Genomic DNA, 72,089 nt, shown 5'->3' with positions numbered 1-72,089 from the left:
AATAAGTTGGCCAAAAGCCTCATATTCTTACAGAAATCTACTTTCTCATTAAGAAAAGATGTACAAAGAAAGATTCAATTCCTAGCAGGATGCAGCTTAAGAAATGGAGAGGTAGCAAAAGGGAGATTAGAAAAAGCAATGAGGCACAAGTCAATGGCAATATATCCCTTATATTTGTCTAAAGCAAACCTAATTGGAAATTTAACTAAAAATTGTTGCCAAATACCCCATTAGCTGATTCCAAAACCTGTTTCAACAGCTCAAACCTTTTCCATATCACTGGGACTGCACAGGTGCCTACAAAGGTATAATTTGAATTTGTTTCTTATAAAACAGCTCATAAGTAGAAAATACCCTGGTTTAGCCATTATCAGGCATATTTTTGTAGGTGCCCATAATGGCAAAAGCAGCACAAACCATTCACATCGTTAAAGCTTTGGGAGCTGACCAGGCTCAGCACACGGGCTCTGTGAGACCTTAAAGAAAATGTCTGCAAGCAAATTCCTATCAAGAATGAATCAGAACTCTGTGTAAGAGGTAATTTCAGCATCTCTGGCCTAGCAAAGTAATGCCAATTTAGGTATATAAGATAGGTATATATACCTATATAAGATATAAGGCCAAAGTCTTTCTACTTAGATAACTTTTCCAACCAGAAAAAAAAAAAAAAGTTGTAGGAAACCTAGGTGAGTATTAGTCCTTTTTGTGCTTTGTTTTTTAACAAAAACTAATAACACACCCTCATTCTAAAATTCACAGTCACATCATTTAATGGTTGCAGCTTGTGCCAGCTCTCTGGATTAGTAAATCACAATAATGAAATTGTGAAATATCTTCCTACCATCAAGAAAAGAAAAGAAAAAAAAAAGTTTTAGGGTTTTCCCAAGCATTTCCAGTGATGATCTTGCCAATCAATTCTTGTTGTGTAGCGAGCAGAAAAGAACTAATTATATGACTTTTTTTTTTTTTTTAATTTCAGAACAAAGAACATATAATAATTATTGGTCCTGGAAACTTAAATATAGAATATGCTGTAATCCTGAGTTCATTATGACTTGAGGGACTGGTAATAATAATAAGGCATTACGCAGCCCTAAGGAGCTTCATATCTAGAAGGTAAATACTTAAAAGCCTTGGTGCATCAGCAATCCAGAGGCAGGAGGAGAGATTATTATGGTTTTAGGTGAGGGTACATTATAATTCTTGTTTTTAAATCAGCTTTAAATCTGATTGCAGAAGACCTGGATTTCAAAAAAGGGCTTTAGAGTGCAAGAACATGGGAAGGGCCTGTATTTTGCTTTCTACTCCTTGTTTGTTGGTGCTCTGCAGTAGAAAAAGTGCCCAAAAATCATTAAGAATTGAACAAACTGAAGTGAAAAGCTTTGATCATGGAATAGAAACAGGAAGCAGTTAAGTGTGTTGTGTTTTCCTTCATTGTTTTGCCCTTAGACCACGACATCTGAAATTTAAAGTCATTGTTTGCCGATTTTTTTGTTTGTTTACACTTTCCGTGTATGTTTTGATCAGCTCAGTTCACTTTGTCATACAGAAGGACTCTCACTGCAAAACAGCAACGACAAAGCTGCCCTTGTTTTTGACAGGCTAAAACACCTGTGTGATTAAAGCTATCAAATGACCTCCCTACCCTTAAAGCACTGGACATCACCTAAGCCATAACTCAGCAATTACAGACGATCTCTATAATACTCCTCCAGTTATAGAGTCTCCCTCTAGTTGCTCTGTAACCCTGATAAATATAATATTGGCAATTAATGAAAGGTTGCACTGGGGTGTTCTGTCTCCTGAAGGGCCAGGTTTCCTGTGCCCTGCTTTGCCCCTGAGTAACACAGACCCTGTGGAGAAAAAGGAGAGGAGAAATCACCTTTGGAGCACTCCTGGAAGTGTCAGTGATTTGGAGCACTCCTGGAAGTGTCACAGCCCTGCTCTAAATAAAACACAGGATTTCAGTCATGGGCTGGTTACATGTGCCAGTCACTGGACTGCAGGAGAGGGGACTGGGGGAAGAGTTGCTGTCTGAAATAGAAACTTTGGTTGGAAATGAATCCCAAGAGCTGATGTTCCTCTGAGTTGTGTTTCTGAAGGGCTGCTTCAGCAAGCCTGGCTGCTGCGCCTCCTCTCACCAGGATGCCAGCCCTCCACAAACACCTGGAGTAGCACAGGTCACAGAACCCACCAGACAGCATAAATATTCTGTTTCCATGATTCCTGACAAGGTGCTCTTGGATTCAGCACTGGTAAGTGACAAGGACTGACAGGACATCTTACAGAAATGAGACTGCTCCAGCAGCAAGGGGCTCTTGGAGAAACACTCTGTGAAGTTAAGGGTGGAAAAGTCAAGAAAAGCATCCCAAAGAAGCCCACGAATTGAGGGAAAGGTAACAGCTGGATTAATGTTCAACTGCTTCATTTTGGGGTTTGCCATGAATAATTACGTGTAATTAATAAATAGTGCCCTGAAGATAGGATCAAACAGACTTTGGGTGTGGTGCTTAATCCTTCCTGAGTTGGAGAGCAAGGCCAGCAGCCCATAATGGATTTAACTAATTCTCTTAATTGCAGCTTCATTTGCCTGATCTTTCTAAATGGTATTAATCTAGATTTGCAGAATAAGCACTTGGAAAAGATTTACCAAAATCACGGTAGGATCTCAAAGATACATTTCTCTTCTTAGGTTTTCTTCAGTGGGAGAAGAGATTTCATTGTCAATGCAAATTCTATTAATTTGGCTAAGCATCCACAGTCTTTGTTGGCATAAAATAAGAATTTAAAATGTCATTAACAAATTCAACCCTTAGAATCAACATTGGAAATGACAAATTCTGCAAGACTGCTAATTAGTTATTTACAGATTAAATACTTCTAAAAGGCAAAACTGCAGCATTTGACTCTTGTTTCTGCACTGGGTACTGAAGCACTGCACAGATTTCTGTGTCTCACAGAAGGAAACACATCCCACGTGCTGACAACCATACTGGGAGACAAGATAATCACATTTCTTTATCACCCTTTGCCTGGACAACAACAAATCTGCACGAGAGGCCTTAAGCTCTGAGCAAATTCCAGCCAAAAGAATTTATAGATCAAATCCTCAGGTTTTCCAGATCTGATCTGCACTCTGCTCCCACCACACTCCACCACTCAGGTGTTCAATTCCCTTCTCTACAGAGCTCACTAAGGTGATTAAAACAATTAACAAAATCTAGAGATGCAGAGTTTAAATCTACTGCCAACAGTTTGTCTCCTTGGGCACAACAGAATTTTTTTTCTCTGACAGTGTTTTGTTGGAGAAAAAGGAATAAATTGCAGCTCATGTGGAGAAAAAAGAAGCTGTGTGAATGGCTTTGACTTGCCAGAGGTGACCAGCTGTGCCAGTTTTGACTCATGACCCATTTTGAGTTTGATTTCTCACCTAAGTCCTGCTGTCCAGCTTGCCCAAAATCAAGACCATCATTGGTGCTATCACCCATGAAAACAAATGCCAAAATTCCCACTGGCTCAGTGGTGCAGCATCTGCCAACTGAGTCCGGTTCTGCTCATGGCAAGGATTCTTCTGTCTTTTAATTACAGACTGAATAAAATATATATAAAACTAAATCAAACACGAGCAACATGGGCTGTCAAGCCACACACAACACTGTGCTGGTTAAATGTAGGTTCACACCACTCATCTTTTCCCTTCCTATGGTTTGCTGCCTCCATTGCTGTGTTTTGCCTTAAGCTGAGTTGTAAATTATTAGAAAAAATAGGTTTGTTTTTTTCCTCTGTGTTTGTGCAGCATTGAACACTGAGAATCCAAGGGCCTGTTACCCCACTGTACTATTAATAATTAAGACCAGAAATTATTCTATTCTCATTATCAAATCAAAGAAATAACGCTGCTTAAAAGCTACACATGTTGCAAGTAGCAAAGTGCAGGGGATATCCATGGCCGTTTTGCTGCTCTTAGCTAGCCACTAACTCACTTAATTTTGTGTAGTTTAGCACATTACAAGATTGTTCAGGAGTGCCATAAATGATGTCAGGCACCATCAGAAACCACTTCAGAAAATCATTGCCTGTAGCCAGATCAAAAGGTGAACACCTGGAAACTTGCAGTTCTGGGAAAGCAGAATAAATCTTTTTTTCTTTCCCCCTTTTTTCTCTTTTTTTCCTTTCTCTTCCTCTTGGAGATTTGTTTCTTTTTGCCTTAAAGAATTTGAAAGGTTTATTTACAGCTTTTCAAATGACCCCTAATCTATTTAGAAAAACATAGCACGGCAAATTCATCTCGGGTGTAACTCCATTTGTTGACTTAAGCAGAGTTGTGCCAGAAGGGAGCCTGGCCCAGGAGTTTCTCTGCAGAGAAAAACAAAGCATTTGAATACAACACTTAATTGGCTCCTTGAGTCCCATCAGAGGCTGTCCTGGAATATATTTATTAAAGGTAATTCTTTTATTGTGGTAAGATTGTATCAGTAACTGAAAGTCATGGTATTAGTTTTAAACCTTGTCCTGTTCCTTGGGCTTCCCTGCTTGAGGCTGATAATTTTCACAGCACCTGACAATGTTTAAAGGAGCATTGTATCATGTAGTTGAGTGAAATCTAAGACCATAAATAACTGGGAACGTTGCTTATTTTGTCAGATATCAGCAATATAATTAATTACAATCTATAGGGGTCAACTTTCAGGAAGTAATATAAGAAGTTGTTTACTGTGGAGCTGCGGAATTTAGAGATGTGCTGGGAGCCTCTTGCAAAGACACACAGAGTCCTTAATTAATATTAAAATGATGCCTGCTATATAATTAAAAGCTATTTTATTTGTTTAATCCTACAAATTTCTAGCATTCTTCTCTCAACCAGGTTTTTATATTGATTCACTATTTTTAGATGAATTTTTTATTTTTCTCAGCAAGTCCTGAAAAATGAATAATTTTATGAACACATTAACCCCAGAAAAAGAATCTGGGGCACAAAAAGTCTATTAAAAACAGTAGCTGCAGATTTTCTTGCACTAAGGGTAGAGCATGAATCTGCCTGTAAGAGCTCTCTCCATATCTTGTATATGGAGCAGGGGCACAGGGGAGAGTGGAAGGACACTACAGGGAAAGGATTGGCAAAAAGGAAAAGAGACCAAGGAGAGAGCAGGGAGAACATTTGTGAGGGGGAAATATAGAAATATTCTGAAAGCAGAAATCAGGAAGTCATTGAGACAGGGACAAAGCATGAGCAGACAATTGATCCTCCTCCCTGCTTGGCTGGTGACTGGATATAAAGTCCATGGGGCATTAATCCTCCCTCCTGTCCCAAGAAACAATGCTTAAAAGATCCAGTGATGAAGCCAGCAAAAAACTGGTGGACAATTAGTGCACATTCTGGATGAATCAGTTGCTTTGCTTTCATTTGGATGCTAATGATGTTGTGATTGCGTTAGAGTAAGCTGGGTTTGGGTTTTCTCAAGTACACAAAAAATCTGCACAGTTTTAATTAGTTTGCTATGAACAAGCTCGCTTTAAAGAGTAGCATTTAGTAGATTGTAGAAGATTTTCATCCCTTTTTTCTGACTTTATTATACCAATTAAGAGTTGTGCTTGCTGCACTGTTTTGGCCTTACACTGTGATTTTGGTCATATAGTTTAACAGTTTATAAGAAAATCCTGAGGCCACAGAGCATTTGCAAACACAAACCAAGCTGAACTGATGGGGAGAGCACTGAGAGGGGAATTTGCTTCAAAAAAAATATGACCTTCCATGTGCAAACAAACTCATTTATAGGAAAAGGACTAACAAAACAGAGCCTTTTAATGAGGCACACAAACAATATTTTTACAAACCAACTTCTTGCTAAAGAAGCTGTCTGGGTGTATGCACGTGCATTGCTGCTAAAACCAATTACTTTACTACATATGCTAATAATACATATGTATGATTAGCAAATACATATGCTAATAATTCAGCCAGGGTAAAAATGTTAAAGGAAAAAAAAAGAAGAGTAGCATTTTGTAGAATTCTGGTTTTGTTTATCCAAGCAACTTGAATTTATACACCACAAGCAAGAAAATGTTTTCTTTTTCACATATGAAACAACAGCAGGGAATTTAAAAGAAACAAATATTAACAGTGCCAATCCCAAGCAATTATTTGAGATAAGAATAAATTAAATGCCCAAATTATTTCTATATACCTATATATCATCCAGCATCACTGGGATTTTTAAAATGGCTTCATGAGGGCAAGGTCAGGCTCTGTAGCAACAATGACATTATAGACATTATTAAGATATAGAATTACCAAGTCAGATAACTTTTGGTTTTGCTCTCCTCTGTGAAACACACTTACAATCCTTTCTGTAGATCCAGGTTACAAATGGCAAACTTAATTTGGAGAGAAACATTTATATATTTGATGTTAACTGCAATAACAGCTCTATTCAGTTAGAGCTTTTAAACCTTTTAATAAAGCAGATACTTGACAAATTTTTTTTATTTTATTTTTATAATAGATATATCCCCCAAAAGCTTGAAGTAATAAATCTGACTAGAGAGTAATATTTCTCAGTATTTGCCACATAGTTTGTACGTATTAGTGTTGCATAATAAATAGATGTTTAAAATATTTGCTCATAGAGGTCTTTCCTTGAACTTAAGCGTAAGTTATCTAAACAGTTGAAAAAAGATTTATAGTTATGAAGAGGCCTATATGTCAAGCAAAGTTTTATGATATGTTCCATAATAAATTAGCAATAAATGGATACAGGTGACTGTGGAATTTATGGCCTTTAATGTTTTAATGCTTCACTAAAGAAAAACCTATTATTAAGGTCCTAAAGGGTAATACAGGAATACCATCTACAAATTGTCAAATTAAATAGTTGTTGCCAGGTACTTGAACAGTGGAACATTTCTGCTTGACCAGCAGCAGGGGTGGATAGTGAAGAAAGCAGGAGAAGACCAGATAATTTCTCAAGTACAGCTGAAGATTTCACCCTGCAAACCCTACTCACTGGAAATGATGGGTCTGATCCTAAACCATCTTACATTTGACAAACCTGTAATTATCCAGGTAATCTAAGTCTGCTTGAAGGGCTCCAAATCACTCATGCAGGTAAAGGCTGAAGGATTCATCCCAGTTTAATGGAAAGCTAAAAGCCAGTGAGTGAGGCTTTGCTTGGTAGAGGCCTTTCAAACATTTCTGTTCACATGGAAACTACTGCTTGAATTTAAGAAATAACACACTGTGGAAAAGAAATGGATTTAGTGAGTTAGGACAATAGAAATGTCCTAACTCTGTGACCTCAGATAATACTGGAAAGTGCCCTAAAACACAAATGCCAATTTGCTGCTGCAGGCACTTGTGAACGTCCCTTAAGTGATTAGACGCCCATCAAAGGATAAAAATATGGGTAAAACTGATGAGAGCCCAACCAGAAAATAAACCAAACCTTTGAGTCAAAACAGGGATGGTATTTGGTGAGGAAAAGAGACAGAGATTTATCTTTTAAGGGAAATCAGACCTGGCAGTAAGGAGTTAAGATCCCAAAACGACTTGGCAGTGCTGCCCGCTCTGGAGAAACAGCCCCCCCCAGGGATGCAGCAGAGAGCAACCCCCGTCCTCAAAATTGCTTTTTTAGATTAAGCATATCCAAGCTATTAGCAGGATGTCTGCACGTTAACACATCAGCACAAAGATAGGGCCAGGGGGAGGGGGAAAGAGTTATGCAAAAGTGCTCTGCGACTGCCATTGGGGCAGTTCATCCCTAAAGGGAAACACATGTTATACAATCCTCCGCCTAATAGGGTTGGACAGTAATTAAAAAATATCTTTTATTTGGAGAGCTGGGTCTTGAAACTACCAGCTCGCACCATTAATCTTTTTGATGTACTGCAAAGATCTGCAGCAAAGGTCAGCGGGCAGGAGCTCTGCCATTTGTAGGGGGACGTGCTCCCTGATGGGACAGTGAACTGCAGAGCAGATAAAGCCATTACACCCAGCTATCACTTAACTGTGGCTCACAAAGGGACCACAGGGCGACCATGACCTGATCACATCCCCATCTGCTCTCCTATCACCGGCCCGTTGGTAAATCACCTTGAAAACTACCAGCAGCTCCTCGGAAATAAAATTCAGGTGAGGCAACTGCACGAGGAAACGATTTCGATTGAATGGAAAGCAGGGAGAGGGCTCATTGCTCTCAGGATGCCTTGGTCTGCTCCTCAGAGATGGCAGAGCCAAACCTGCTGTAAAATGAGGCGTCTGAGATCCAAGTTACACCTCGCTGACTGTGCCATAGCAGTTAAAGCAGCAAACCCGAAGCTGCACTCTGTCCTCTGAGCATTAACACTGCTCTGCCCCACCAAATGTTTCCAGCAGTCCCATTTGCTCCAGCTGGGGAATCTTCTGCTCTAAAGAACCTTGATGTCCTCTACCAGCAAAACCAAATCCCCTGGTTCTACTGCCAGTGTAACGAGGCAGAGTTTGTGGTCAGGGGGAAACCCATCCATAGCCAGAACAGGCACCAAATAGCAGTTCCACAGCAGAGGCTGGAGGGCAGCATTTCAGGCAGCCTCTGTCTCCGAGCAAGAGCCAGATTAAGCCCCGTTGCCATTCAAATCATCTCCAGCGAGAGTTTTCCTCTGCAGATAGGGATAATCGTTAATTAACCCATTAGTCTTGTTCACTTCACAGCTCCTTTCCCTTCCGTGCTCTACTGTCGTGACACCACAAGATGTTTTTCCTTATTTTGACATGGCTAAGAACCTCAGCTCAGGGCTTTTTTTAGAATTTGGGGTGTTTTAAAAGAGAATTTGATGAACACCTGTGATTTCATCTGGAAGTTGTTTTTATCCCCATGCTGTGAAGAGCTAACTTCCAGATCACCCTCCCGTCCATGTGTCTATCAGATGTGTTCATCTTGCACTGGGCTGGGCAGGGTGGTTGGGGGTTCTTTCCACGATGAACTATGAGCTTATCTGACCCTTAACAATGACTGCTGCAGGTGAGTTGTAAAGCTATCTGCTGCTCAGATAAAACACAGATACTATCTACAGGCATAGCCTCTGTTTCCAGGAGCCCTCTGCTGTGCTCTGTCCAGAGGGCCAACAGTTATTGCTTCCCAGGGAATGCTCCTCCATCCCCAGGGTGAACCTTCTGCAGAGTCTAATATTATGTAAACTCTCAATTGTTGCTGTTTCCTTGTGCCTTTTTTTTTTTCTGCCATTCATCACTTGCCCTAAAAATTCTGTATCACTGTGTAAAAGGCAGATTACCGAATAAAGATCCCGTGATTATCTTTTTTGAATGCTGTCTCCCTCAGGACAGAACAAACTGAGATGATTGTGAAGGATTAATTTAGCTTGGTAAGTGTCCCCAGATCCGGCTCTAGGGTGTAATATCACCTCTCTATTGTCTCTGTATCCATTTCCACTCAGAAAATGGGGGAGAAGGACATCCTCTGATACATTTTTTTTCCTCCTTGGACAGCAGATATTAGCAAACTTAGATCTTTCTATTCCTTTTAGGTTAACAGTGTATTTTATGCCTGATTTCAGCAGCTGAGATGAGCCCACATACAGAAATATTCTGGGAAGATCAGTTCACAAGAACACTCAGCTTCTGGGGACAGGACAAGTAAAAGAACTCTTGTGCAAAAACTGTTGATATATTCTAAATAAGAAGGTAACAAAAAAAATAGTACACATTTCTGATTTGAAACAATGTTTATTTAATTTACATATTTAGCTGGCATATTTGTGCAAATGAGAGAAAAAAACTGCACTACTATTTCACCACAGATAAGGCTCTTCATGATAACTACATGCTTCTAAATAATGATTTTCAGGTTTTTCGGCCTACTGCACTACTGCAACATGACAAATCTTTAAACACATTATACAGATATGTTTTTTGAGGTTTCTAATGTATGGGTATTTTAATGGTATCTACAGTAGTGTTCGAATGAGGATAAAGAAATAAAATTTATGGATTTCAGATGCCTCTTCATTTAAAGCAGACTGAAAAAACAAGGAAGTGGGGAAGTGATAGGTGTAATGCACCACAATTGCTTTGCATCTGGGATTTTCAAACATGTTTAAACCACTGGAATCTCTTCATGCATTCAGACACATTTCAAAGAGCTTTGAAGGGCCTTCCTTCATACAAATGTGGTGCATTGGGAATGGGTGTGATCCAAAGCCCTCCTCTGGATATTCCTCTGCCAGTCTCTGGCTCTGCACCCCCCCTGAATTTTGCAGCTGAGGTATTGCCCTGTCATGTCCAGGATTGAAAATTCCTGTAACCCTTGTGAGGCACCATTTCAAGTACCAAAATTATATCAGTGACCTCTGAGAGCTGCAGCAGGGGAAGAAGGGCTGCCAACCTTCAGCTGCAGCTTTCAGGCTGGTTCTTGGAGACTGGGCTGCAGGGGCAGATGATGTTTCCAGCATCTCCCAGGGGAAACTGCAGCATTGCTTGTCATGTACCACAAAATGGGATTGCTCTTGGCTTAAGAAGTCTGTACTGAGCCAAAACCCAGCAAGAAAAGCCTGAGTAGAAATGCAGGAGGTGTGTGGTTTTCATGCCCAGGTTGCTGCAGCAGCTGGGACCAGAGGGAAAGGGTAGCACTGTCTGCTGTAAACACAAAGGTAAAAGAGCTGAGGGAAAGCAGGAGGTGTTCATGAGAGGGAATGGAGAAAGTGATGGAAGGAGCACCAGACAGAACAACATCCAAGTGGAGGTGAAGAAATTCAGATGGGGATTTTTCTTCTAGGCACAAGACAGGACTGTACAAAATCAGAAAAAGTGAGAAGAGGATAAGCTTACTGGAGGGACGGGGCTGCTGTTGACAATATGAGATCAGCCTTTGAAAGAGTAGCTACAAAAGATGGCACAGACACCGTGCTGCTGAAAAATAAATAAAATAAAAAAGGTGAGCCTGTTTTTCAGACATTTCACGAGTCACTGTAGAGTCTGTATGGAATGAAACAAAAAAAGAATGACACAGCTTTTAAACAAAAGAAAAAGAAACCAAGACAGAAAAGCGAATGAATAAACCTCAATCTGTGAAACTGGTGATACTTTCCACACACTCAGAAGGGGCTTTCTAAAAAAGTAGAATGTCTTTTGATGTTGAAAGATAAATACAAAAGAAAAGCACCAGTAGCTTTTCCAAAGCTACTGGATATCCAAAAAATGTAAAGATCCATTTGCACATACACCTTCAATATAAAGTGATAGTCCAAGACACCTGGGTGCCTGTGTGACTTCCTGGGTTAATTGATTTATAGTCTTTTGCTTCACAGTAAGTATTTCCATAATGGAAATAATGGAGTGTGACATTTGGGGTTTTTTCTTCCCAAAGGTATGCAGCAAGCTGAGTTTTATACCCAGATATATATGTCTCATTTGATATTGGCTTAATGGCCTCTTTCCCAAACACAACAATGCCTGGCTCAACAGCATTTCTACTGTGATTTATGTAACAGCCAAGTTCAGGAAAATTTCTTTCTTTTTCTTTTGTTTTTTCTTTCTCTGATATAATTTTTTTTTCTTCTTAATTTCAACTCAAGAGGGTCTCAGGTTAAAAAAAAAGGAAAGGAAGTTATGCTAATGAAATTCTATTTTCCTTTTAAAGATACAAGCATAATCTTTAGCTAACATGCCTATTGCAAATTCTGGCACGCAGGATCAAAATTCAAAATTATTCTCACTTTCAAAAATAAAATCAATATGTAAAAATCTCTAAATCACAGCAGAGAGCACCACACCTTGAAATCAATAGCCTAATTCATATATAAAGCTGAAATTCCACCACTAAAGGTCCTGTGTGGTGAATCTAGCCCAAGCTGTTGTCTGTAAATTCATTTTACCACACATCCCAACCTGGGAAGTGGGAGATTGAAGCAATAGCAGAAACTCACCTCTGCAGGAACCAACCTGACTGCAACTTGTCTGCCTTTGAGTGTCTGGTTCTGGTTTTACTCCTGTAAGACTGAAGTTAAACTATATATTCTTGCCCTCTGTCATCTGACAGAGGAATGTACTCAGCCCCCTAACATTTGCACTGCTTGTCTTGCTGCCATCATTAAAAGAACCTCCTGCCTTGTAAAAATGTAACTACATGTGTTTCATAAAAATCGATATAAAAATAACAACACCGGGGTACTTACATCTTTCTGGAACAATTGAATTCTGAAACAAGCATCTTGGTTCTTCCTCCTGCAAATGGATCAAATTACATTTCACTAGGTAATAAAGTGTGGTACAATAGCCTGCCCAATCTGTTTTCATCTTGTCTGGTACAAAGTTTCAGATATACTCACTCATTATTCAACCTAATGGGCCGGGTTTGGCATATATCGAATGTTAGCGCTCTCCCTGGAAGCTGCAGAGGTTAACTGCTCCTAACAGTCTCTTTCCTTCCTTTCTGGGCATGTTTTCCCCATGAATACTTGAAACAACAGAGCTAAATGTCATAATACCCTACCATGAAGGTGCTGGTAAGGCCACAGTGATGAAATAATGGTAGCAATTTTTATGTTCTAATCCTTGGTCACCCCGGTGGAACCTGGTCCATACCTGGAAATATTTTGAAATGTATCAGGGAAGCAATCTGTTCTTGCCAAAATGCTTGCAGAATTGAAGGTCCAGATTATTAAGAATTATTATTGTTCTTTATTCACTTTATTGGTAGTGTTTGCATGATTGTGGCTCTCCATGAGAAAAATAATATTGTCAGAGACTGAACCGGAGATGTTACACCCCTCGTTCAATTATCATTTCAGAGGAGGAAGAAAAATCTTTCTAAATACAAATGACATAATTTAATGTTAACTATGAGCTAAATAATGGTCATTGTAATCCTGTAAGTGGTCCTGCTGCAGGAAGTTAAAAACAAAGTTACTTCTAAAAGCAGAAGCTTGAAAAACCTATGTATATCATTTCTAGGCTCCGCAGTAAGGAATTACACAAATTGCTAATCAGGCACTAAAATGAATATACTGTTGATACAGTTGAAATGTTTTCTTTGCTCTCCTGTCGTGCTATAATATTTTTCTAGTCCCTGCACTCAAAGTAGATACATCACATTTTGATGTAGTTAGGCTCTTTTCAAGGTGTGAAATTGGTAAGTACCAACACCAAAGGAAAAAAATTCTTTTAATACTGCGCTGTGCCACTTGAAGCTGTATTACCCTTTGGCTTCGAGCCAGCAAACTCCAGTGAGAACTATTTTATAGCACATGACTATAATAAAAGATATTTAAACATGGCCTAACAATGGATTAAACTAGTAAGACATAGTTTGTGTTAGATCCCAAGGATGAATATCAAAAATAGAGGCAATAGTTTTGAAACAACAGCCAGCAGTGAAAAGTTTACTTCTAATATAAACCAGACAGTCCCCAAAATAATTTGTGGTTTATTTAATTCTTACCGTTCATCTTGTGCTCTTTTGAGTAAGCTAAAGTAAGACACCCGCGTAAAAGCACCAGCTGGTTTAGATTTTGATTCTGGATCTCTAGTAAGCTGAAAAACTCTAATCTGCATCTGCAAGGGTGGGGAGTCGTTTTTGTAAACAAGGGGAAAAAAAAGGATTTGCTGCAGGGGGAAGGGCAGCTTAGAAGAAGGTGCATTTTGGGAGAAGAGAGAAAAAACAACCTCGTTAATATATTATAATAAATTACTGTTTTGTCATTATCTGGTTATATTTGCACAAACATCAATTGCATGTGAGCCCTGAAAAAAGAATGTTTCATTGCCTTTAATACGCACTGCAGTGTGCACCCATACAAAATCATTACTGTAACAAAACCAGCTGCATGTAATAGAAAGCAAATGATTTACAATGTTACTATAAGAAACTACTTTATTTCATATTATCATAAAAAGAACAGCACTGAAAATTTGCATGACAAACACAAGAATCCAGGAAATTCCAAATCTAATTCATTTTTAGGTTTTAATAGGTATTAACTTACGGAGGTGAATTGTTAAGAACATTTCTTGCAGAATATTTCCAGAGAGTTTAGCTGAAATATTGGAACATATATTTAGTGAAATGTGAACTAGCCCAGCAGATGAAGGAAATGCATAAGCTTTAAATTCACTGCTGGACCTAAAAAAAGCACATTTATTTTTATCACCATGCTGTGGCAGAAGGTTTGGGTCTACCAAGGATCTCTCAAGCCAATGGGTTTTGTTCAGTCCTTGAACAAAGACTGCTGGATTTGATGCTGTTCTAAAATTTCATTTCTGTTACCAACCTTCATGATGACTGTTTCAAACTGCTGTGAAATTTTAACAAATAAACGTGAGCAGTTTCACGCCCACATTCTGCCTGGTTGTATGGAGGGGCTGGGATACTCTGCTCATTTAGCAGATCATGAAGGACCAAATCCCAATTCCGTCTCACACAGGTCATGAAACAAGTTCCTGTTGTGTCCTGGAAGGTAAGCCTATTGTATTCAGCCAGAGAAGGAGATAACAGCTGTTACCAAAAAGGTGGCAGGCATGTAAAACAAAAACTGAAGTCTTGAACAAATGAAGCTTTATAAGACCCAGGCAGAACTCAAACAAATGTTCAATGAAAGTCACTTTTATGGCTGTACTTTGGTTTATCGCAAGGCAGTAATAAATGTGTCTCATTAAAAGCCAGTAAAAGAACACCACCTACACCACCAATTGCTGTAACTGCAGATATAGCAGATCTGGAATAGTTACCTAAAGACCCTCATTTCCTAGCATTTAATGCTTCCCTGTCCATATAAACTAGCTTTCTATGGATTTAAAGACTGTTGGATGCTAAAAGCAGCAGCTGTTGCTGGGAAAACGACACTTTCAAAGCCCTGTTTCTTTCTCAAGGTGAAGTTAGAGGAAGGTTGAATGAACATGGAACGCTCCTCAGTGAAAAAAAAATGCCAGAGGAGTACATGCCAACAGAAAAACAAGCAATTCCCCCATCCTGGCTGGAGTGTGAGTGTTTTGCCTCAGCTTTATTGCTCAGCGGGTCAAATTCATTCCTGGTGAAATGGCAGTTCCCATGGTGAAGCTGCAGGAAAATTCTGAAACATTCTGGCACCTGTCAAGAAATGGGGATGTGAAAGTGGGGGGAGGAACTGGCATGTAGAAGCTGGGATTAAGGGTGGGAGCCACCACATAAAAGGTTATTCTTGTTCTAGTTGTAAGAACTTTTTTATTGCGTAGAATTTACATACATGCTTATTAAGTGGTTTAAAAAAGAAGCCTGACAGATATTAAACAGCATGCCACACTCTTTATGCTGCTGCCATACAGATGTGTCCAAAGCATAAACAGACTTACAGTCAGCACTTGATTGCTCTATGGGAGAGTATCTCTGCAGTAAATTTCTCCAAACTTTTCAGGACAATTAACTTGAGAATTGGAATTTTTTTTTTCTCCCCCCGCAGATTTGATCCATTGCTTGATCTCTCACTGCTTTCCAATTATGCAGGGAAAATATATAACAAGTGTTTTAATACCCTAGATTGAATTTCCTCAACCTAAGCTAGCAGCAGAGTTACTGGGCCAGGGATTCTGGCACAAGAAGTACAGCTGTGTGTGAGCTGGTGGGAAAACTACTGGAATATCATGACTAGTCTTGGTGTTCACACTTCAAAGAAGCCATGGAAAATTGAAAATAGATCAGAAAAGAATGATTTCAAGATCTGGAATATCTGCCTTGTAGGGATAGATGTTTGCAGCTTAATCTGTTTATCAGAAAAAAGGTTAAAAGACTTGATCAATATATTAATACCTACATGTGGAGAAAATGTGTAATGGTGCCATAATTTAAAATATAAAAATGAATCAAGACATAGAAGCTGGAAATGATCAAATTCTGATAATAGATATAATATATAGGATTATTAACAGTGAGGTCAGTTAGTTCTCAGGTCAACTTTTACAAAGGGATTGTGAGTTTTTCACCCCAGAAGCTTTTCAGACAGGGTGGCTCTGTGACCAAGGAGAGCTGGGAAGTGGGCTAGGTGCAGGTTTCCCAGGTGAAGCATTCTGGGCAGGGGAAATGTGTTAACCATCATGGACCCTGTGACCAAGTATGTGCTGGGGCAGGTCAGAGTTCTTCATCTGAACCAGCTGGCAAAGCCAGCATCAGTATTTGAACCAAGGTAAAACCTTCCTGAAGAGCTCCCTCTGCACAGCAACACCGATGCTCAGGGAAGCCACGTCACCTGGGCTTGGCTTGGTGAACTGCCTCTTCTTTCCATCCTGATTCCCTCCCTGCCTGTGTTTTCCTGCAGAAAACATGACAAGGGACCCAGGTAATCTGCTTTGTGCAATCCCCCTGGTGCCGTGCACAAACCAAGTGCTCTGACCTCTCTTTTACCTCTTTTTTTCTCACACTTAAAATTTCAGGCTTGCCACTGGATAAAAGTCTTCTTTGGGAACATATGCTGGATACTTAAATTTTGAAGCAAATCTCTGTTTCTGCAATATAAGTAATTCCAGGGATGACCCTGAGAAGTCATATCTTGGCTGGGATGATATTTAAGTTAGTATTTACAACTGCCTGTGAGTTTTGCTGAGTAAAGGTTATTTGCACAGTAATATATGTGCCTCTTTACTCAGCACTGTCCAGCCTTTACCATGCTGCTCAAACTCAGCAGTTGGGCAATTATCAGCTTCTGTGACATCTTGATACTGTCATTAGCAATGGAAGGACCCAGGCAGTGACAGGACGCTGCACAAAAGACCCTTCAATAAATAAACACCAAGAATATCTGATTGCCAAAGTGATGCATTTAATCACATAGGCTTTTCTTTCACTGGAAATGAAGGCAAACATGCTGTTACAGTAATATGGGGAGAGAAAAAATGAGATTGAGCAGCAGCAGCAAAGAAACAAAGGAGAGCTGAAGGAAAACAAAATATGGAGATGATTTAAAATCACTTATGAGACCTGTGCCTGCTAATGCACTTTTTCAAATGATTATGACTTACAGAAAATACATTCAGACATCTTCTTCTCATTAGAAACACTGAGTTGAAAAAGATATAACCAGTATCCCAGTGTGCTCCCCTAACATGAGCTTTTGAACCACAGCTACGACGTTGCATCCAACACTGGTATGCCTTAATATCATATGTTGCTGGATGATGAGACATCTGTGTTCTTATATGGACAATCCCACTACCCCAGCATCAGCAAGAATGTTTCTAGAGAACAATTGCTGATGCTTTAGCATGGTTTCTATCTTTCTATTGAGACTAGTATGCTCCATCTTTGACTTCATCATTTTCTAGATGATGGGAATTTCAAAAGAGCTGCTGTAGAGAGCTTTTATTGTTGCTCACTGCTTTTTCAGTGATTGATAGGCAATGCTGTCAAACACCAACAGAAAATGAGGATGCATCATTGGTTCAAACCATGAAGATCCAGTGAAAATTCTGAGGTAATGACAAATCACTTTTGCTAAAGCACCTTTTAAAGTGGTGGTGAAGAGGCTCAGATTGTGATGTCTATGTCCTAACATAATTAGTGGTGACTTTTTCAGTGAGGTTTAACCAGAAAGAACTCTGGTTGCAAACTCTCAGAAGCAAAAACAAAGGAATATGAAGAGCAAAGCAACAAGAGATTTTAACACAGGGCAACTGTTCTCATTTTTATTTACTCAGACTCCAAAACCAAGTAACTCTGCCTGTGTCACTTTGTTTTCACAGGCAGGTACACTTTCTGAGCATAATTCTAAAGTGAGAGTGGACAAAGTGACAGAAGAGCCTCAGTAGTTTCCTAGTGTAGGGGAAAGAGCTGCAAATAATAACCAGAGACTAAATTCTGTTCTCCATCACACTGGAGAAAATTCAAAGTAATTACCCCACTGACTTCAGTGTAGTGATCCTGGATTTATATTACTGTAAATGACAGCAAAAATTGGACCCAATATAGAAATAATTTATCTAAGGCCCTAAGTATAGTTAGTTGCACAATTCAATCTGTAAATAATGCCTCTAATGCACATATGGCTAATTTACATCCAGACTATGAGAACATATCCAGTGCTGATTTCCAGGATGCTTAAAGCATTAGGCAGTGCCAAAATAAATCTGCAGTATTCCCAGAGCCCTCACAATCCTTCCAACTTCTGGGGTTGGAAAGAAGATGCACTACACACATTTTGGAAAAGTGAAATTCTATCTGCTATATACTAGTTATTGGATAATTCTTACCAAAAGGGCATAGAAGGCTGTTAAGCAGCACTCCATGTCTACTTGCAAGAGCTCTGCAAGCTCTCTCCTCTCAAGAAGTTGTTTTTATCTAATTTGTCTCTTACTGGGAGCAGAATTCTAGGAGCAGCTTGAGTTTTCTAAGAATAAACCACATTTGAAAGATATAAGGGTTTTAAGTAACATTGGAGAAGAGTGCTTGGAGTACATACATTTAACATACACAAAAATTAACTACAGTAATTTAAGTTAGATTCCTCCTCTAATCACATATTTATGTTAAGACTTTGCTGAAGCCAAATTGAAATCGATCTTTGTAGGAGGAAAGATGGTGTAAAAAACTGAATTATTCACCAGCTCGGCAAGAGAAAAAAATTCTGCCAAAATATGAAGTATTGTTCTGGGCTTTATATGAGCACTGCAATGTGGTGTGTGAAGTTAGAAAATCCATGTCCTGCTGTACCTTGGACTTCAGAGGAGACATGTTAAACCTAAGTGTAACAAACACATCAACTTCCCTTCCCTTCCCTTCCCTTCCCTTCCCTTCCCTTCCCTTCCCTTCCCTTCCCTTCCCTTCCCTTCCCTTCCCTTCCCTTCCCTTCCCTTCCCTTCCTCCATATTTTATGTTAAGTTATTTAACTTTTTGGTTGGGGTGTGGGTTTTTTTGTATCATCAGGGAAGAACAACTCTCCTGTTATGAACGCGCAGGAAGTGTTGAGACCCTGTGGTTAAATGCAGATTAATCACAGCTGCCTTAGCGCTGAAGGTGGATTCCATTAGACCCTTCAAAAACAGAACAGACACAGGATCGTCCTCTGGTAGAACAAAATCCCTGGGAAGAGATTTTGGGAGCAGCTAAGCCTGGGAAAAAGTCTTGGGGATGAGCAGGAAGTTTAAGTGTGTTTAGTTAAGACCAGACTTCAATGAGCACTCATTTACTCAGTCATTTAAAGGAGCACACCATGCTTGAAGGTGGGTAGGTGTTTTACCCACTTGATGTGACTGCTACCTTGGTGCACAAATCAATGATGTAAATATAACAATTTAATCTTTGTACAAATAATTCCATTTAGTCTGTCCTCACATGACAGCCTAATGATGTTGAATGTGTGGGTCCTAGAAAGCCATTTGAGGTCTTAGAGAGGGAAAACAATTAGAGAAGTTCAGAACTAACCTCATAAAGGACTCTTTTTAGAACATAATTTTCTGGTATTTGCCAAGATTGTCCTTAAGGGAGTTGATAACTTTGGAGAATTTGTGAGGTAATGGTCTCTGAGATCATTGGAGACCCATAAAGAATAAATGACCTAGAGAATAAATGCAGGAGTTATTTAAACACAGGAAAAGTACCTCTGAAGAAGCCTCATACTCAAACAATGATAAAAATCATTCTTTTTTTTTCTTCTCCTGGTTCATTAAGAAACCAGAAAGGTCATCATTTTGAAGCTGTTTTTTCCTACTGCTAATGTTTCTTAGGTTCTGTCAAGCACAAAAAAATAATTATTCTCTGCAAAGATGACAAAATTATCCTTGATTCTCCCTATATTACTCATATCTATTTCCAAAGCATAAAAGTTCTTTAAGATGTTCAGTCATTGGACATGTACTGAAAACAAGAAAAAAATGTTTATATTTAAGTCTAAAAATATATGCCATATAGCCAATTTCCACCTCTAATTTAACTCTTCATTTTGAGCCTCAGTTTGTGTTTCTGTGATTTTTGAACAGGTACTTCTCCATCAGTCAGTTTGGAGGTTTCCGTGAAGTTTAGGTGAGCCAAGGGCAAATCTGAATTTAGCTCTTAGAGGTTAGTTTTGAAAGAGTTTTGTGTCACTGGTGCTGTCCCCTGTGGAGGTATTGCTGATGACATTCTGAATTCTCCCAGGTGTGGGGCAGGATGTACCCCATGGCTATGTCAGGTTGGAAGTGCCGGAGTTTGCATGATGGGGAAGTTTTGACAGAAGAGCTCAGTGGTTTGTGCAGAAGCTGCTGAGAACGAGGTGTTTTCATGTTTTTAAAAGGCTGAACTGAAATCTAACCCAGACAGCTGACTAACATCTTGAGACACAGGCAGTTTGGGTCAAACCTGGGTGACTGGCAAGTTTAATTATAGTATTTGATGACTGCTTTACAGCATTTAAGCCTCTTTGAACTTCACAATGGATGAGAGTGTTGAAAGGCTGTGAAACATGTTCAGCTAAAAATGAACAAAAAAGATGATGCTTCCAACACTCTTAGTGGTACCTGGCATTTATTTGAAGTCTGATATCGCACAGAGGACTTCCATATCCATGCCTCCAGATTTCCCATGGAAAGTACTGGATTTCTATCAGAACAATGGACAATTCTGTGGCATTTGCCTGATTTCAAGCCCTCACTCTCCTTTTCAGAGACACATTTCCTTTGCTGGTTCTTGTATCATCCCATTCCTTGCAATAATGCAAGAAAGAGAGGTGAAGAGCGAGGCAGGGCAGACACAAACTGCATCCCAAGCAGATAAACCCACAGATGGCTGGAGAGAACAGCACAGAAGAAATGACAGTGGCAGCACCTGAGAGCTCAGGAACACTGGGGTCTCTGTAGGGCTTTCAAAACCTACCAGAGAAAATTCAGCCCTAGTGTTGAGGCCAAAGGTCTCCTCCTTCTGAGATGTTCCACAACAAGGAATGTGAAAGGTAAAAGAAATCACTCAGAGCAGGACAGTGGCCTAACTGACCCAGCCTCAGCAAACCTTGAACATTTTGGGTTGCAAAATTTGGGATCAGAATGGAAAATTCATTAATATTCTTCTAGATTTTAATAATTACATCAAAATACTTCCAGCATAATTAATTCTTCTCAAACCAAGAGAGCAGACAAAACCAGTAGCTTGAAAAAAACTTTCCAATTCACAGCAGTTTGAGCCCAGCTATTTGATTTCTGCAGTCAATTAATTCTAGTGAATTCCTGAAGAATTCACTAATTGAAAAAATAATGACTGCTAAGATAAAGCTAACAGGCAACAATGTTCAGTCTCAAAAATTGCACAGTCTTTCCAGAAAACAGTCTGGACAGTTGCAACAGCTACTGAAAGTTTTTCAGCAAGGCAGGAAGCAGAAGCTTGTCACATGTCAAGACAAAACCAGCCTGTTCCTCACAGCAATGTAATGTTCAAAGCAAACACAACGCCTGCAATCTGCCAACTAAGAATTATTCAGCAAATAATTTCAAAGAGGAGATAGCATTTTCATAAGAAAAAAACAACAAAATGTTTCCTACTTCATAAACAGAAATCAGGGAGAAATTAAATCACCAAATTACCTGCTACAGTTTACCAGCGTAAACACACCTGCTCTGATCCTCTTTAGCAACTACACAACTGGAAATGAGAAGCAGAATGTGGAATTGTCTCAGTGGCACAGGCAAAAAGATTTTCTTGCATTTTCTTTTGAAAGGGCAGCAAGAATATCAAGGCTCGTGTTTAATCAGATGTAGGCTCAGGAGGGAGAAATGAGAGGGAATTTCAAATTACTGGAATTGAAAAAAATCCACCATACTTCTTGGAATTGCCTCTTTAAAAAAACAAACAAACAAACAAACAAACAAACAAACAAAATCAACAGTGTTGATGTCCTGGGTCAGAAATGACTGGAAGAATGTGTAATAGAGATAGATGGCACACATGAGCTTTAGGGGTCTGTATTAAATATCCCATGGATATCCACTGCTGTTCTGTGGTTAACAATTGATTTTTAAACTCACTCTCATCGCTTTCTACAAGGAGATGGGGTGTTGGAGTATCCACCAGGAACACAGGACAGCTATTTCAAATTAGAATTGCAGAAACAATTTTCTGAGGCCACATATTCCAGCTTTGATGGCTTTTTCTTCATCAGCAAGAATTCTGGGCTTGCTTTTCTCAGCTTTCCCCAACGCTACACAGAGGGTGGCAGAACAGGGAAAAGGGGCAGGGCACAGAACACTACAGGAGCCACCTACCATCCACAGGGAGAAATCCCTTTCACCACAGTGTAGCATACAAAGGAGCTACATTTGACTGCAAGCTCCAAATGTAACATTTTGAGCTCAAAATCCTCTAAAAGAAAAGAAGGACTAGAAAATTCATGATAAGACATCCTCAGAGTGAGTGGATTTGGACAGAAAACATGATACAGCAGTGACAGTAAGTTTAAAATATTATTGTTACAGAATAACAGTGGATATCTATGGTGCACTGAAGGAATGGTATGGTCCTGTAACCAAAATGGTACATAGGAAATAAAATGGATTTTCTAATGTAATATTCACTAAATTATGGACAGTGATGAGCAAAACCTACAGTGCATACAGGCACTGAGCAGTCCTGGTGGCTCAGTGAATGAAAATCTGAGTCATTTCTGGATTAATGCTCTAACACAGTGCCAGGGGACACTGTGCTGCTGGAGATATCATTATTTCTCTGAGATATTTTGTCATTTATATCCCATGCTACATTCCAGGAGATGACAATTACTCTATTCCAAAGAGGACAAAATCAAAAGGCCAGCTTTCAGCTTGACCCTAGAGGGGTGTAAGAGGGAATAAAATATTTCTGGTGCACCTTTGAGCAGAATTCTCTTCAAGCGCAGGGGTGGAGGAGTTGAGGGGGCATCTCCCCAGTGCCTGCTCCACCAGCTGAGCAGAGAGGAGAAACATGAGAAAGGGGAAAGGTTCCACACTCCTCTTCTCACATGCCAGATTGCACATAAGGAGTAGAGGACTAATAATCTGTTTATTTTTGAAAGCAGGAAAGGCAGATTGGGTATTGCGCTGATATATGGTCTGCAGCAGCACAAAAGTTCTTCCACCTTCCCCTGTTCAGCCGTGTGCACATGTATTCCAGTCAGCTCCTGCTTAGAAAGAGACAATTACAAGAAATTAGAGAATACCAATAAAAAGCAAGGAAAAAGCACAAAACCTGCTTCTTGTAAAACTCGTTAAAGTTCTCCTAAGACGCAGCATGCAGGACATGATGTTTGACTTAAATTTCTATTAAATAAATGCATTCTGCCTACCTAAAATTCACTTCTTGTTTTGATTTGATGAGTTCATCATGCTTGGTTTCTACTTAGTCCAATGAAGATTATACTACTAAAAGAGAATTTGTATGTGGTAAAATTAATTTCAGAAATATTCTGATGTACATGAGTCTCTCTGGTTTCCAAGAAGTACCCTGTGGCTTTCCCCCATGGCCTAAATCTCCTGCAGAGCACTGGCACCATAATCCCCTCTGGCTCTTCCAGCCTGAAATACTGCAACTCCCCCCAAGCACAGCAGCTCCTCCTGGGAGCTTCACTGTGGAACATTTGGGAAAGATACCTGAGGATATGGAAGAATGACAGCTGCAGAGTAGGAAGGGGTTTTCAGGGGTTTTCAGGGTTTTTCATGTGAGGGGATGGAGATTTATCTCAAAAGAGTTGACCTGCAACCTTAATTGACCATTAGTAAGCATCACAAACCAAGTCAGACAACCATTGCATTTGTAATGCTTTCAGAAACCACTATCTTAAATGATCCATTTATACATTTTTACTTAAATATATGCTCCCAGGACATGTATTGAAGTTACCATTTCCAACTGGACCATCTATTTTCCTCTCAAGAAAAATCAGATACAATGTGGAAGAGGAAAGAAGTGCCAGCACTGTGTTAACTATCACAGCATGCAGACAGCTATCACTGCCAGGCAAAAACTGAGCATCAATGATGTATTTATTAAAATTGTGTACAGAGATGACATGAGCTAGGCTCAGGCTAATGACTGTGTGTATACTGGTGATCGCCCCTTTTTGGGATCCTGGAAAATAACTTGCTTGGCATTAGGTATTTTTGGGTAGCATCATACTTTACTCTCCCTAATGGCCTTCAGTTTTAAGTTTTTCATTTTCTGTAGGTCTCAGCTGTGGGAACGTCCTCCAAAGTTTCTTTGCTCAGTAACTTGTGAGCCACAGACCGGGGAGTCACGAGTGAGGGGTGGTGGGTGAAGTATTATCTGACCTGGCTGCTGGTTTCCCAGCTTTTTATGGTTTGCAGGGATGGAATACAACTTGCAACCCAATTTTTTTTTTTTTTTTTTTTTTTTTTTTTTTTTTTTTTTTTTTTGGTAGAAACGATGTTAATACCCGTGACTCCACTTACAGGTGCGCGTGTAAACACGTGCAATCTCCAGGTGTACCATAAGCAAAATTATGTGTCCTCAAAACATCTCGTATAATATTTTTATTAATATTTTTGTATTTTGTAATATTCACTCTCTCATTTAAATCCAACAGATTTTCCAGGGCGGATGGATGGGGCTGGAAAATAAAGACGTTTCCGAAGCGATTTGGAGCAGGATGGGTTCCAGAGCAGCACCACTCCCGGCTGGCTCCGTGGCCATCCCCAAGCCCCTAATATTGAATAAAAATAACAACAATATACGCCTTTAGCCAAGTACCCTCCTCTCCACAGCTCCTGCAGAGCTCTCTGCCCGCTCCAGAAACAAAAATAGCGAAGAATTAATTAACGGGCCGGGGCTCTCAGCCGGGAGGGGGCCCCGGGAGCCCAGCGCTCCGTCACGCCCGGGGGAGCCGCGGCCTCTCCGGCCCTGCCCGCGGGCAGCGGGGGTGCTCGGGGCGCTGGGCAGCGCTGCCCGGGCGGCCGGGAACGGCGGCGAAGGGAGGAGAGGGAGGGAGCGAACCCTGCCCTCTGCCCTCTGCCCGCCGCCACCCGCAGCATGGGGAAGGCGGAAGCGGCGGAGCCGGCCCGTCAGGCCGGGCGGCGGCGGGGGGGCAGCGCGGCGAGAGGCTGAGGCGGCCGCGGCGGGGACGGGCGGACTGACGGAGGCAGCGAGGGCAGCCCGGCACCGAGCCCCCCGTCGGCACCGAACCGCCGCCGGCAGCGAGCCGGGACGGGCAGGGGGAGGCCGCCGCCGGCCTGCGGGGCCCCGCGGCGGAGCGGCCCTGCCCGGGGGATGCCCTGGGGGCGGCGCGGGGCCGGGCCGGCGGCAGCGGCGGGCAGGGCCAGGCCGGGCGCGGGAGGGCGGCGGGGCCGGGGCTGCGGCGGGACCTGCAGCCCCCGGCCATGGAGCCGCAGGTGGGGCTGCCGGGGAAGGGGGGGACCCGCGGGCCGGTGAGGGCCACCCGCGGCCAGCAGCGCTAGAGGAAGGACCAGCCGAGCCCCTGACAGGTGTCTCCGCCGTAAGTGCCCTTACGCAGTCCCTCGAGGACTGACAGACTTTGCGTTTGTTGTTATTGCTGCTGCTGCTGCTGCTGCGATCCTCAAAGATGATGTTGGCGGAGCAAGCCCAAAAGTGGTTCCCAACTCACGTGCAAGTTACGGTTCTTCAAGCCAAAGGTCTGAAGCCAAAAGGTAAAAATGGCAGCAACGATGCCTACACCATCATCCAGCTGGGCAAGGAGAAGTATTCCACCTCGGTGGCTGAGAAGACGCTGGATCCCATCTGGAAAGAAGAGGCCTCCTTCGAGCTCCCTGGACTACTCATGCAGGAGAATCCAGAAAAATACATCCTGTACCTGATTGTCATGCACAGGTCGCTGGTGGGGCTGGACAGGTTTTTGGGACAGGTAGCCATAAGTCTGAATGATATATTTGAAGACAAGCAAAGGCGGAAAACAGAGTAAGTGATGGTTGGTTTTTTTCATTATAATTTGTATTCTTTGGACAGTTGCACTTGGGGAGGGTGGGAAATAGTAGCTTTACTATGAACGTAAGTAGTTTGAAATGAAATTGGTACCTTTCTGTCATTGATTCTGTGTTCAAATCTCTTAACCTATACAGTTATGTCATTGTGGCCTGACCTCTTCCAGAGGAGTTTACTGTAATCAAAGTGCTTACTGTGCACAGGGAAGGACTGTCAATAACATTAACTTTTCTGACAAACTCTTGTGTGTAACATGAACTCATTACAGACTGTTTATCTAAGCATTTTTCTTTGTTCTGCACAGGGCCATACCCCCATTCATCTCCTACCTCAGTTTGAACCATGCTTGAGACTCAGATGCCCTGAAAGCTGGTGTGGTTCTCTTTAAAATTGTTTTCCTTCAGTTGCTTCAACCACGTGTCTTTAAATATTTTATATTTATGTTTTAGTGGTCAATGAACTGTGACTTAATGAAGGCTTACCACAACAGCACAGTGCTTTGCTGGTCCTGATTAATCTTAGGCCATGATCCCACAGGCTGCACTGTACAGCAGGCCTCAGCTGAAAAGACTGAAGAGAAATTTCAGCTCTTGTGGTAGCTTCCATCACTACCTACATAAGCCTTTGTCAAATAAATAGTGTTTGCCAGGAAGTTCAGGCACTGGAATGCAAAAAGAGGAATTTTTTTTAAAAAAAGGCATCATAGCAGTTTTTGAAGTTGAACTGTACTTATCTAATTCTCTGAGTTTTTCAACTAAATGAGTAAAGCTGTTATAATTCCATGGTTGCACAAAGGTGTTTGGTACCAGCATAATTTGTCCTCCATGTGTGTGTGTAACTCAGACTGTAGATATGAGAGTACCACAGGCATGCCTGTGACCCATGCTTTGGGTTTGGTGTAGATATGCTATTCCCACAGAAGCTGAATCAGAACAGCTTGGAGACCTCCAAGTGAGGTCTGTGTTGGCAGTGACATAAATGCTGACAGATCTGTCTGCAGTGGTTAAAAAGTTCCTGCTCCAGGTACCTTTCCTCCTTTGGTGTCTCTTCAGAAGAGTACAAAGGCTCCTGTGCCCAAATCTCAGCTGCTGAAATTAAAGTCTGGTATCCATAGTGATGGTGGGTCTGTGGTGAGGTGCTGAACTTGCATCCAAGCCACTAAAAGACTGGTGTTGCTTGTCTGTCTGTGACTGTGCCAGGGTTGGACCTCCAGCAGCATTGGCAGTTGGAGATGGAAATCCGTATGGTTAACACCAGGCAGGGCTTCTTGGTCAGGCAACGGTTTCTGCTGAAACCACCTCAAAACCTGGTCCTACTTAAGTGCATGGCTGAGGTTGAAGAGCACCAAAGACAAGTCCAAGTCTCTTTGCCCTGGTGTTTGTTTTTGTAAACTGAATTTTTTGCAACACAGTATGTTCACAAACCATATGACAGGAAAGAAGTCTGTGCAGAATCTCTTGTGGGTTCACTGCCTGGAGTATTGCACTTTTTAATTGCTTACCTTTTTATGGATAAACCAGTTATCTTGATGCAATACATGGTGATGCCTGTAGCCTTAGGGTCTTAATTTCTGTTAACACTTGATTCAAGAAGTTTCACTGCTCTTTAGACATGTATCTTAAAAATTCTTGACTCATAAGTTGTAATTATCTTGCAAGTCAGTAGTCAACTGCCTTAGTTGCAACACCTAGCAACAAGGTGAAAAACAAGGTGAATGAATGAGGGAGGAACCCTACAAGAAGTAAAGACTGTAAATCTAGATAGAAATATGTGTTCAGAAGCTGGAGTAAAATATGTAAATTATTCCATTATTACTGTGAGTAACAAAACTTCTTTCCCCTAGAAGAAGAAACATAACCTCCTGTACCAGGTTTAGCAAAAGTAGTACTGGAGTTAGTCTTGCAAAATTATTCCAGAAATTTTTAAGTGGGGTAAGTAACACAGTCCTTGCGATAGTAAAACAAACATTCAGATCTGCAGTATTTTTATAGGAAGTTATGCTTAGCAGGGCTCCATAGGTGTTCTTTATTTTATCATTTCTTTCTCTGAAGTGGGAGGGAGGAACTCCTGCTATGTAGCTGTGGAGCAGTTCCTCCAGTGCAGCGCTGAAATCACCGGGGAACGCCACGCGCTGCCTGCGAGCTCTGCTGCACGAGATGGGGGCATACGGGGGAAGCTTTACAAACAGCCTGAGTCCTTTCTTCAGAAGTTACTTGAGCATTTAAGATTGCAAATCTTATTAAAAGTTGATGGGTGTTAGGCTTCTAGGGCCGAACAGCCGTACTTGTAAAAGTCTTATGTAAGTGTAAAAGTGCGGCTGGGCGGCAAGTGGGATTTTTGGCAGCGCGTTCTCGCGTAATGCTGATTTAAATTCTTACCAGGAAGGAGCCACTGAAAAGTCCAGTTTTCCCCTTGGTGTCTTTAGGTGCTTAGAAACCTCAAAAATGTCCTTTCTAAAACTCGCTTTCAGACAAAAAAAAAGTAACTTAAGAATTAAGTTTCGATGTTTTTGAGAAGTTTTGTGGTTGTGTGCCCTCGTGCCACGCGGGTGGGTCGTGGCTGTCTCCTTGAAGCACTCGCTGGAGTTGTGGATGCAATATTTGTATGTGTGTGTGGGACGAGGGCAAACTTTCAAGGATAGATTTACGAATGCAATCTCGAACAAAATGCTCTTTTCCCCCACTTTATTAAATCCTTTTTGATAGAAAATATTCCTATTCCTGTGTTGGCAGTAAACTAGGGGTAATATATTTGGACCTGAAGACCTTCTAACTGTGAGTGTGGTGTGGGAACTGAGACACCCAGCACCTTTCAAAACCAAGTCCAATGTCTTTGTTACCGAAGCATTCTGATGGTTGAAAGCTATATTCATTGTTTCAGAAACGCTAATCTGTTTTATTAAGCAATGTTTTTACTTTCAAATATGTTCAACAGGCTTGTGCTGTTATTAAATCCAGAGTTATTTTCTTATGTTGATGTAACCTTAACATTTCTTGCTTTGTTTGGGGATGAATGAGATCCAGTTATTTGATGAAGTGTCTATTGGTAATATTTCTACTTTTTAATATATTTAATAGCTTCCTCTTTCCAACACAGCTGTACATATGGTGCTGTAAGAGACAGACTCAAGAGTCACCAGGGTATTGCAAAAAAGATATTTAATATTCTGCACAATGCTGAACCCTGTCAGCAATTCCCTAGTGCTTTTTTAGTAAGGAGGTATGAGAAGTGAAGGCTACCAGCTGATTCTGAATTCCTAGGAAGACCGTGGGGTGTGTGACATTTGGCTTTTTACATATTTTTTTAATTTAATGTTTTATAATTTGGAAGAAATAAATTTCAAAAATCATTGCAGACTCAGGAACATTATGTTAGGGAAAAATAATTTTTTTTTCTGTGGAGGTTTTTATGTTACTTGTCACATCTTAAGACAAATACTCCCTGCAGTAAAGTTTTCAGGCAGAGGTCTCATGATGGGATTGGTCTTGTGTTCTAAGAAACTTGCTCTGGCTCAAGACTTAATAAAACAATGTAGTATCTTTACTATAACTTGATAGGGAAAATTTTGTACACAATATCATACAATGCCCTTTTGCTTTCTGAAACTGATGATTTTTCAAATTCTTAAAAGTAAAAATTGCTGGAACAGTTAGGTCCAGATGCAGCTCAGATGGTCCCTCACTAGATCTCTTCCAGAGACTTCATCCAAAGCATCTGCAGGATCCCAGTTAATTTTCTTTCTTTCCTAGTGCAGAAATGCCCATTGTACTGTGAAAGTTCGTAAATTTGTGTCTCTGACATCTCATCTCTGCTGTAGTTGGAAATGGACAGGGACTTTTTACTTCTGCTCTTTTTTCCAGTGCTGAAAACTAGGCTCCAGATGCTGAAAGATTTTACTGAGGTTTTTTAACACTTCAAAAAGCTTTGGAAAAGCTTTAATGGAAGTGTATTTAGCATAAGTTTTCAAATGTTACATTTCTGACATGGCTTTTATTTTTTGCAATAACATTGCGAGAGTTTTTTAATTCATCCTAAGAAATACATGGCAATTGTTTCTGTCTGCTCTCGCAAAATAAATATACCTCTTCTACTCTTCAATGAACAATGAACATATTCATCAATGAATGAACATCAATCAATGAACATACTGTTTTTAAGCATATATACTTTTTTAAAATAATTTCAATTCACTTATAATTTACAGTTGCCTTAATGCTGCTCATAATCTGATTGCATAGCATCAAAACAAATTTTTGAGTTACCATGAAATAAAAAATACTAACTTTCTGAAATGTCTTAATTTACTGAAGTATTTTTCAGTTGTTTTTTACAATGACTCTTAACTTTCCTGGTGTTACTTATTTCCTCTGCTTTTGCTTCATCCTTGTTACTCTCTAATTCCACTCTGTTTATTGTCTATTCCTTCATGAGCTTTCCTGGATGTCTCATTTTATTGTATGTTCGGCTGATTTAAGATGTAACACTTGTTTGGAATGCTATAAATTTGAGAAGGCAGGTGATGTAGAGTTATTATTTCTTATGGACATGGTGGAGGAGACATCTTTTATTTGTGATTTAGTTCTTCTTCTCCCTGGGGTCTATAATACCTCAACATCACTCCCCTCCACTCACACACAAATTGCAGCACTTGTTAAAAAAATGCTTGCTTGAGCATAATACAGTGAAGGAATCTTGGCCTTTTCTAAAGATGCCTCTCAGCTTCTGTTGATCATAAAAAAGAGTCAAAACCAGCTTCTCAGCAAGCAAACAAAAGGAACTCATGGCTGACCATGATCAGTACCCCTGTGTGGTAGGCACTGCCTTTAGTGCTGCTGAGCTTCCTGGAAGATATGCAAATGGAGTGACTTTTTCCAAATTAATGTGAATTCTTTCTTGGCAGCTTCTGTCTTGGATATAAACTCCCTCTTCAACTGCCTCTGCTCTGTCCTCTCTCTCATCTGTAGCAGCATAAGCAAGAGGGAGGCTTCAAATACATCTGGAATTATGAACAAGCAGACAACTAGTAAATAGATAATATATGGGCTCAGTGCTTGTTAATGAGTGGCAACCATTTTAATAATACTTCTACAAAACATAGCACACTATTATTTACTCATGTTTAGTCTTAAATTTAGTTTAAACAAGAAAAATGAAGGGATGAGCTTCAATAGTAGTGGAAATGGCAGGGTGTAACAGAAAATGTCTTTATTGTGGTTAAAGCAAGAGAAAAATCTTGTTCCACTCAAGGCAAAAGTGGGAAGAGTAGTAACTTAGAAATTTGTTAAAGGCACAGAAATAAAGAGCAGCCTGGAGATTCTGTATGGGTTGTCTTGTGGTACCACTCATTAAATGAAAAAAGAAAATAAGGGATGTCAGTAGTGAGGAACAAAAGAGAAAGATGGTTATGGGAGAAAACAAAGTTTTGCCCAGCTGTAGCTTTATGGACTGATATTTTCAAATTTTTCATTATGGAGTGATATTTTCAAATTATTTAATAATATTCCTAGCATTTACATTTTGACAACAAAATCCATGCACATCCTCTCAATAAGTCATAACTCTGAGTCAGAGTCTAAGTGCCATCTGTAATGAAATGCTTCTCCATTTTCTGTGCACACATACTCAACTCAAATAACTGGCTTTAATTCTCATACCTTCAGTTAGTTTGTTTCTAACACAGAAGTATTCACACATAGTCTTTAGCCAAAATAATAAGTAAACTAAGACCACTTTAATGACTTTGATTCCAGTTGATGTTAGCAAACCCCATAGTGCGGGTGTTGTGATAGCTGTCAGTTCCCATATGTTTTGTGGTGTTATAATGTCACTCTGTAGTATTTATTTTAAACTTCTTTCAATATCATTTCAGTTGGCTTCCAGAAAGTAAGAGTATTCATCTTTGTGAGTGTCATCACTTATTTTAATAAATAATTTGTTTTCTTCTTAATTTCCCTTCATACCCAATGCAGTCTGTGCTCAGCCCCTTGCCTTAATTTTTCCTACTTGCTGACTTTTGGGGCAGCCTCTCAGTATGGTATCAGAATGATTTATCACAAAACATACTTCTGCATTTTTCAAAGTGCATACTCTGCTAAATGAAAATGTCAGACAGTTCTGGGCTTTGGATGTTGTTTTTTATCAATTAGCTGTGGACATTTTGTTAGTGGGCTTTTGTGGAACAAGTATCTTCAGTGTATCTATCTTAACAATAATCATCAGTTTTGTTTTTGTGACAGCTGATGGACATGTTCTATCATTGAGATTCTGATGGTCTTTTATAGGGGTAAATTTAGAAGTATCTGCTTGTATAGAAAATTAAAAGTGTAGCAGATCAGGGTGCTGATTTTTGCCTGTAAAATCAAGGTCAGAAGCCTTGGTGGATGCTGTGATGATTATGTGGCTTTTTGCAAAATTTCTTCAGTAATTTGTAAATTGAAATAAAGATTTTGTAAAATTCTTTGGGTTTTTCAGCAAAGCAAAACTAGATCAGCTCAACAGATAATTACTGGTAGAGTGAAGGTAGAGAGGGGTGTATTTAAGAAGGAGAAAGATGGGTAAATTCCTTCAACACTTTCCATCTTTGGCACTGTCCAGAAGACAGAGTTGGGAGATCGTTTGCACAGGATGAATGTGCTGGCTGGAACACTTAATTCCTGTTGAAACTGGTAGATAAGTTACCCAGTGGTTTGGGAGGCTGTCAAAGTATATAATTAAAATGTAATTGAAATTAGGTAGTGCTTTTTCTTAACTTTGCTGTCAGCCCATCCTGCTCACTGTTCCATGGTGAGCAGAACAGGCCGAGTGATGCTTCTTCAAAGGAGAGAGAGGGATAACACTTGGAAGTGTCAGATTCTGAGGCAGATTTGGAGGACAGATAAAATCAGAAAAGGTAAGGAAAAAACCAGCTGAAAGTCTATAGATCACTAACTATTTAAATTAAATAGACAGGCCAGGGTTTTGTAACTTGCTCTTTTGTAGTAGCTTATTTCAGTTTTTTCCTTCACCCTGCCTGTCTGTCTTCCCCAAGGTGAGGGTTCATTACAGGTAAGGCTGCTCAAGTTAGGAGAGCTTGCTTTTTCCACCCCTAGTTTGCTTTTTCCACCCCACAATAAACTAATCTTGTCATGGGTAGAAAGAAGGCATGCTGCTTCACATAGGGGTTTAGCTTCCTAGGGCTGCCTGGTCAGCAGGATTTTTCCTATTTAGCCTTGCACGTTGAGCTTCTCTTTGCACATTCAAGAAAATTGTCAGCATGCAGAGGGGCAATTTATAGAATACTTAAAAGTAAAAATTAACAGAAACCTGTGCAAGACAGACAAAGCCCTGAAAAACAGATGAGAGAAAGAAGCAAGGGTTGTTCTGATGGAAGCCATCGGGAAAAAAGTTGAAATTAGAGGGTGTATGGAGGACATTGCCCTAGAGAACATTTGAAGGTGAGAGCAAGAAGAATGAATGTGATTCCAAAGGCAATAGGGCTTCCTTTGAAGTTGGGAAAATTTGCCAGACTTTGTACAAGGTCTGTTTAAATAAAGACTGTCTGCAAGACTGGATGTAATATTTGGTTATTAAGTAAAAGGGCATCTGCTCTCATAAAAGCCACCATGTTTTGTTCATGTATGTTATTGGCTATTTTCCTACTTTGTACAGGCTTTCTATAGAATAAGCTTATGGCAGCCTGACAAATGGAGCATTTATTGTGGCTAAAAGTACTGTAAACAAAACCAAAATAGCAAGTTTTATTGGCTTTTATAATACATTTCAATTTTTTAAATTGGCAGTAGTATAGTGGAATTTAGTGTTTTAGGACCCAAATGTTGTTATCTGAAAACAGTGGACTTCATTTCCCCATTCTTTTTTCTCTCCTCTACAGAGCTGTTTTTTCTATTTGCTGCTCACGCCCATGTGTTGTCGAAACAGATTCTAATAAGAAACATTTATGGTCTTAGTTGCTCGTTCATGTGCAGCTCCACATAAATGCATTGCCTGCATTTGTTCTCATCTGTTTAAAAAAGTAATTAGTTGCCTTTGAATTTTGAGGAAAATCATGATTTGAGTCTGCTTCTCATATTGTCTTGTTATGAGCTGAAGCATATGGAACCTTCATTATAAGTGAAACAAGATAAACTCTCCAAGGTAACAAAGAAACCTTCTTGAAATGCCTATGAAAATTAAATATCTGTCTTTCATACAAAGATTTGATCCAGCAATCATTATTCAAATAGAAATTCCATTGAAGACCAGAGGAATTTTGCTGGAGTAAAAGAGTTTATGATTAAATTCTGTTGGAATCAGTAGCAGTGTTGAACCTGGTTCCAGCAGGACCTGCTGTTGTCTTCCTAGGGAAAGGAGAGTTTCTTTGTTTTCCCATCTGAACTAACTTTTAATGTCAAATTCTTCAAGATACGCTTTGAAAAGAAATGTAGAAGCTATGAAGGCAAGGTGTTAGTTGTGGGCTTCTCTTTAAGAAGAGGCAAATGTCAAAATAGTTCATTTGCCCTTAGCAGGTGAGTGCTGGTAATGACACAGCATTGTTGATTGGTGGTAAGAACACCAATAATTGTTAAATAATTTTTTAAAATAAAATACCTTCTTCCCCATAGCAAAACATTAAGAATTTATGTCTTGTACTTGTTCTAAAACAAGTTAAGTGTCATTGGTAAATTTAAGATTTTGGTCATTCAGAAGCAGAAACATAGAAAAATTCACCAGTTTTATCAGAGATAGAGTATCAATGTTTGAACCCTGTGAGGAGAGGGAAAAAGGGAATGTTTTGTTACAGTGTAGGCTGAGATATTAAATTTGAATGTCAAAAAGTGAAGTCCTTTCTCCCTCCTACACTTCTTAAACCACTCATGAGCCTTATTTGTGCTGGTGTGTATATTTAGTGTGTGGCTGAGGAGCTGTGGGAGGACTTTCTCATTTGCAGGATGGTTTTTGTTTGGGGTTTTTAATCTGCCCAGGAGCTGTCTGAGCAAGGCTTGCTCACTATGGCTGGGTACTGTTTCTATTTTTTTAAGGGAATATGTGAACATATTTTCTTTTAAGGAGAGTTTTAATGAAAGTAGGCTATCTTGTCTTCCAGTTTTTGCCATGTTATGTAGCACACAGACAATTGACTTTTGGTTCTGTTTTTGTTTTCTGTAACAACTCTATTGATGACTTAAAGTGTTTCTGGAATCAGTTACCAAAGAATTGAAGCATTATTAACTAAAAGGAAAAACAATCCATCTTCTTCAGACACATATTCCAGGTTTTGTATTTCATTTAAAGTACATAAATGAAGTTGCGTCACAACAGAAGAAAAGCTATTTTCCTAAAGATTTAATTATCCTTCACCTGGTTTGAGCTTCTGGGCCTACTGGTCTGGATTTATATTGTCCATTGTGAGAACAGAGGAGGTCTGATTCATTATTTTGCTTTAGTATGAAGTATAAAATCTTGTGAATATCACAAAGCAACATTAAAAAAAAAGGCATAATAATACTCCTTATCCTTTTGTTATGTCTTTGGTGTGTCACTTTTGGAATTATTTTCTCAACTCAAAACATGTAATCTCTGCCTGAAAACTTGATTACAGCTGTCACCTTTAAAATATATTTATGAAATCTGAAAATAAATTGAGGGCTATTTTTCTCCTTTCCTGACCTGTTTTTTTTTCCTATATTTGGCAGCATTGAATAATGTATGTATAACTGTATAATCCATTTTATATCTGTGTTAACAGACAATTTAATTTCTTAGTCTCTCCAATTCAAAAGTTACTGGTGGTAAGGCACTGTTGTGAGTCTGTGTGCATGGATTTCTCCTGAAAATGGGTTTAGAGCACTTCTTTGGAGCTGGTGGATCTGAAATATGCCCTTGTGACCTTTTGAAATAGGGAAAGGCTCTTGGTGATGGTTGTGAAGAAGGGATTGTGTGTTGGTCATTCATGTAGGTGAAGCTGTGGAGGGAAGATTGAGCCATAATTGTGCAGATGCTTCCATGGGACAATGGAGCACAATAGGGAAGGAATAAGACACTTGGATAATGATAAAGCTTTTGCTGGACCTGGCAAAGAAGCACACTTGGCTTTTTGAAACAGATGATCACACCTTTGATCTCTTTTCAAGGACTGGGGATTTATGTCATGGTTCCAAAGGAAATATTTCTGAAGTTAATCCTGCTGCTGACCTGCAGAAGAGAGGATGCTGTTGGATACACCTACGTGCTCAGTTGTGCCTGTGGAGTTTCTGTCAGCATCCAGAGGGGAGGCAGTTGCAGAATTGAAATGGTGGCTGACTGTTCAGGGCTCTCAGATATTTCTTAGCCAGCATTGCTGCAGTTGTCATAAATCTTTACCAGTGCTTAGAAGGAAGGAAAGAGGGGAAAATGTTTGCTAGTGTGTAAACCTGGGAAAAATCCAAGGAGAAAAGGTTACTAGATCATGTAGTTGCCACATAGAATACATTAATATACATCACTGCTAAATAAAGGACACTTGAAGACTATTAAAAAAAATAAAGTGTATCTGTATTTATAATTAAGTACAAATTCTCCTTCATAAGCAGATGGAAGCCCTTAACTTTGGTGATGTTTTGTCAGCTTCCAAAGTTGATTTTGATTTTGAGACAGGTGATCACTGCAAAGAGCTTCTCTTTCTTGGTTATTTAGTTTTGAAACAAATATAAACGAATAATTTTTTTGCTGAAAACAAATATAAGCAAAGAAGTTGTCTTTGAAAACAAATATAAACAAAGATTTTCAGTGCAGGAATGGTTGAATCTTTGATACAGGATTTGGATTTTCATACTTTAAATTGTTCTAATCAGATGCATTAACCAACTAACGGGAGTGTAATGATAGAAAAACACAACTTAATTTGCTCTTTTTCTCCTTCAAGGTGGTTTCCCCTAGAATCCAGACAAGGGAAGAGAACAAAAGACAGAGGAGAAATCAATGTCAATATTCAGTTTATGAGGAATAACATGACAGCAAGTATGTTTGATTTGTCAATGAAGGACAAAACCAAATCCCCATTTGCTAAACTAAAAGACAAAATGAAGGGTCGGAAAAACGATGGGACGTTTTCAGACACATCCTCTGCAATCATCCCAAGTACTCACACACCTGATGCAAATCTAGAGGTGTGTAGTGGTGAGGTGCAAATGAAATCAAAACCAAAAAAACCTTTCCTCTTGGGCCCTCAGAGGCTGTCCTCAGCTCACTCCATGTCAGACCTGACAGGACCCCACGTCTCCTCAGAGAAGATGAAAGCCAGCACTGTTGGCTACACCCATCTTTTCAGGCGCCAGCTGGAGTCCTTTGGTTCTGTTGATGAAGGGGGTAAGTAACACTCCTGACCATTGCAATTACAGCTCACTGCTCTTAGAGCATTGAGAATCTCTTGCTTTAGTTTATGAAGCACTTACAAGGCCAAAATGTTAAGTACTGCTGGCCTATTTTTTATGCTTTCTTTAATTTCTGGCAACTCATGATTGCTGTTTCTGAGCATAAGAAATAACTTGCATCGCTCATGATCTATGACAGTTTAGCATTGTCTCTTATTATGTCCTCATCTGAGAGTATATTGCATTCCAGAGGGGACTCTAGGCAAAATAGCATCTTGTGAGAAATAAGTCTAATTAAAAAGTCAAAAACTATCACCAAATTTTAAACCTGATTTATACAAAGAACTGAAAATACTTTGAATTGCTCAAAGTTATTATGCAACATCATGCTATTGTCTCTGGAATGGCACACCAGTCATAGCTGTCTTCTGTGTGGAAATTCATTTTCATGTAGGAAGCAAAAATTTCCTGTGGTGCCTATCCATAAACATTTCTGAAACATGAAATCAAGGCCACAGCTGTTTTTTTTTTTTTTTAATAGCTTAGTTAATCACCAGTGTTTTGAACTGAGGCTCAATTGCAAAGCTTCTAGATCTAAGCTAAAATGGGTTTTCTGCATGTCATAAACTGTGATATAGTGTCTCATTGATAATATACTAATGACAGATTGTTTGCAGGGAGTCTAAAATCTCCACACAGAAGGACATTAAGTGTTGATACTTCTAAAATGAGCCAACTTGACAGCACAGTTGATGAAACTGCACTTGAAGCACAAAATGACCCATTTAATGTGAGTGCTTCGTTACCCCAAAAATTTGCTACACTGCCAAGACAGAAGAATCCATTTGAAGAAAGCCCAGCAACGTGGGATCAAAACATAAGTCTGTTCTCCAAACCTGTCGAGATCAGAAAAGAAATTAAAAAAGAGAAAAAAGAGAAAGTTAGTCTTTTTGAAAGAGTGACTGGAAAAAAAGATAGCAAGAGGTCAGATAAACTTAGCAATGGGGGATCAGAGAGTTCTAGTGACTTGAAATCACCGAGTGCGTTTGGGGAAGCTCATCAGGAGAGTTTTGATTATGATTCCACTAATCCGTTTATGGCAAACTTCAAGCCTACGAGCATGTTGCCATCTTCAAGGTAGGTTTTTGCTGTATTTCAATCTGATATCTTGAACATGTTATATAAATGAAAATGTGGAGTATTGAGGAACACAATCGTCGTGCTTTATACATGTTTATATCAGTGCTTTTCTGTTTCTAAGTATGTTACAAACTTTTTATGTAATTTGATCGTTTCCTGCTTTGTTTTGAAGTGACTTCTTTATTGCTAATATGTGCTGTGAAGGTTTTTGGGTGCTTGTGTTTGTGGAAGACCTTGTTTGTGTTTTAGAATGGGCTCTCCCTCAAGTCTCCTGCTTTACCTGAACATTCATTGCTAATCTATTACATTGCCCTAAGTCAGCTTTTGAGAGGGAAAGGTTTCAAGTGGAAGGGGAAGAGGAAACTGACTGAATAAGAGTGGTGTGCAAATAGGATTAGTGAAAAGAAATCCTGTGGATGTCACTATTTGGGGGGGGGGGGAAACAAAGGAGTATTTAGGTTCCTATGTTAGAGTACAAGAATTAAAGAACATTCTGTTTCTAAATGGGAGCACCCACATGAACTCTTATCTCACTTGAATTCATTTTGCTCACTGCAGCTTTGCTGAGTTCTGTGCATTGAAAGTGTTGCACAAGGCAGCAGTTTATGTCTTGAGCAGAATGAATTAAGTTACAGGGATGATAAAAAACTTTGATTTAAATAATCCATTCTAATCTTTATTTGTCTATCAATGCTTTACTTGTTTTCTTTTAGAAAAAGTGTAACTCACTTTTAGTTTCCTTCCAGGGTTCTGTATGCTAGTGAGAAAGATAATCTTGGCTGCCTGTCTCTCTTTATACATGCATAAATACATATATATATATTTATGTACACTGCCACCCACATATACTGTTCACAATAGATAAATGTTTAAGAAGGTAATTAACTTTCATTCCTTTGCATTCTTTTTTGTTTTGTATATAAATGACAGGAATTAGCAGTCCTTGCTTTTTCAAGGTAATCAGTCATTTCTGTGTAATGACTTAAATTTGGTAGAAAATGCATTTGAAACTAAAATGCTTCAAACTGGAATCCGAAGGCTGTAAAATCAATCACTGTTTTAAATGGAAAACATAGTTCTAGAAAATTCACCTTTTCCTGTGTATTAATTCCTTAATTAATGACGAGTAGTTTCTCTGTTAAAAAAAAAAGGTTTTTGTTGTCTTGTTCTCTTAGAAGAGAGGGATCTTATTGTGTTCCAGCTCAGTTTTCTACATGAGTTAGAATGCATGCACTCCTGATTTAAACTTAGAATTATTTTCTTAACAAAGCTAATCATGGATGTGAATTAGGGAACTGAAATGAAATGGAACTGCCTTAGAAAAGAAGTTGTTGCTAGAAGCTCATCTGACCTCAACAAATTATCTGCTTAGAGCCTTCCATGAGTCCAGTCAGTTCCTAGTGTCTTAAATGACATGTTTATACACAATCTTAGAATATTTTTTGTTTAATGAAGTATTTCTCTGGATTAGCTTAAGGTTAGGTTGTAGCTTGGTTTGTCAGAAGGTAAACTTCTGTTTTGGTAAGTTCCTTTAAAGAGAAATAATTCAAATAACAATTAAAATTGCATAGCATTTTTTTTTTAATGAAACACTGTATTCAGGCAGATGCTAGATATAACTAGTGAAATCTTTTGAAGTTCTTGAATGCAGCAGATCTTGATAAATATAAAACTTAATGGTAATCACGATGGACTTGTTTTCTTTGTTTTGTAATTAAAAAGCTCATCACAGTTCCCATTCAGAAGGACTGTAGTCATTTGTTTCTGTCTTTGTTTGAGAGTCCCTTTTACTGGTTCTTGACTTTTATGTAAACATAAACTTTTGATAAGACAAATAGATATTATTTTATTTTCAAACAGCCAAAACAGTAAACATTCTGACCTTTTTTGTGAAACAGCTATTATGGCATAATGTCTAGCACGCACTAAGTTAAGTTAGAAGCTCTTGTTTTTTATATGTTCTATTATGATGTTCTGTGTGAAGCTTTTAGACTTAGTTTACTTTCTTCCAAATGTATCTTATAGAATTATTTTCTTTTGAAGTAGAAACTAATACAAAATGTGCATATTTAATAAGTTTACAGTTTAAGTTTACCTTTTATCTGTGGAGGATTTCTCGGATGGAATCCATTTTTAAATTTTTTGAACTAGTGATACTGAAGAAAGAATTTGTATGAATATGTGCCCAAAATAAATGAGGCTGGGTAACAAATTCAGTATGCAGAAAGTGTAGAAAGGGAATTTAGTCTTTGGGTTGTTTCTTATTTACTCAATGTGCTGTTAAGATCTTTTGGATGAATCCCATTTGTGCAAGTAAACCAGGCAGTACATTTTTATTAAGGTGTGTCCAAAATTAGTGTTCTCTTGTGGACCAGGTGTTTGCTTTGCAGGTGGATCTCCCACTTAACCCCACTTTGCTAAGCCTTGGTTTGGGTGATGGAACATCCTGAGCAGATGAAATCCCACTGGAGGATGTATTCCAGGAGCACACTGGAGCCATAAAACACCCAGTCTGTGGGACCAGGCTGGACCTAGAGAAAAGTGGAAGGGAAAAAACCCAGCCCATAGCATCCCTCCCTCAAAAAAAACCCACCAAACCCAGCTCCTTCCTGTTTGTGGTGTGACTGTCACGTTCTCAGTGCTGGTGAAGCCACATCTGAAACCTCAGGGGGAAGCTTTTCAGTGACTTTGGTGAACCTTGGGTCAGGCTTAAGTCCATTCCTATTAATTGTGGTTGGCAATGTTGAGTGAGCAGTAACAATGTGGAGGACACAGCTCATGGCATCAGCTGGGTGAGCTGCTGAATAGCCCTTCACCAGCCCATCCTGCAGTGCTGAGCTGCCTGGCTAAATGCTCTGTCACTAATTACTCCTACTTACTAATTAAACAAATGAAGATAAGTCTATCTTCCACGTGTTGCTCAGCTGCTGATCCAGGAATTATACAAGTGGTTCAGCAGCACTTCTAGGATTTTTTTTTTTCCAAAAGCAAGTATGCCAGGATTATATGAATTTTTTTAATTGCTATTATTTATTATTGTTGTTTCAAGAAGGTTTTAGAAGTATTTTGGAGAAGCAAAACAAATACCTATTTAGTTTGTATATAATACTTATTGACAGGAAATCACAAAATATGGACCCCTAATTTCTATTAATCCCTGATCTGGCAAAGTTGTTCCCTGGTTTTGACTAAATCTGTAAAATAGGGATGATACTTTGCCTCCTGCAAATGCTGAGTGGATAAATGAGTAATTTTAAAGTGTTTTTACAGATATGATATAGCAGAGTTACATAAGTGTTAAGATTGGGGTTTCCATTGTCTGTTCTAGGAATAGTATAGATATTTATGACCTGATTTCTTGACAATTTAAAAATGCAGGAGTCTCATAGTGAAACAAAAAATGCTGGTTTTGCAAATACTACAAAATCTGTTAGTTCCAGAGGTTTTGTATCGTATAGCCAATGAGGAATTTTTAAGTAAACAATGTCTAGTGCTCTTAGCCAGCATTTACCAATAATGATTTTGGTTTTGTACTTCTTAATGCACTGTTTTGAAACTTTTACCCAATATTGCCTTAAATTGCACTCATTCTTACAATTACTGCTATTGTGGCTCTCTGGAGGTTAATTTGCAGTCAGAAGCCACGTGGCTTTTGTGTTGAACACAGTTAAAGAAACTGAGGGTGCTCCTGGAAAACAAAGATTGTTTTGTGCCATAACCAAAGCCTGTGCATCGTTTTTCTGAAATTGTTTTTGTTTAGGAAAATACACGACACTACACTACAGGCTAATAAACTGATGTGAAAATTTCTCAATTTACACCACTTGACAAGTGCTAAAAGAAAAGCATCTTTAATTTTAATGTGTTATTAGGACCTTTTTAGAGAGATTGTACAAGTTATTAACAAGGTCCTCTGAGACAGGAGACGGGTAATTAACAAGACCTACAGAAAGGGAGTTTAGGTAATTAACAAGATCTCAGGCACTGGACACAGGGAGACAAATAGTCCAATATTTAAAGCTGACAGGTTGTTACTAGTCAGATCAAATTCCAGATCTGGGAAACTGGATTGGTGTTTGGGAGCTTTCTGCTAAACATTATATATATATACACATACACAAATAATGTCTGTGTCTGTATATACACATATATGTATACAAGAGAGAGGCATTAAAAAAAACCCTTCTAAAGCAGCATTTCCTTGACCTAACCACTGTTATACTTCACAGAAAAGAAGATAAAGCTTTTGTCTACATAAAGATTACACTTTATCTCAAGTTCTGGCAATAATTATGTTACATTCTTAGCAATGTGGAAGATGGAATAGTGGAGGAGAAAGGAACTTGTGACATGCTAGGATTCACTGTAACAATTACACATAATGCTCATATTTGTGATATTAATCACTGGTGAATTGGAGCATAAATTATGAAAATACTACTTAATTTTTTCTGTATTTTCTTACTGCTTCAGCAGTTTTTTAAATTTGTAGCTCAAAAAGAAAAAAAGGAGCAACCCAATCCTTCAACTCTTTTGCATCTTTCTGCTTGTAGTTTCTGAATGTGGTGATTTTCTTCAGCCTCTCTCCCACCTTCATCACAGTGGCTGTTAGAGCTGCCTGTCTCCTCAATGTCACATGTTCCAAACAAATCAAGGACTGCAGTTTTTTTTTTTCCCCAATGGAGGCAATGTTTGAAATAAGCAATGGCTCTGCATTTTGATATGGCCATTATTAGATTTGTTAAAAAACAAGTGAGGTGCCATGAAAACAGGAGGCTTTTGATAACAGCGATGTGCTTGGATCACATTAAATTGTTAAGTCTGAAGAACAGCTGATGTCTGCTACATTTCAGCAACATTAATATTTTGAATGTGTGATGGTCAGGTGGTTAAAGAAGCTTTTGCAACATCCTTGTGTTCCTCTGGGTTCCTGCTTCTCACTTGAGCTGTGCCAGCAGAGCAGGTGCCAATCTCGAGTGAGCTGAAGTTGTAAAGTAAAACCTGTTATCCCAAACCACAGTGAGGGTGAGTTATTAGAGCAATAACTTCAGCATCATCAAAGTCACTGTTAAAGGGTTTCAGTCTTTTAGAGTTACTGGCAACAGCTCCATTGGAATGAACCCCAAAAGTTGCCTGATGAGAGCAAAGGATTGTAGTGGCTGTGTACTTCTCTGCCAAATAGGAAATTCAGTGTACAATGCAATGCACTCTGCTTTTCACATGCCTTTTTCAGAAATGTTGCTCTCTAGGTATTGTTGTGCTTGCTAAAGCAATAAGGTCTGTTAAGACATTTTAGCACATTTATTTCTTGGTTATTAAAAAAATGACATCAGATGAACTATGGTATTTTCAAAATTTTGTTTCCTCTGTCAGTGTTAGCATGTCTTATTTTAAGAACAGTGTACTTTAGTATTGCTTTTCTTGAATAATTTTTTTTCAGTTCTCTACTGAAATTTGACTAGACTTTAGTCACCTGTGATCTCCAGTCTAGGTAGAGTATTTATTGGTGGACTATGACAGTGCTTTAATTGTACTCTAGACTAATTCAGTGTGGTAAAGCTGTCAGTGGAACATTATTTCAACAAGAGAAATACATTGATGGTACATGAGAGGCAAGGAGAAATTACAAAACCAGCAGAAGTCCTGCAGAGATTCTTAGTCTGTCCTGCCAGGACTGTTATCATCTGATTTAAAAGATCACTGCATGTGATAAGAGAATAATGCAATCTTTTGCAAAGCTCCTACAAAGCAGTGGTCACAGCATTTGGGACATGAGTAAGGTAGGCTGGAGCAATCAACTCTTTGAGGGATATTGTAGAAATACTTGGTATTAATCTTGACTTTTGCAGACTCCTCACCAGCAATCAGTCACTCCTAATGAGTTGACTCTTTTAGGAATACTCTTAGGAAAGTTCATCCTGCTGGCTGCATGACAAGATTTTTTCAAGCTTTCAATGTCTCTTGGTGCACATTAGGGCATGTGAAATCTTTTTTTGAGAGGATGCATGAGGCATATTATCTTTCCCAAGGGAGAATGTACTGCCTGTTCTATTTCATTTTAAAAAAGAATAATTTGTTCTATTGTTTCTTTATTAATAAATGCCAAAACTATGTAAAAGCAAAGCAGGTTTTTTTTTTTCTGTTTCATTATAAGAACTAAGGATTAGTTCTACTTTTTTAATAATTCAAAAATGGATCTGTAAGTTTCAGTGTAAAATATAATTTTAGGATTGTTTGATTTGTTTGTTGTTGACTTAGAGATCTCTAATAATAGGGTCTTCCAGTGGAGATCCTGGCACAACTTTTAGTCTAACAGTTCTTTAGTGGTCTCTTGAGAAAAAAACTTATTTGCTGTAGCACAACTCCTAGTAGAAGGAGAAATATTTATATACTTAGAATGCTAACTAATCAAGAAAAGGTAGTGAGAGCCACAAAACCTGATCCTCTTTTTGTGTCCTCCTGGGGTTACCCAAGCTCCAAAAGGCCACAGGACATGGCTTGACAGCAGAGCAATTTATACAGTGAAGTGTCTTAAGTGTTGTTCCCCAGCATCTAATTGCAAAATAGATGGTAATATGCTTTTTCTGTACTTGTTTAGCTGCCAGACAAGACAGTCATTCCTTCTCAGAATATAAAGTGAGCTCTGCATTGCCAGACACAGCAGGCTGATTTTCTATGGAAGGCTAAGTTTCTGAATTTCATTAACTGTATCTGATTTTATTCATTTCTTTTGGTTTTGGTTTTCTTTTTTTATTTCCTTGTGCAATAGTAATAACCTAAATGGCATCCTAATATTTCAAGATTTTGATATATGTTGTGAGAATCCAAAGAAAAAATCATTAGCACTGTAGTCAGAATCAGTCCAAAGATCAAGAAGTAGGATAGGAATAGGAATTTCAACTCTAGTGAAAAATGAATATGGCAGAGCTTTTCTAATTACCTGTGTGCAGAAAGAAACAGAAAGCTCATACTTAGCTCATTGGTATAATAGATGTTTTACAGAATGTTAAGTTAACATAAATTTTAATACTTTGAATAGTAATGATTAATTTAAATATCCTAATTTTAATTTCTAATAGTATACACTACTATTAGATTAGTTACTACTATCATGTAACTAATAGGAATAGCAAAAAGTAAGTAAAAAGCTTTTGGTCCTTAAGAAAATACACTTTCCATGGAGCAAATTTAGGAGTCGATTCCCATTCATTATGTTGTCAGACTAAATGCCACTAAAATGTTTAAATCAGTTATAGGAAAGATTTGATGAAGATTGTTTTAATCTCTAGGCATTCAGAATATTTATGCAGCCCCTAGACCTGATGTTTGAATTTTTAACTACTGTTAAATTTCAATAGACAAAGTTGTAAGGTGCAGTCATAAACCTGAGCTTGTGACATCTCCTGAACTCAACTCCACCATATTCTTCCTTTACAAACTGTAAATTATCAACATGCAATGGAAGTATTTAATTACCATAAAAAATATTATTTAAAAAAAAGTTTCAATTAGTTCTAATGAAATGTTTTTAAACAGAGAAAATAACAGTAAAGTACAAAATAACGTTTGCTATGACTATGAAATAGCAACCCAGACCACTCTACAGAATCAGCCCTGCAGTATGTCTGTCTCCATTATTTGTTTATATTATTTTTATTTCTCATCACTTTCTCCCCTCAGGAGCAGGACAGTAGAAAAGGGTTCTCAGCTCAGATGAGCTAAAATTGAAATCTTAGCCGATAAAACCCCAGAAATTCAAACAAACTTTACTATTTAAGAAAAATGTAAAAAGAAAGTTATATCCAAAGCTGTAAAATAATATGGAACAATAAAATAATGGATATGATTTAATCTGGTAAAAATGTCTGTTATATAAAGTAACTGTCAAGGACACCAATTGAATTCCCAGCTGAGTGAAATGGGGGACAGGAATAATTGTGCTGGGTTGGAGAAGTTGTTCTGCCTAGAGAAGGATAGGGGGGATGTGTGAGTTGGGGGCTCAGTGTCACTTCCATGATGCTACTGCAGCTGATTTTTAATCTGTGCTGGAAGGATTTACCTCCCTGTTAGTAGTTCCTTGAAGGTGATCTGAGAGAATGAAAATTTATTACTGGTAAGAGGCAAACTTATAAATTAGTATGAGGCATCACCTGAAGGCACATGAAAAGTCCATTTGTTAGAAAAGAAATATCTTTTTTACTTGCAAACTGAGCAAATTTTGTTTGGGTATAATTGACAAACAATAATTATCGAATCCCACAGTGCCAGTTTTTCACAATCACTGTTCATAGTAAGCCTCACTCAAAAAAACCTTACAAAAATCCAAAAAAGATATTTTTTTTCCCAATCAGTGAACATGGGAACTTCTTCCATAGCAGGAGTTCCCTGCCAATTTATCGAACTCTGGGAAAAAACCCCAGAGACTGGTTTATAATTAATACTATCACTATGAACTGTGAGTGTAACACAGCAGAAAACAATGTTATTTTTTATAATTGTTCAGATCAATGATTTCAAAACAATGTTATTTTTTATAACTGTTCAGATCAACAATTTCAGAATGCTTTTAGGCTGCTTAAAGGAAGCTTGTGCTTCTTGTACAGCATGGGCTGCAGTCCTAGAGGCCTGTTTTATATAATTATTGCCAGTAATTGAGTGAGGTGGTAACTTTAGGGGTCTATTATTGTGATGAAATTTAAATTAAAAAATAAATGCTTTCGTGAACTTCAGTACACCAAAAAGACAATTCCACCAACTGTTTGCATTCCTAATTTTATAGGATGTTCTTTTGAGGTGTTACCTGCCCCTCAGACAGTGAAATAGGGGTGCAGTGGTGGGAATCTGCATCTTCTCACACTCACCTCGGGCTGCAGCACTGGCAGAAAACTGCAGGGCTCAGCAAGGCTGACGAGCTCCCACCTTACTTAGCAGACACCTCAATTTAGAAAAATGTTATTATATGCAATCTCAGCACCTGCTGCTTCCTTGAGAAGCAGTATATTTTCTATGAATCTCCTTAAAGTATGAGTAAGAGCCCTCATAGCATTTGGATTTTTATTGGGGAATATTTTAATAGCTTTTCATTTTTTTTTTTTGCAAGTGTATTCAAATTTCTTCTTGCAAAATACGCAGATGTTCTCTTTTGAAATTGCAGTTATGATGTCCACAATTTTGCAGAAATTATTGCAGGTTTTTTACTGCTTAAAAAAAAACCCCAAACAACTAGTCCATATTGCCAGTGATTTATAGTTCTAATTTTGAAATGCAGCTTCTCATAGTCAGAACTGCTGCTTTCATTTTAAGCTACCACTACGAAAAACAGTCCCAGAACTTATTTCACAGAAACTAAAAAGTCATTCAAGGCAGTGAAAGATCCTGCTTTTTTAACCTTTCAGAAAGCCCCCCAGTTGAGCAGTCAGGCTGCATTATTCTATATCTTGTCTAACATGAGGAAACAGTCCCAAAAGAAAGATATCCCAAATTAACGCCACACTTCGTTAAATAGAGACATTCTTGGTTTTCACCAAGCTAATTCGATCCAGTTCAGTTAACTCATTTTTTTTGTGCTGGGATCACGGAAGGCAGCCATGAATGGAGCGAGTTCATCATGTGTTTGACACATCAGAGTGGGGCTGAAAGGAGGCTGGGAGGGAGGGACCCTGCCTTTGGCTGGGCACACAATGCCCCGTGAAAAAGGCTCCTCGCTCAAAAGGGCTCTCAGCAAACGGGGCAGACTGCTGGGGATCACTGTGACACACAGGTGGAATGGGAATTAGGCTTAATGGCACCTCTGGGTGTCTGCTTGGGACTGTTCCTCTAATCCAGTCAAATACCCTCTGATGGTTTACAGGATTTCTGTGTGAGCCTGCTTTTGGAAATTAAAAATTGTGTCCACACTTAAAAAAAAATAAATTAAAAAAATATTATTTACAGAAAAATACCTTCATTTATATTTTATGTATTTTTAGTTCATAAATTTATATATATATATATGTAAAAAATATATATAGTACGTATTTTATTTCACAAATTTATATATATATATATATTTTTTAGATGTATTTTTAGTTCCTAAATTTATATAAATATATATATAATATATATATTTTACGTATTTTAGTTCACAAATTTATATAAAATTTTTTTTAGATGTATTTTTAGTTCATAAATTTTTTGCCCTTCCACTTTTACACCATGAAATATGTGGTTTATAAATTCAGATAACAGAGTGGTGAGCAGTCATAAAATACATGTTCCCTAATACAAAAAATCTTCACAATTAAAAAAAAAATATATATATATGTTTTTGTAGCTCTCAGTCACACATCACTCTCAAAGCCTGCACATGCAGTCTAACAAAACAGATTCTGTGTTGTGAGAGAATGTGCCTGCTGTGGTGCTACCAAGTAAATAATATTTGTGAGCCATATCCAGATTTTGAACACATTTTTTGGAGAGAATGTTTTCTCTCCAAACCTGCTGTAGCAAGTACATAAGAACACAGCATCACTGATTTTTGAAGATACTTGCTAATAATTACACCAGTCTGTGTGGATAGTTTCTTAAGCCTGACATTTAGACAGTGGCTGTTTTTATCAGTATCAACAACATTATGAAAGAGCTTTTCTTTCTGGATATGCACAATAATCACTAGGTTTATAAAATAATAGATTATTTACTCAGTTTTAAGTACAAAATAAATGTAGCTGACAGAAGATGGCTTTTTAGCCCTAAGCTGGTGATCTCACTGGAATTTCTTCAGGAACTTTGTCCTTTAGGAGTTGCCATGAAAGCTGGGAATATGAGTTAGTCTGTAGGGTTTGGTTGTTAGTTTTTATCAATCTCATCCCAGGAACCTCTTTCTAGGATATTTCATTTAAAGTAGCACTCCATGCTTAGAAGCTCAAGCTAAGTCTTGAGATAAGAGGAGAGATAAGGAAGCCAAATCCATAATTGCCTTTCTTGCATTTCTTAATTAGTTATTCAAATTTGATGACAAAAAGAATATGAAAAATACAAGAATTGTGAACAAAGAATATATTCAAATTTCCTTTAATTTCTGATGTTTTATTTTCCTAAGTTTAACAAATCAAGAAAATAAACCATATTAAATACTTTGTAGGTGTGTGTCTAACCATATTAAATACTTTGTAGGTGTGTGTTCTGGCAGATGTTTTGGACAAACAAGTGTGCCCTGCTAATATTTGTTTGGTGTGGTTTTTTCCCCACAGTTTTAATGTGAATCCTTCTGGCTCTGAGGATCTCAGGAAAAAAACGGTGAGTTATGAAATGTTATGGAAAGCCATCAGTAAATGCCAGTTAATTGATACTTGTATAAGCTTATAAGCTTTTGTTCTTTTTTAACCTCTTATATGGAAATGTTGAGGTTTTTTTGGTTATTTTTTGACTTATCCAGAAAACCTAAGTAGAAAAGCACAGGCTTAATGTAAATTTGGAAATAAAGAAGAGTTTTGCACTCAGGATGGGGTTTAGCTATGACATGCTGAAAAAGGAAATATTTAGTTCTTTGCACAAAACCTGAATTTAGGAGTGGTTTAGATGACTCTAGAGAAGTAATGGTCAGGTGAGGAACTCTGCATTAGGCAGTGATTTATTAATTGACCAGACTGGAGCTTACCATCACTATAATCAGAGACTTGAGAACAGTCTTTAGAAGGCAGATCAAAATTAAAATTATTACCTGATAAATGGTAGGATTAATAATACACATAATAAATGAACGGATGAAAACACGAAAAAATATAAATGCTAGAAGGTATTCAAAATGCTCTTGTTTCTAAAAGTACTGAGAATAAATTGTGTACTAAGAAAAAACAAAAAATAATCCACAGATTGCCTGGAAAGTGTCTTTGTTTGAAGGAAAATGTGGTCTTACTAGAATTTGTTCTGTGAATAGATGACATCTTTAAAAGTGGGTTTGTTTTCAATCTCTAAAATATATAGAAAACAAGTTTCACAAGCAAATATGACTTTGTACTGTTTGTTTTCTGCTGGTTTATGTAAATGATTTGTAATAACATTTGATGTTATTGTAAATGCCCAAGTTTTTATAATGTAAGTAGCTGGTGGGAGATGTCAGAGTATTTGAAGTCTGCCTTTGATCAGATAGTAAACTGAATTCTACCAGGCAGTTACTTAATCTCTGACAAAGAGAGACATCAAAAAATTGATTTAACTTAGCAGCCATTGTCTGTAAAGTAACCATAATTACAGTTTCTATGTGCTTGCAAATGTACTACTGCAAATCATGTAATTTATTGCTGGTAAAAGCATCGGTTTAATTCTTTTAAGAAATAAGATGTGAATTGTTTTATTTAAAGGATTTAAAGGTGATAAAAGAAATCCTTGATGATTTTTCTTTTGGAATACCAGCCACCCTAAATGTCTGTTATAGGATTATGAGGTGGTGCTCATTTAATGCAAAATACAAATTAGGTGGGGAAGAAAGTCTATCTCAACCAGAGTTTTGAATGAAACCATTTGAATTTCCTTTTAAATATTCAGGATTGCTTTCTAAGGTGTTTGAAGTAATTTATTATTAGATTCTGTAATATTAGCCCTCACCAAGTTATTCCATCTCTTCCTTGTGCATATTATTTAGTAATTATGTTTGTATGTCTTCTCCTCTGATGCCAACACCTGTCTCTGAAAGCAGCGTTTAAATGGGAGCAGTAGCCAGTTGAAAGGGCAGCATGAGCTCTTTAAGGCCTAATTAAGAACTGAAAGGAAGATGAAGTAAGTAGGACAAAAGATGTGAAAGTAGCTTAGATGACATTCCCAGAGCAGAATTCCTCATTAGAACAATGAGGAGATGATCAGGGATTGCCAGGCCTTCGTTTTAGCTGTTTTATCTGTCCTTTCCTGTGGCTGGCAGCATGTACCCCAACAGGGTTTTGTAGCTGAGACAATCATTCTTTGCATGTCTTGTTTAGAACCTTTTTTTTCCCCTTAGATAATTCATTATAAGATTATTCTTATGCATTAAAACTGTGGTGTCTATTTTTGTAAAGAAATAAGTGTCCCTTAAATATTACCTACTGGCTCAAGCTGAACATACCAAATCTTAATTATAACAATATTAATTTCTAATTGCTAGCATACTTCTGCTAGAATTTTCTTGCATAATTAAGACATATATGGAGCATGTGCATGATAAAACATCTTTAAGGCATATATATTACACACAACTTTCCAGTAAACTTGATTGCATAATTAAAGTCATCATTGCATCTTAATTCCTGTTCCTTTGCCAAATCAGAAAATTAGGCAAACCCTATATTTCAGGCATATAAGTTTTAATGGTGTTTTTTCTAGTGTGTAGAAAAATTTAGTAAAGAGAATAAAATTTAATAGAGAAAGTTTTACTTCCTTCTTGTAGAAGAAATTGTGCTAAGAATATGACCACAAAGTGAAGTTACTTTCTCTTCTATACTTGTTGAAAATGGACTGCTAACCAATTTATAAATTTCATCAGGTTAGCCATTTAATAAAGTGGCGGTTACTGATTACTTACAATCCCTTAACTTGGTATGTTTAAAATACTGAATATGCATCCATAAATGTGACATGTGATGTCTCAAGTGCAGAGAGAAACCCTTAAAAGCATATTTTTGAGAGCTACTGTTAGAGTATAATTGATGGAGAGAGGCTGATCTGTCACACTTCAGCCCATTTGCAGGGCACCATCACTTTTAATTAGGTTCCTTTGAAAACTTTGGCCAGCTGCATATTTTAATGGGTCGACATGTGCCAATGTGCAAATATGGAGCTGTATGGAAGGAAAAGAATGGGGCATGGAAAAGGAATGAGTATGACTATTATGTGGTGTGCTTCTGAGCTGTGCAAGCTTTATAATTTTTAATGACATGCTTCTACTGTAAACAAAAGCTGTCTCACGTGCCCTGTTAGAAGTGCAGGACTTTGTAGGTTCCATATCTTCTAAATGTTTTCATTTCTGAATGAGATGAAGCATACTCCTTAACATGTCTAACGGTGCTGATACTTTTATAAACCAACACACAAGGAGACATTCAAGTTTACAGTCTTTAGGATTACATGTTGTCCTTTTTAAGATGACTAATTTGTCCATCTCTGCTAATACCTGCACTTACTGAGTCATCAGAAATCATTACAAAAACAATTCTGTTTTCCCTACTGCTTAATTCTGGGCCTCTCCTGCTTTAAAGCAAGCAAGGTCTTTTATAAGTACACATTTATTTCTGCCTTAAGTACTCTGGTGCAAGTAAGAAGTAACCTTTTGCCTTCACCTGCAATTTAAAATTGAAAGTTTTATTATGTGATTCAGAAGCCAAGGCCTGGAGAACCACTGGTGACTACAAATATGAATGTGAAAGACAGATGAGGGGTGATGTCATGTAGAGCTGAGTTAATGCTTTGCTGTGATGCTCTCCAGAGGAAAATACTCAGAGAAGTTACAGTAGGAGTTGAATTCTCAGGGCTCTTCTCTTGTTATTCCATAATTAAGGGGGTTGGTTTCCCAAAATGGACCTGCCAGCTGTTGTTGTGCTCACTGCTCATGTAGTCACTAACTCTGACACACTGTCTGTGTGTCCACCTCACTGAGATTTTTTTTCTGAGATGACAGAGTGGGAAATGTTCATCCAGCTGGGCAGCCCATCTCCAGTTGTCTGCTCCACTGGGGGTGCTGGAGGGAAAAGCACTGCAGCAAATAGAGGTGTTGCTGAAAAAAATTGCTTTTCTCATCAAGAGATGCACATGAGGAACACAAAAAGCAATAACCAGTTAATTTTCTGGACACACTGAAGTGCTTAATGAAATCTGGTGTTTTTCCACACTTACCTGCAGGAAGGAAATCCTTTTGATGCCACTGCAGGATACCGAAACCTCACTTACGAGGAGGTGCTGCAGGAGCTGGTGAAACACAAGGAGCAGCTGAAGAAGAAGGACAGCCACATCCGAGAGCTGGAGGATTACATTGACAATCTGCTGGTGCGAGTGATGGAGGAGACCCCCAGTATTCTCAGAGTGCCATATGAACCCTCTCGGAAAGCTGGCAAATTTTCCAAAAGCTGAGATACTGCTGCTTTCTGCTGAATGCATTAGTGGAAGGAGATCACACTTTAATATTTTGTCTTCTCTTCATTCCTTTTCTCCTAAGAAATCCCAGCAAAATGGGGAGGAGGGACAATGGCGTGGGTTTTTTTTTCCTTTTTTTAAATCCAAACACTAGCAGGGGCTGCCAAAAGTTGTTTTATGTTAGATTACTTAGGTACCTTTTTTTTTTTTCTTTTTGAAAATACATTTAGGTACAGAATACTTAAAATAGAGTTAATGATACATAATAAATATGTCCATGCAGTTTATATAATAGCTTAGTGTTCACCATGTGGCAGTTTCAACAGAGAAGCCTGTGCTGTTATGAATGTTTTCTTGAATGATTATTGGTATTAGGCGAATATATTGTTCTTTTTTTTACAGCATGCCATCAAGACCACTGTTTTCAATCCAGTGTAGTACTCTACTAAACCTAAGTGTGGTTTGTTGCAATGGAATGTAGTCCTGCACATATTAGAGGAAAACAGTGATGCACAATCGATCCTTGCAGAGTAAATGCTATATTCTATACAATGTGCTTTTTATAGAACAATGTAAAAAGAAAAAACCCTGTGCCATTTCTATCATGGCACATGCTGGAACCAGTTATTTTACACTTAAATGCTGAATTTTGTGTATAATGAGTGAACTTTGGTAGTGAGCTCATGACATAAAGTTGTTTAGAGGATCTTTTTGTATGAAGTTACTGCATGCATTTCATGTGTTAAAAGTACTTTGAGCAGTGTTCACAGAGTCAGAGGTACAACTGGAGAACTCAAGTATGGAATAAAGAAATGAATACTTCAGTCAAAATCTACTGCCATGAAAATGTAGCAGAAATGGAGAGGCTGACTTAAATAGACACGATAAATCAATTTAAGGTCGAGTTTTACATGATATATGTGTCTTAACTTTTTAAATCTTATGACAAGAAAGTATATGCCTTTAGAAATAGGCCATGTTGCTTAAACACATATAGAGTACTTAGGCTTTTCATGAAAAATGTCCGTATTCCATGTAAATAGTTCTAAAAGTCAGTTCTCACTGAGAAAAAATGAAAGAAGAATGTAGTAAATATCCTGATCATTTAATAATTGTTTGTAAAATGATGTATGAAAAAGGTATCTGTTTTTCAATGAATTGGGAAAATATAGTGATGAAGGTATAATGGGAAAATACTGTAGGAGAACCCTCAAAATATTAAGATGAATACATTTTAATTTTAGTTTCCTTAATAAGAGTCTTACTTGGATATTCTGTTGCTGTGAAACAGTAAAATGTTATTTAAAGCACGTACAGAGAATATTTTAGATTTGGATTTAAGATAATTGTCTTTTCCTCTGTTTCTGCACCTGATCTGTTTGGTTTTTTTACAGCACCATGGCATGGCTGCTGCTGAGGTGACCAAAAAAGCTTGAAATTAAATTCCACTTTGTTGTTGTTGTTGTTGTAAAAGATTTTTATACATTTTCATTTATAAAACTGTAGAAATTGGTAATATCTTGAATACTTATATGTGGAAGGGTTGAGAAAGTTCTGTCTGTCTGCTTTTGATGTCATTAGTATTATAGGACAGCACAGAAGTATTCTAGTTACAAAAAAAACTTTGTACAAATAGTGTCAGATTTCATTTACTTATTTTTGGCTTTTTCTCCTGTATTTTCTTCTTTTATTTAGCAACTACCTCCCAATCCCCATTCACACTGTCCCTAAAATGTGTGCAGCCAGAGTCCCCAACCCACCAGTGGGATCCCTTCGTGTGGATCCCTGTGCCTGGATGGATCCTGAGAGGTGCCAGCCCTGCCCAGCTCTAGAGCTCTGCATTTGTGTTTTGCAGTGCAGAAATCCATCCCACACCAGGCACTCTCTCTCTTGTCAGCCTGAGGATGTATCAAGCTTGGTACCTCAGAAACCATGTGAATGTTTTTTTTTGCACCCACTTAAGATCTCGATGACTGTAAATTTGCTGTAATACATTCAAAGTGCCAAAGGTCATGTGCTAGTTCATGGTATGCTTGCTGATAGAAGTTGGGGTTTACACTCAATTAGATGTTCATTTTCTAATTACACCAGGATGTGTTTCAGTTACTCAGTATTTCCATAAAAGTTCTTAAACATTTTCAAATGCTTGGCCGAAGCCAGTGGTTTTCTCCTGTTATTGATGGGGAATTGTTCTGCAATAGTTTTGAATTCCACACTCATCTTCAGCTAACTGGTATGAGACCATCTCTAGTATCCACAGTGCTTAAACCATCCCCACCAGTGAGGATTAACAGCTGCACTAACCAGAGAATGTGCTCAAGCGACTTCTCACATGCAAGCCAACTTATAATTATTAAAATGAAACTCTACTATATTTAGCACCTCTGAAATCACTTCTTTTAGAATGTAAATGTAGAATATCAAACTGCATAATTGACTAAAAGCAGATCATTTGACATATTTGCATACCAAGAACGATAAGCAGATTAAAGGTAGCGAAAAGATCAATTTTTGTGCATTAGTGAAGAAATTTAGTGAAGCTTTGAATGTGCTATCTAGTCTTTATCTGATCTCTGAGTGAATAAAAGCACCTTTTGTTTCTAACAATTTGTCAAGAAAGAGGAGAGAACAACAAATGCAATTTAGAAAAAGGTAAAGTTACTGAGAGGCAGAATGGGACATGAAAATTATGAAGATATTTTTATACAGTTTATAGGTAAAAATACAGGCTACTTTTGGAGCAATTCTTGAAAGATTACATACACATCACTTTCTGCTTAGAAAGAAAATGTTAACATTTTCGTATATTCTATTATTTTATAAAAGCATCTTTACCCCACATGTATTTTTTGAACATTTTTTGAACATGACTTCTCATACAGTAATTTGTATGTTGAAAACAAAGGAAGTTCTGCTTTTCCCATAAGATTAAAATGGTAGACTTTCTTGCAGATCATTTTTACCCATAAAAACTTGCCACTTGTGGTCAGTCTTTCTTGCCCTTTAAAATACAGGGATGAAAATTTTGAGTATCTCCATATTACTTTGATATTTTCTCTCCTAAATTAGCATAAGAGTTCATCCATGCATGCACTGTATTTTGAAATTATCCCTTAAAACAGCTCTGCCATGTATTTTGCTTTCTTAAAAGGACAAATATGAAGGCCATACTTTAATGTTTTAAGTCAGAAATGTAAACTTTCTGCCATTGAAGAAGGATGTTTAATATTTATGTATGTTACCTCTTGCTGCTGTATTTTAAGTTTAGCTTGGTTTTCCACCTCCTAATGAATGTAGCATTCTCTCTAGATTATAACTGCATTTATTGCTGTTGGCTCTGTGTCAAGAACTATTTGTAATTTTCCAGCTGTGGAAATGCTGCCTTGTATTTAGAAAGGTTTCATGATTTGGGGACCTGATGAAAATCATGCTCATAGCCTGCATTTCTTTCTGTACAGGATGCCCTTTCTTGAGTGCATCTTAAAACAAACAGAACTGCTGTCTTAATGTGTTTACTGCTGCACTGGGGGTTTATTTATGCTTCCAGCTTTAAAGAAAGATTATTGTCCTACATCAAGTATGTAAAGTGAGCTGATGCTGTTCTGCTCTTTGTACCCTTGCTGTTGTAGATATGATAGAGGTGTTAGCTGGGCTTTTCCAATGGTGAATTTAGAGCATGTTGGCTAACTTGCCCTTCTTTGAACTACTTGCTGAAGGATTATAGCTCTGCTGTGTTCATGATGCTATATTTAAGGGTCTGTCAGCACTTTTGGTAGGAAACCCTATTTTCAGGGATTTGTAACTTAAAATCTTCAATACAGTCACTGGAAGTATTTAATATGCAATAGGTAGCACTTTAATCTGTTTATGAAGGGGTTTGAAGTTTGTTTCTGTTGAAAAGGTCACAGTCCCCTAAAGCATGGTGGGCATTTGCTTTATCTTTTATAATTTCTATGTTGAGGAAGCCACTGTATGTTACAAGTGGTTGAGCCATTCCTATTCATCTTAGAAGCTTCCAGATGTATTACAGTGTATTATAAAAAGCTGAAGATCCAGGTTATATAGGAAGTCTGTAAAGGATAGGATCTCTATTTATAACTTAAGGGTTTTATTTTGTCTTGTGCATCAATGGTAGTTTGTCTACATTTAATAATGGTACAGAATCATAACTATATGCACTTGTGAGAACTATAAACTTAGAATGCATGAAAAACTTTATTTTTGTTCCATTATTGCAACTTCAGATCCTTTAATTTGATGAAAATGTTATCTTAATATTTTAATTTCTGTTCATTAAATAAATATTGCATGTCTGACACTAATAAAGCACCACAATGCACTATTTATTGAATTGTGACATTAATCTGTGTTATGCAAAGCATGTGACTCCTAAACTTCATGGTGTTAAGGCTTTCAGACCACAGAGAGGGGTATTTCCTTAGGGACAGCTCTAAATGAATATCCCAGATGTTGCAGGGTAACCATTAAGGGAAATCTCTTCTGTAGTGTCCAGAACTTTGAATTAGTGAAAAAAAAATTGTATTCTTAAATGATCTAATCTGTATGTCTTTTTTAGTATGGTATCTCAATGCCTTTAAATGCACTATTCCTCTGATGCCATGGCTGTGTAAAAATTACCAGGAGATCTTTGACACTGCAGGCCAGAGCAGCATTTAGCATGAGAACAAACACTGTGCAAATTCTGATATGGAGAACATGACACATATTTCTCTTAATACTTGACAGAGTAAGAACCCAACCAGAATGACAGAGGACTGGAGCATCCTCCTCCATCACCCAGAAGTATTTTTGTCAATGCTCCCACAAGTTTTTCTCCTTTTCCATGAAGCAGCAAAACAGCAAAGTGTGTCCCCTAACAATAGCAGGTTTTCTGGATGGTGAGGAGGTATGGAGAGCAGTCCAGGTTTGGGAGAAGAACATTGTGAATCTTCCACCCAGTTTCTTGGAGCTTTGAATTCCACAGGGATGTGATTCCTCCCAGTTGATTTGCCGTGTGAGCAGGTCCTTTGTCAGTACATCTGTGGACTTAGAAAGCTTAGGAAGGGTTCTTCTCTTAGAGGTGTCCATGAAATGGGGTGGTTGTGGGAAATCACAGAGCTGTCCATGGGCTTCCACAGATCCCATCAGCTGTGTCTCCCCATGGCTCACAGATTTGCAACTGTCCTGGTGTGTGAGGAATAAGGACAGGAGGGGAAAGCACCACACTGCCTGTTAAATACCAGTTTCCATCTGTAATTCACATCTGGTAACTAATCTCAGCTCCTGTGCCCCTTTGAAAAGGGAGCCCCACCATTTCCCTCCCTCAGAGGCATCATGTTTGTTAGCTGATACCAGCCACAATCCTATTGATGATATGAGAGCCCAACTGGACTAAACAGCTTCCAGTTTCCCCAGCATGAAGCTGTCTTTGCAGTTGTCATTACTAACCATTTCAACCCTCTAATAAAGGTTTTCAAGGTTATTTTAAATATAGTTTAGCAGTTAAAGAATTACTGAAATTAGATACTAGAACTATCATTAAGGACAATTCTCTCTCCAGTTGCACTTATTGAAGTTATTTTTTTATGGAACCACAGAATAAAAATCAGGATTTCATTTCCCTGTTTTGATTTGTTTTTATGGGAGTGTTGTGCAAGTTCTGGCTGCAGCTCACTTGGGATATTTTGCCCTTTTGTGTAACACTGGGCATGCTTGTAAAGTTATAAATAATGATGATTAAAAAACGCATCTCTTTTTCTGGATTAATTAATTCGAATTTGGATTGTTTTGTTGGATTGTTTTGTAATAGTACCATTTTATAAGAGATAGAAATGAGACTATCTGCTAATGGAAGCTGTTTTGTCTGTACTACTTATTGAGTAATTATGAAAGAAGGCTACCACACTGAGTGCAGCCCACCCTGGAAACTGTGTGGCATTGATTGTGTAATGTTTATATAAATATCAGTATTTTCAGTGCTGGGAGCCAGTGGCTATTACATGGGGATTATTGCAATGTATTTATAATGTGTTTTTACAGCATTTAGTAATGTAGATCAGTCTTTGATAAATGGATGATGATTTAGGACAGAAAAGTACCCTCCATGGCTAAACATTGACATGTTTATACTTTAAAAGTAAGCAGCTTAAAAAGGTTTTAGGGCCATGAAACGTTTAAATGAAGCTGAATACTAAAAAGGGGAGAAACTTTGTGGGATGTGTTTTGTTTGTTTCAGCCCAAACAGTGTCTGCTGTGTGACATGCAGGGAATGAGAAGAAGCGACACTGGGGAGATTCCATTGCTGGGATCCAAAAAACCCAACAACAATAAAAGGTTGGTAGGGCTAGGAGTCTGATTTTAAGGGATCTATTTGCCCAGCATGAGCCAGGTTATGTTGATAGGAAGAGATAACACAGCATCCCTTACTAACAAGATTATTGGCAGGGTGAAAACCCCCCAAAAGTGGGAGTTTATCAGAGGGATGAATTCTCAAGGTTTTAGGGGTGGGACAGGTGCTGGGCAGAAGCAGTGCTGTCACTTCTGCTTTTCCAGCCCTGCTGACACTTGGTGCTGAATTCAGGGATTGAACAAACCACATTCCTAGGAAAGTTAGGAAGTGTCTGAGGAAACTTGGGCTATGCAGCATGTGGCTGGCCAGGTTTCCTCTGCTGTTACTTGAAGTGGGTGTCTGGCTCAGGGTCCTGTGGAGTGGCCAAAATGTGTCACACCACCTCCTCTAAATCATTCATCTGGGGCCTTCCGAGGTGCTGAGTGTCTCCTTCTCCGATACCTTGCTGCTCACATTATGAATTCCTTGAAAATTGACTCCCTGGGACATCTTTACAGGAGACATCAAGGGTCTCCATTTAAATTTAATGAATACTGTGTAATTTGCCAAGGACTTCTACAATGCATTAGGAAAATCTGCCTCTTTGAGACCAGAGCTTTGCCAAAATAATGGCAGCTTAATTGCATCCTCTAAAAGCAACTGCTGACTCTCCAGCTATGAGTATTTTCCATTTCCTAATAAAATGTTTTCCCATTAAAGCAGCTTATTTCATTAACTTATAATTCATAGCTTAAATATGCTTATATTTTGCTAATTGTAGATTACTTAGTTCTTATTTTTAAGGAACACTGAAGCACAAAATACAAAATGTCAGGGCTTTTTATAAAGAAAAGTCTTGCCTTGTGCATAGCAATTGCATTTGGATAAGCATTTTAAATATGCTATTTTTAAGGAGTATTTACATGCTATTTTAAACTAAATAATTAAACTTCTATAACAAGAAACAATTTGAAGTGTTCATGCAATTTATAGTTTTAATTCCTTTATAGATATGGGCTCCAATAATTTATAGTTATGATTCAAAAGCGACCACAGTTACCTATTTTAAATTGTAAGGACATATTGTGAGACTTCAAATTATTCTTTTCCAAAGTACACAAAGCTGAAGTATCTGATAGACTCTTTTGTGTTGTGTAAAAGTTAAAAGGGAGCTCTGGGAGAAGTAAGGTTTTCCTTAAAATTTTGTAGAAACCTTTGTGTTGAACTGCAGTGCAGCTCAATTTGGGTGTGCAGATTCAGGCACTCCTTTATCCAACAGGATAACATCAAATTTGCCTTTTTTTCTTAATAACTCAAGGACAAGAGAGTAGGAATCTGTCTGCAGCAGGCTCTGGGTACTACTTGTAAGGACCGAGTTACAAAATGTGGATGCTTTGTGAGATGTGGTCTTGGTTTTTTGGTGTTTGTGAAGTAGATGGCACATGAATACCAGGCTTGTTTATATTTCCAGGATCCAGATAGAAAACTTCCTATTTCCAGGATCCAGATAGAAAACTTCCTATTTTCTGATACTCTCAGATTTAAAAACTTATATGAATTTTTTTCTTCGTGGCCAGATTATATTTGGCTACAATGCATGTAACATTTCACTTGATTAATGTGACTGCTGTTTGAGACCCTCTTGTAATTGGCCTCATAATCCACACACAGAGTACAGTGAAATAGTGTGAATTTGAACTTGAGAGACTGATGAAAGGAACATCCATCAATAGTGGGGAGAAATGAACCAATCCTAATTAAAAGCAAAAGAATTTTGTGATCTGAGTTGAGATTCAGTTGGTGGATACTGAAGAGTAGTTTTCCTGGTAAGTATTTTTATTATAACTGTCCAGTATAATTGCTTTGGAAAAAAACTCCCCTGTTGTGCTTAATGGTATAAACTTTATTAGCTCTTTATAAACCAAATATTCAATAAGGCTCTTTTGCTTAACCTTTGTTTCATTGGATATGATTTCAGAGGCTTTAAGCAGAATTTTATTGCTGGAGTTGATCAGCACAGTTCTGTTTGCTGACAGGCTCATGGTTATTCTTTTATCTGTTTCAGGATTTTCTGTTTAGTTTTAAGTGCCGAACATTTCACCACAGTCTATTTAGAGCATTATTTAAAACTCGTTCCAGTTCTCCTCATTCTTACGCACGCCCATGTGTTAAACTACTCCAGAAACTGGCTTAGCTCTGACCGTATTTGGAGGCTGTTCCTCTTCTCTGCTCTTGGGCTGGTTTGGACGGGGACTTTGGTCTAAAGTAACAAATGAAATATGTGACAAGAGCTGACTGCCAAAACCGGGATCAAAGCAATTTTCTGAGGAGCTCACTGGAAAACTATCCTGAACTTTGGAAGGATGACTCAAAGCCACATTCTAAACAGAGCAAACCACAGTGAAATAAATGGCAAGGTGAGAACAGATTTCTTGAATAAGGTATGTGTCCCCCTAAGACCAGAAAGTCGCTTTAGTGCTAGGGGAAAGGAAGCAAAGCAGCAGATGAATTTCAAATATCGGTCAGGATGGGTTGCTCAGGATGTTCTTTGTCTGCAAGCCCACAGATCTTTGCAATTCCTGTCTGGGTTTACTACACAGAAGTGTGTTAGCCAGAGAGCACTCAAAATGAAATATTTGCTGGTCATGTCATGTGGGACATCACTGACTTGTTTGAAAAGTTGCCAGATCTGAGGGCGTGCTCTGTTAAATTCACACAGTGTCTTCCTCATCTGACTTAGAACTATGAGAACATTCAGCTCTGATTCATTAGTTTTAGGCAGCTCATGTGAATAAAGGGGAGACCTGAATAAGGAGGATTTCCCTGAATCCTTCACAGAATCGTGTAGACTTGCAAAAAACAGCTGCTGTAACTGAGGAGAAGGCTGTGCTTTGTGGTTGAATGCATGTTTAAAAAAGCTGGCATTGGAAAAAAGAGAGTTCTGTGAGAAACCTAAGCCTCTCTCACAATCATGGCATCTCTCAAAGTCACAAGACTTTAAGATGTTTAGAAATAGCTGGAGAAAACCATCCAGCAATGATGGTCTGTAGCAATTGGGAGCTGGAAAGAGAATTGTTAATTTTAGAGGGAGAGGAGGGGGTTGGGCTGTGATGAAGATGGATAATGCCAATATACAAGGCAGCTGTAGCAGGGAACAGCAGCTCTCTCAGAATACAAAAGGTGGAGAATGAGCTTGTTGAGTTTTCCAGGGGCAGGGAATGAGAAGCAATAACTGCTTCCTTCCAGGAGGCAATAACTGGCTGGCTGCAGTAAAGCATCACTCTTCAGGAGAGCGATGGATGCTGTGAACACAAACACTAACAGGTTTCTCAGATTTTCCTCGTGCCTGGGAAAAAATCACACAAATTGTCTTCCAAAGTAAATTGTTTCAAGTGCAAGCTTCTTCTTTGTTTTATTCTACCTTTGACTTGTCTTGAAAAAATAATTGTGGATTTTAATCTGACTGAAGGCTAATGGAGTTCAAAGACTGACCTATAAGCAGAGAGTAATGCAGTTACAAAGGGGAGATGTCAGGTTAGCAGAGTTGTTATTATTGCTATTAAAATCTTTCAGTGCAATGGTGCTCTTCAGCCAGGAGTGCTTTTTGTTATGTCCTGGGACTGACCTTCCCATACAAATAAATCCATTCAATAAATCCCCTTGCAAAGCAGCTGGCAGTCTAGCTTGGGAAGAGTTACTGGCATGCTGCTGGCCAGCTGGGATAACCACTCACATCAGTCCAGGTAAAGAGTGATGCTTTCTCTGAAGTATTTTAGAAGGCAATTCTTTCTCATTAGGGCACATTGAGAATTACTGAGGGATAAGATCATCACATTCTAAAATATGCAGGATTTCATCTTTTTCTCATTGCTAGCCTGGGACTGGTACTTAGACGTCATAGTCAGTGTCTGAAAACCTTTGAGCAGTTTGTAGCCTTTGCAGTTTGCACAGGAGAGGATCTTAGCACAACACTTGGATCATTGTTATCTGTGCATGGTATCAGATTGTATACTAGAATATATAGATACAATATAGAATATATAGATATATATATTCTATATTTGTATCTATATAGATATTCTATATATTGTATCTATATTGTATCTATATAAATGCAGAATATATATATTCTATATCTCTATAGAATATATAGATACAATATATTGTTATCTGTGCATGGTATCAGTTTGTATAATAGAATATATAGATACAATATAGAATATATAGATACAATATATAGAATATATATATTCTATATATTGTATCTATATAGATATTCTATATATTGTATCTATATATTGTATATATTCTATATATTGTATCTATATAGATATAGAATATATATTCTATATCTACATAGAATATATAGATACAATATATTGTTATCTGTGCATGGTATCAGTTTGTATACTAGAAACACAGAATGGTTGGGGTGTGAAGGGACTCCAAGATCATCTTCTCCCAACCCTGCACTGGACCAGCCTGGACACCTGCAGGGATGGGCAGCCACAGCTCTGTGCAGCCTGTGCCACCACCCTCACAGGGAACAATTCCTTCCTAATTCCTAATCTGCCAACTCCCTCAGCTGCTGGATATTAATTATTTAGGCTACTGGAACAGTGAACCTCCCTGCTTCCCACAGGTATAAAATGTGCTTATTTTGATGTGCCCCTGGAGGTTACAATGCCTGTTGCTTCCTGTGAGAAAAGCTGGCAGCATATCTGCTACAAACATGAATCTCTTTTTATCAGACCACTACTCCTGAGCAGCAGAACTCAGGAGGCTCAGTTCTGTGCAAAACTTTTTTTTCTTTTTTTTTTTTTTTTTTGTCTCCAGATCCCTACTAAGTATAAAGTTGTGGAATCCTTAATAAATGTAATTATTTTTTTCAAACTTTGGCATTAGTACACAAATTTGGCATTATACCAGGTCAAAAAGAGCTTAAAAGGCTACTAAATCCCAATATTTAGAGTTATTCCCACTTTGCCCTGTTTTAATGGCTATATTAGATCCAGGGGAGGGGACCCTTATCCCACCTGTTTTCAAAGTAGCAATTAGCTTTGCTGACAAAGAGGAAAATTTAGGGCTAAACATAAATCCTGGTGCTTGGGAATGAAATATTTTGGCTTGTCTGATATTAAAGTTGCACAAAATACAATGTGTATTTTGCCCAGGATTTCTGTGCCCAGGATTTCTGTGAGTTGGCAATAGCATCAGTCTGGTGCTTTCTGAGGATTTTCCCTCTTCTGGCACCCAGCTAAACAGGCAAAAATGTTGATTTGCCACAGCTTCAGTTGTGAATTTAAGCTTTTCCTTCAGCTGCTTGATAACACTTTTACATGTTGTTGCACCTTTACCTGTATTTGGCTTCAAAACAGTACAGAGCATGAACTTTGGGGAGTTGTAAAAATTAGTTGAAGAATAATAAGAAATAAAATGGCATTCAGCCCAAGCGAGTTGTGTTTTCATTACTCATATGATAGCTCATTGGAATTATTTTCCAGAGACAGTTCTGTATATTTAAGTATGTATCAGAATAACTGCACTTTTAAATCAAGAGTCAAGTAGCTACTTTGTATGCTGTGCTTATCTTAAACAGAGTTTGATTTAAAACATTTATCTTCCCCGGTATCATCTCCCATGTCAAAGCACATTTAAATCCTGCTCTGTTCCTAATATCACTGGTGTCTAAAATGGTATCTGAGAACAAAAAAGTTTGATTATTGCTCTGTTGTTTGCCCACTTTGTAGTTATTAGCTGCTCTGTCCTTGTTTTGAGTATCCCTGAAGCTGAGAAGGAGAAGCCTCAGCAAAGTAAATTGTTAAAAATTAAAGCCAAGGTCAGAGCCAGGGTTAGCAACACGAGGAGACAGCAATTTAAGATGGGTCCAATTATGCAAAATCATGTGTTGAGTTACAGCCTCGAGTCTCCACTGGGACCTGGGAGGTTACCTGGGTAAAAATATCAGAGGAATTTCAGGGGGGTTCCCTTTTGTTTCTCCCTTTATCTTGAGAGAGGACAATGCAATCTGGAGTAACAGCTTTGCTTTTGAGGTGAGTGCCTGCAAAGGAAAACTCTTATCCCAGGAATGTTTAGTGAGTGCATTTCAGTGAGGGCAGCAAACCCAGACTTTTGGCACCTTGTTGCATTTTACTGGTTTGCACAGGCAGAACATTGAGACAACACCTCTGAATCCAGAAATAAATCAGTTGAGGCACACCAAGTGACCCACTAAAGCAGAGCAGATTTTATTGTTTGTGTTCTTAACAGTTAAACCAAACACCATCACAGCCAGGTGTTTCTTTAGAAGATCTTAAAAGAAGATCTTAACTTTCCCTCATTGTTAATTTATCTTTTCCTTCCAATAACTGGAAAGCACAAGCACACAGTGGTGCCAAGTGGTGACTCCCAAAAAGGCTGGGAATGAAGAGATCAGACTCAGTTTACTTGGATGATTTGTGTGGAAGTCAGGATGGTTGTTATTTTGCCAAAAAAGGCTCTTTAACTTTTTTTCTTCGGGGTGAAAGAACATCATGTGCTATGCTTTTAAAGAACTTATCCCCAAGCAAAACACTGCAGAGAGATGTTGTAGTCTTCCTACTTCAGAAAACATCAAAACTTACCACCATTGCATTTCACCAGCTCTCTGTGACTCTGAGGTGTATGGTTTCACAATTATGATCATTTGTATGAAAGCATCCTTAATAAGAGAAACAGAGAGATTATGTTCAATAAAAGCAGAAACACAGTTCTGAATATGTTTAAACAAGTTTTTGCATTGATAAACAAAACTACTGGGTATTTTTTTCAATCACTCAGACACAAGTACTTACTGAAGAATTTATACAGTGCTCAGGGCAAGTTACAGCTGGATCCTCTTAAAAACCTCAGTTTTTTTCTAACAAATGACTCATAAAACTAGTGTAGCTCTGAAGTTTTTCAGAAAATATATGTAATTAAAAGGGATTTTTGCCATTTGAACAAATAGTAAGTTACTGAAAATATCTTAAGGATGAGATAAAAACCTAATGTGTTGCTTTTGCAGAACATTTCTCTTTCAAAACAAAACAGAAACTGGTTTTCAAAACTGACAAATTTGCTACAGGAGTTGTTCAAGTGGTTTTGACAGTGATGCTTCCTAGCAGGCAGGGCTGAGGCACCTGGAAAGAAAATCTTGTGCATCTGTGTAATCATCTGGGTGCCTGAGAATTTGCTGTCCAGTTCATTCTGCAAGGGTTCTACTGCACCAAACACTCACCCTTTCTTATGCAAGGAAAGTTTATTTGTAAATATTGCTTAAATTCCTTCGAATCCTCGACAAAGGAAGTAAATTCAAACCCTGACTCCTCCTGCCACCCTCTGGGATCTTCTCTTGCCTTTGGAAGCTGTTTAGCCCCCCAGACATCCCCTCTGCCTTCCTCAGCTTGCTCTGGTTTAAGCTGCTCCCACAGCAGCAGCAGCTTTTCCTTCCCCTTCAGGATCTGCCAGGTCCAAATCCCTTCCCTGTGCTCCCTGTGCCCCGGGTGGAGTCAGGCTGGTGGGGCTTTAGGGAAAGCTGCCCCTGGGAAGACAAGGACACAGCCCTAGACAGGAGAAAAAGCTGCATTTGAGCATCTCTCTTCTTTATGCCCACTGTAGAAGAGCAGTTTGTGCAATAAGACCATTAGCAAGCCTACCCAAGAGAGCTGAATAATTTCTTCATGACCAAAGCACTCGAGGGAAAGAAATTCTCAGTCAGTTTTAAAAATATCTGGTGACTCACTGGGATGGGATGTCTACCATAGAATAATTCAGGCTGGAGGGGACCTCAGACTGGATCTGCTGGTCCAGCTTCCCATGCCCTCAGGCACATCACCTTTCCAAGAAATCTCTGCTAATTAAATCATTTCTTTACAGGAACATAACCAGCTCTCATGGCTTTTTTTTTAATCTCAAAATGCAGAATTGCACGGGGTAATAACTCTACAAACAAACAAACAACAACAGCAAAAAATCCCTTATACTGTTACAATGTAAAATCCATTATACTTTTACAATGACCTATTTATGTTAACAGGATTATGTTTGTCAGGAATGGGAATGGAATTAGGTCATCTTCTAGTCAGCTGATAACAGTGAACTCAATCATGACCTCCAATGAAACTTTGCAGAACTTCCCAGAGATGTGTAAAAGTTGGTATTGTCTCTATGCTGAGGTTAAAAGTGACTCCTACTTCCAGAAATCTAAGAGCAAACTTTAATAAAAGCTAATATGGACTCTAAAAACAGGTAATATTGAGTTTTCTGGTTTTATTCTGATGAAAAATAGTCAAGCAAATTTAGCAGCAAAATTAGCAATGAAGACAACAACAAGTTTATAAAAAAAATAATACAATCCTGTATGATTCTGTGTTCTTCAAAGTTCAGGTTAGAAAGGGAAACTTATAAAAAGGATAAAACTTTATCTAAATATACTGTCAAATAACATTCTCATTAACAGTAAGAGAGAAAAAAATTAAAAGTCTCCTGGGACCTATAGATAGATTTAGTTGTAGAATACAGCATGGAAATTCAATTTATTGATTGGCTAGTGATATTAGAGAGATAAAAATTATAATAATCTGGGATTTGGGAAATAATTAAAATGTTGTGAGGTTGGCATTTAATTGGTGTTTACCCAAGAGTCAGAGGATACAAAGGGAGCTGGGCTGACTGAACTAAAATCTGTTTGAACACAAGTGAGCAAATTCAGGAGGCAAGTTGGACAATCACTTTCTGGTATCCCCTAAAGCTCTGGGTGTAGTGTAAGATAAACAATGCATTCCTAGGACTGGCAAAAATCATAGACATATAACATTTATATGGAAATATTATTAGTGAGCTCTTATGAACCAACCCCCAGGTTGGAAGTACATCTGCTTGTTAACAAAGTGTGAATGGCACAAAGTTAAAGTATGATAGGCAATGAGGTTAAGGAGGGAAAAATGGAAAATTCTGCACCAGGAACAGAAGCAAAATGGGGAGTTCAGCACACTGGGAGCACTGAGGCCCCTCCAGCCCAATCTTCAGGTAAGAGTGGAGATGTGCTCTCAGAGGCTTGCAATGCAACCAAGCCATGTTGAGTTGATTTAAACCAAAATAATAAAAAAGTAATTGAAATAATATTGATAAACAAGCAGAACACCTTTAAGACTGCAATAACTTGCTCATATATAGGCCATACTTTATCTTGTATTTATTATTTAGGCTCTTGTATAGATTTGTTTCTATTTGCATTTATTATGGGCTGGATTATGTTTATATCCTCATTTATGTATAAATTATAATTCCAGTGGATATAAAATCTAGGAATTAATCTTAATGCTACTGAAATCAATTATCCTGGGTAGGCTAGATATATAAGAAAACAATATAAATTCATCTAAATTCAATTATTAAACAAAGTGAATATTGTATTTAATTAGAAAATTGAATCAATTTACTTACATTCATCCTTATCTGTCATAATTTTAGAGATGATAAATCTCTCCCTCTTACACTGTATTGTTATACACAGACAGAAAGAAGAAAATAATATCTCTTCCATTTTGCAATTCCCGTTTGATTTTTTTTCTCAGCTGTGGATGAGCTAATTAGAACTAGTGGAATAAACTGAGGTAAAAGGAAGGCATTTTTATACAATAGAAAAGGATAGTGTTGTCAAAATGTGGATTAGACTTTGACTAACTGATACAGATATTTAGCCAGGACTTCAAATAACTTAGTAGCTTAACTTTTTTCAAAGTTTAAAGAAAACTTGTGTGACTGTTTCCTAATTTTAAATTTTAAAAATATTGTGAATTTAGTAAATGTAACTATTTTTGAGAGACTTTTTAGAAATCTAACATTTTTAAATTACTTCTGTTACTCATCCCAATTTACAATGGGTAAGTGGGAAAGAAAACAAATATGAAATTTAAGATAACTAATCCAGTTTTGGGGCATTCCTTAATCATTAAAGTCCAGGAAAAAATTGTCTCTTTCTGAAATAGACTCTATCTAACTTCAGTTTGTAGAGCTACAATAATTGAAAAATTGAGGATTTATTTTGATGCTGCAAGATATCACAAAGTCTTATGCAAAATCAGAGTTCAAATTGCTACTGGTCCCATTCCTTGGAGCTGTTTAAGTCTGAAGGAACTCCTGAGTTTTACACTCTCCTTTTTGTGAAGCTCATTGTCCCAAATGGGTCAGCCTGAAAGTCACAGTAGTAAAAGCTTGTTATATTTGGCTGGGATCTGCAATTGTCAGGAGTCAGCCCAAAATTCAGGGAAGTCATGGATTTTCATCAAGTCATTATAAATTAATGCAGACTAGGTCTGTCACACTTCAGCCAACAATGACCTCTCTTTACATGTATGAGCATTCCCTCTCTGAATTCGATTACCAAGATATCTATTTCTTAAGCCCTACAAAGTACTTTTCTTGAAAAAATACTTTGCCTGTCAATTTTTCAACCAGTGATTATAAGTAGTCATGGTAAATCCTGCAAACCACACTGAGACTAATCCTGGGAGAAAAAGACCTGTGCTGGTGTCAAGAGCACAGGTACCCAGTTTTTCCAAAGAAATGCAATTATAGTTAAGTATTTAAATAATACATGCATATTGGAAAAGGTGCAGTAAGTTTAGGGAGTTTCTTTGCATTACATTTCCTGAGAAACTATCGGGCTAATTTCCACACGAATTTATCATTGCATATAAAATTACTGCAGTTAGGAAAATTGCTGTTTGATGTATAAAGGGGTGAATTGTTCTTCTGAAAGCAAGATATTATAGGGCTTGGCAGTTGTTACATTAGGGTTTATGAACTGTGAATGTTCTACAATGTTCTCCTGTACCTCGTGGACTTGAACTGTTGATACATCTCTGAATGAATCTTGTAAATGGTGCTCCCATGGGTGCATTCCAATTTTGGAGCCTTTGTTACAGCAAATGGAATAAAGGGTTTGATAATCGAGTAACATAAATGCACCCTGTAGCTGGAAAATTACACCACTTCTGTTTCTCTAGATTCACTTTAAAAATATTTAATTGGCACCGCACACTTTGTGGTTATTGAGTTTTCTTAGATTCACTGGCATATGTGGAAAATTGCTTTTGCAATACACTGCAGACTGTTCATTGATGCAAATTAATCTAAGGACAAGATGAGATGTTGAAGCTGGTATTTTGATTGATTTGGCCAAAATAATGTGTGTGTGTATATTTTACACAAAATGATAATGCAGCTAGACTCTCTAATTAAGATGATTCTGTATTTCCTTATAAAAATTAAAATCATACTGGCCTTTAAAAAATTTAATTTTAATGAAGGGAAAGGGGAATGTGAGGATGATAAAAACCACATTAGTGATTAGATGTGGGAACTCAGCACATCGTTCCCGATGTCCAGAGATGCCAGGAGAACCCTTGGGGGTCTCGGAAATCCTGGAATGTTGCCAAGAGTGTTTGGTGGCTTGATTTTGATCCATCCACAGAAGTGACAGCAGTTTGAGGACATGAGAATCACTTTAGAGTGAAGGGTGTAAAAGAGACACATTTAGAGGGTGAAATATAAACTTTAAGGTTTTTGGTACAGGGGGGTTATGGAGACAAGATGGAGGGATCAGGGCGTGTCTCGTCCTTCTTCTTTCTTCTTCTTGTCTTCCATCTCCTGTGGTGATGTTGGCACTTGGGGATTGGTTTATGGTGAAGGTGCACTTGCCAACATGGGTGAAAAGTATTGGAAAATAAAGGTAAATATCATGTACGTAGATTTTAGTATAAAAAGACATGACCACCCCGTGGGTGGTCAGAGAGTGCCCGTGGCTGCCTGCAGATCAGACCTCTGTTGGGCAGACAGAAAATTTTGTAGATAAGGAACAATAAACAATCTGAAGATCAAAAAGCTGAAGAGTCCAGACTCGTCCTTTGAAACGCGGGGCACCCAAGAACCACCCTGCCCGTGTCGGGGCAGAGACAGACAGACATACCCGACAATTAGAGCCTTGGCCAAGCTGTAAGAAATTCAGGTGCTCTGCATTGACTGTATTGGGGTCCAAACCATCTGCTTCCCAGGAAGAGGCTTTTTCCCCTGGCTGTTGGAGTCCTGGGCACAAGGACACTCCACCTTGTAGCTTTTCCAGCACTGCAGAAAGCACAGAAAGTGCAGAGGTGGTAAAGGCAGGATCTCAGTTCTGCAATGCAGGGAGGACCATGTTTGATGCCTTCCAGCTGCAGGAGCTGCTGCTGAATGTTAAAGTGTGGTAAAGAGTGTTAAAGGCAATGCCACCGCTGTTTTGGCAGAATATTAGAGCAGGGACTGAACCCCCAGAGGGTGATGGTGGTGCTGGGCTAA

The 72,089-nt window shown here is 38.3% G+C and overlaps 1 protein-coding gene across 1 annotated transcript; it reads left to right on the top strand.

Moving 5' to 3' along the window:
- The first annotated feature begins 25,482 nt into the window (after window positions 1–25,482).
- Window positions 25,483–57,750, top strand: RAB11FIP2 (RAB11 family interacting protein 2). Its single transcript, XM_071446427.1, has 5 exons — window positions 25,483–25,835; window positions 36,739–37,181; window positions 37,864–38,323; window positions 49,558–49,603; window positions 53,174–57,750. Exons 1-5 carry the CDS (start codon window positions 25,483–25,485, stop codon window positions 53,399–53,401), a joined length of 1,530 nt encoding a protein of 509 aa, XP_071302528.1. The 3' UTR covers window positions 53,402–57,750.
- The last annotated feature ends 14,339 nt before the right edge of the window (window positions 57,751–72,089 follow it).

The sequence above is a fragment of the Agelaius tricolor genome, unplaced genomic scaffold (genome assembly GCF_023055355.1).
Source record: "Agelaius tricolor isolate 1412-34295 unplaced genomic scaffold, bAgeTri1.0.p SCAF_22, whole genome shotgun sequence".
NCBI lineage: Eukaryota > Metazoa > Chordata > Aves > Passeriformes > Icteridae > Agelaius > Agelaius tricolor.
This window is presented reverse-complemented; position numbering and strand designations above follow the sequence as displayed.

What these genes read in the sequence shown, in the direction of transcription:
- RAB11FIP2 (XM_071446427.1), top strand. Translation starts at nt 25,483, where the DNA reads ATGATGTTGGCGGAGCAAGCCCAAAAGTGGTTCCCAACTCACGTGCAA. An exon ending in TGGTTCTGTTGATGAAGGGG is followed by an intron (nt 37,182 to 37,863) that starts GTAAGTAACACT and finishes GATTGTTTGCAG; the next exon opens with GGAGTCTAAAATCTCCACAC. An exon ending in AGCATGTTGCCATCTTCAAG is followed by an intron (nt 38,324 to 49,557) that starts GTAGGTTTTTGC and finishes TTTTCCCCACAG; the next exon opens with TTTTAATGTGAATCCTTCTG.